Genomic DNA, 72089 nt, shown 5'->3' with positions numbered 1-72089 from the left:
TGTGGTTTTAAGACCCCTTTTTTGTGACTTCTTCATATTTTTTGTGAAGGGAAAGAGCTTAAGTTGGGATTCCTCTACTCAATTTACTGTATGTTTTTTAAAGAGACACCAATATCGTTAGTAACGTCAAAGTTCTTGAGCTAATGTAAAAAAAAAAATTAAAAGACTGAGCTTTGAGTGTATCACATTTTTTGGGTGAACACGTTTTTTGGGTGAACACGTTTTTTGTGCAAAAAGTTCAATGACTTTCAAGCAACATTATATTGATAAATAAAGGCAACAGTAGTATACCACTGTTTAAAAATAAATCGATTGTTAGAACACAAATCCGGGTACCAAATCAGGAATCTGATGTTCAGAAGTTGTCGTTTGTTGATGTTGTTCATAAGTCTTTCTAGTTTCTCGTTTATCATATATATTTTAACTTTGGTTTCCCTTTGGAATGGTTTTGCACTAGTTATTTTGGGGCCCATGTATATCTTTCTATTCGGTTTAAGCCAAGGTCCCTGTTGAAGGCCTTACTTTGACCTATAATGGTTTATTTAAACAAATTGTAACTTGAATGCAGAGTTTTCTCATTGGCATTCATACCACACCTATATCTATACACAAACTTAAACTGAGGAAAACACACAAACTGTTAGAGAAAACCAACAAAAGATCAGAAACATAGAAGAACAACAAAACAAACGTCAATGCAACATACATAGACACGAATTATTTGATAACAACTTATATACAAAAATTCTTGACTTGGTACAGGACTTTTTGATAAACATGATAACACTCTAGAGATTGAGTTGATGATTTTTTTAATTAATACCAAATTGCCATAATATTATAGAAATACCTATTCAAGCCTGAATAGTTCAGGAGTGTGGCCATCCCAACATTTATCCTGACCATCGCATTTATGAATAATGTACTTGTGTGTATGTTGGTCATAAGATACTTCAATTTTATGGTCATGTGAGTTATCTGTTGTTGTCACAACGGTGATTGTATGACCTTTACTTAGATCGAGCATGTCCTCGTTGGGAATGAACATTTCATGAAAGTGATGGCCTGGTGGATCTTGGTTAGTCACGGATGTACGGAAATGTGCATCTGCCTTAGCATTACCGCCTCCAGACAATGCACTTGGTCTCTCTTGAAGATAAGCTCCCATTGTTTCCAAGTGGTTCAATACATCTTTGACTGCTTCTACCTCTTTTCCAATCTGACTTCCTTCACTTGTTATTGGCATGACTGGGTATCTCATTCTAATTTTTCCAACGCCTGGGATATCAGGTAATGTAATACGAACTCCTGACGATAGGACCCTTTTAACGTTGCCATGTCTGTCAAGTACACCAACTGTTCCTCTTGCAGTATCTGCAGCATCTTTATCGACTGTGGTGTGTGCGGTTTGGTAAAACTCGACCGGAGTTCTGTAGTACTTATTAAATGATGTGCCGTTGTAGGCTTTGTCTTTCGTAAGACCGCCATTCCTACCATTTTTAGTTACTATATCTGCTTTTCTGCGATCGGAAATGTGCTCTATATTGTACGGATTCCAAGTCATCAAAGGATTCAAGTATATGATTTCTAGTGGAATTGCGTATGAATATCTTACTCCTTCTTCTTTACAGAAAGGTTTGTGGGTGTGTTCATCTTTACCACACCATTTAATTTTCATCTCGGCTACATTTGGATGTGATGTCTGAGCAACAAAGAGATTCCTATCTGAATATCCTCTGTGGGCGTTGAATGTCCCCATGGCTCCTTTCCTTTCGTGTCTAAAGTACCTGTGATAAAATCCAGTATTAAGTTCCGTTGCATTATGAACTCTTGGGTCTAGTATTCTCTTTCCAAATGTGGTATCGGTCAACGTTGCTGGATAGTTGTCTTTACCTGGAATCTCTGACATGATCCAGTCAAGAACACTGTTGATTGAAGTTCTTCTATCAGGAAATGAACCGTATCCATTTTGCCATTCATATTTGTTCCTGTTTCCATTATAATCAGGAGCCAATACAAATCTTGCTGCTCTCGAATGGGCAAATCTTGTTATATTCCATCTGTGGCCAATTCTAGCCGCCATATCGTCAACAGGCTTCATAGCAGATAATGGCAAATCTTTCTTCAATGGATGACAAAGTATTCTGTAATTCCATTGTGCATACTCGGGTGTTCCATTTACCATGTTCATAATAGTTGTTGGCAAGTATGAAAAGTTTTCTAAGTAGTGTTTCCCCCCAGTATACGATGTAAACCTGATCTTTTCTTGTAAGTCGAACCAGCTTGTGGCATCAATATGATGGCGATCGCTTTCAAATGGTTCATTTAGCGTTTTGGTATCGACGGTCCATGTTCCTTCCAAGTAACATAATACAGGTTTGAAATATGGACGGTAGTCTCTGAAGTGAAAGTTTTGGAAGGAGAATGCTCTAAAATAATTCTGCAATTCCTTTATTTGTTCCGGTAATGTACGCTTTTGAAGCACTGAAGGGGGAGTAGGTGGTAATGGAATTTCTTGTAGAGCATGATAGGCCCTCGTTCTTCTATGGGGCATCATTAGTCTATAGTCATTGTGTCTTGTTCTAAATTCTACACCATTAAGGTTAGCAGTGAATTCACCCATACCAACGGTTCTGTCATTGTTAGAGTGTTCATGAATAGAACAAACTGAGTTGAATGTATGAGTTTCATCTAAATACGATTTTGTACCATCAGCTGTACTTCGGATCTGCTTGATTCCAGAATCGTAGTTGGATCGTGTTCGTTCTCCCATAGCCAGTTCGGTTAACATAAGTTGCCTTGCCAAATCTTCAAACTTTCTTTCTATGAGCGAAATCCTTTGTTCATCTATGGCTGCATAAGAAGCCGAGACAACTAAACAGAAAACCAATAGGTACTTCATTTTGGAGACCTGAAATTTAGTTAAAAACATAGGATTAGTATAATAAAAAGAATAGTAAATTTACAATTGTAACCAAGTTACGGGTCATATTGTTAATTTGTTTGTGTGGTACATGTGTGATGAAAGTGCAATATGTCTTAATATATCTTATGTTTCTTTACATTTACAATAACGAAATTTGTCAATACAAAGTGCAAAAACCAAACAATTTTAGAAAATTTCAACATAAACAGTGAATTCTCATATCGTTTGAAAAAGGGAAAGTCCATAACAAAAATGACAATATTAAACGCTATCATTCAACGAAGCTATCAACGTGAAAAGCAACCAAACTGTCTGTTTACTTTAAAATGGAAATGCAGACAAATATGTAGCTGTGAATTTCGCTAGTGAAAATGTTCCGATTAGCATTGTTTAAGGTTCATCATAACCTTTTGGCTAAAATGGCCGTATTTACACCCCAAATTTTACTCTGAGTACAGACTAACCTATACACCTGCAACAGTTTTAAGGGATGGCAGGAACTAGATATATAAATTTTAAATGCATTTTATGTTTCAGAAAATTATTAACTTTTTTAGATTTTGCTATCCATTTTTTTTCGTTCCTGCAGAAGGTGCAAAAATTAACTAAGTAGTGAAAACGATTGAGAAGCTCCCCTCATATAATCAATGTTGTGAGTAGTATTGATTTAAATGGACAATAGATGGACAATAGACACCTGTAAACAATAGGTGATTTAACAGGTTTAAACTGTGTAACTGAGTGGACCGTATCAAATGAAACTCGGGTGTTTGTTTATTTTGCTATCTTCTGCAGACTGGAAAAAAATGCACATCAAAATGCAGGTAAGTTTTTCATTTTCTGAAACGTAGACTTCATATAACTTTTATATATCTAGTTCCTGCCATGCCTTAAAACTTTCCTAAATGTACCAGTTTGTCTGTACTCATAGTAATTTTTGAGGTGTAAACACGGCCATATTTTTCAATTCCTTATGATGAACCTTAAGTAACAATGTACAATGTTTTGATAAGTTTTATATAACTAAACATAGTAAAATGGAACAACTTCATATCATGAAACCACAGTATTTGTGATGTTTTTCATACGACTAAGGTATTTCCCCTCTAATTTGTATTATTGAAAGAAAAGCATCCTGCATTTGAATGCATGTTATAAAAAAAAGACTACATTAGTTAATCTTGGGTGTATTTGGAAAGTTTGAATAGGATTAACACTGAATATGTTTAGAAATATATAATGTTTATCAGATTAACCAAATCATATATATACAAATGTAGGAAGATGTGGTGTTGGAGCAAATGAGACAACTCTCCATCCAAATAACAATTTAAAAAATTATACCATTATTGGTAAATGTACGGCCTTCAACACAGAGTCTTGGCTTATATTTCATTTCTACAGGAAGAACATTCAGAACTGAATCAGTTTTCATTACTTTTTCTCAAAATTTTAGATTCTATTCGTTATCCATTTAGGTCTTTTTTTTTAAATAATGTTATGTTTTGCTACCCTCTGATATCTTAATGAAAAAGAGGAATGCTCGTTATAAAATAAATAGGATGCGCCGTTTAAGTTATTTAATTTTCCTAAAACCTTTATACAAGAGAAATTTACAGCATAGAACTTGTTCTGACAAACTTATTGAACGTGAAAATAACTTAACATTTACGCGTCCCCGAAGGTATAATAAACTCAGTAGTGAATACTTCTGTACTGACATGATTTATAACAAAAAAAGCCTATACTTATCTGTTTATAAGTTTTGAAATATCTACAAACTTATGTTTCTACTATAGATTGATTTGGCTATTTTAGGTAATATAGCTCTTGAACTGTGTCAGTTTTTATACATCCTCGGATTTCAAACATTAAGCCTTGAGCCTCCCTCTATAAAGTCAGAAAAGCGCATCGGACGCATTTAAGTTTTCACGTATTGTTTTAATTTTTTACAAAAAAATATAATTAATAGTATAACTTACCGGAATTGCTGGATTCTTAATAATGTGTGCCTACCTCGGATGTCTTCCGAAGAAATGCATGTTGATGTCTGAGCGGATGAATATATTTATACAAATTAAAGCTCGCACCTGTCGCTGTAAGGGATACCAACAATAGATAGGATTGATAAAAGATAGGATTGATAAAATTTTGTTTCAGCTGTATATGGTACTTGATTTGCACTCGTCAAAAGTACATTTCGCCAACAAAGTGAGTACAGGTCATCTTCAAAATATCTAAATGCATAATTATGTAATTCGACATTTTTTATTGTATAAAAGAAGAATTGCTATTTTAGCAATAATCTATACTTTATAATATAATATTTTATAGAATCATCATCAAGTCATTATGTGTCATCATTTTAAAATTGAGTTGCGACATTTATGTCTAGAAACCAAGACGTCGCGATTCTAGATTCCGGCGTCGGTTTCAATGCCGTCACAATTATGGTTCAGTCTGTGTTATTGTTTTTAAAGACATCGAATACTTCGTCAAATCGTCATGCATTTTTCCCAAATTTGAACATCGACAGTGTCCAGGGACAAATGTTGATTATATTAATTTTCATTTTTCCCGTATTTTACTGATAAATGAACTTAGTGTTTTAATACAGTTAACATTAAGTCTGCAGTGAAAGATTTCCAGTCATCAATGACTTTGTCAAACCTCTACGGAATTTTATGTATTTTACTGTTTAACTCAAGATAAGAATTTTACGTTGACAGCGCGCAACAATTGCAAGCGAGACACAGTGTTCCGCAGAACCCTTATATTTTTGTGTTAAATGCTTTTTGTTTTGTGTTATCTATTTTGTTTTTTAAATACTATGTTTTTTTTTGGCCTCAGGAATAGATTACCCTAGCGGTATTTGGCAAATTTTAAGGAATTTTTCAATGCTCTTTTAACATTTGTTTAATCGAGTGTCACTGATGAGTCTATTGTAGACAAAACGCGTATAGTGTAAATCGAATCCTTGTATCTATGATGAGTTTATTTCCAACCACTGGGTTGATGCCACTGCTGGTGGAGTTTTAATTCCCAGAAGGTATCACCAAGCCCATTGGTTGGCATTTCTGTAATGAATTGAGTTTTTATTGATATGTTCATAATTATTAGTAAACTGTTTACAAAACTTTGAACTTTTAAAATACTACGTCAGAACTAAATTAGCTTAGCTGTATTTTGAAAAAAAACTTTTAGAATTCTTTGGTCCTCGATGCTCTTCAAATTCGTACTTTATTTTGGCCTTTTTAACATTTTTTTTATTCGAGCGTCACTGATGAGTCTTTTGTAGACGAACGCGCGTATGGCGTAAATATAAAATTTCAATCCTGGTATCTATGACGATTTATATGTATAAATAGTATGAATCTTAAAGTATATTTTATACATCAATGATACTAATGTAAAGGATGGCCATTTGGAAAAAAAACCTTAGAATATGAGTCTATAAGATACCATGGGCTGCTTATATTATCGCATTTATGTTTAGTTAACCACAACAGCTTGGTCGCCACCCTCGTTTGGCATTTATATAAAACTAGTTTACCTCGAAATGTATGTCTATTCTTAATTTAAAGCTCCTGCCACTACAACTTGACCTTAAACAAACCTTTAATCTATCGTTTATACCTAGCACGGGATGGACGGGTGGATGCAAAGACCGAAAATCTACACAAGGCGAATTGACTACTAGTATTCGGAATGTTGAATGAAAATGACCATACAACAGTTTGTGAAAGATGATACTTTAAAAAATAAAAAGCATATTTATAATATATTTCAGCTTAAATATCATCTGCTATATTTCCAACAAAACTCTTATCACCTTGTTCCGGCGCTGAGTATTTTTGAAGACAAAATGCGCGTCTGGCGGACACAATTGTAATCCTATTATCTCTGATAATATAATAAGATGTAGTATGAGTACCAATTAGACAACTCTCCTTTCAAGTCACAGTTTGTAAAATGCTAACCATTATAAGTCAAAGTAGAGCCTTCAACACGGAGCCTTGGTTCACACCTAATAGCAAGCTGGAAAGGGTCCCAAAATTTATCGTGGAGATTTTCATAATTACTAATTAACAATTTATAAGTATTTGACTAATTGTTCGAAATACAACGGATTTTCTATCCCAGGAATATATTACCGAATGTGTATTTGGTAAAGCCTTTTGAAATTTTGGGTCCTCAATACTCTTCAACTGCGTACTTTATTTGGGACATTTATCCTTTTTTATTCGATTGTCACTGACCATTCTTCAGTAAACAAGACGCGCGTGTGACGTACCTAATTTTTATCCTGGTATATATGACGAATTTCGTTGATACACTGTAATCTGGAAGAGATTAAGCTGTGCATACCTGAACGTTATTTTTTTTTCATCTGTAAAAGATGAATCAGTCAATCGAAAATGTCATTAAACATTTGTAATTGCACGCTTTTTAAAATTAGTAAATGAGATAATCTTTTATTTTGCTATAAACATTATAATGATTCCTGCTTCCAACTGAACATTGACTTTCGGGGGCTCTAATCACCTTTAATTACAAGTATGTCGATGGTCATCGATCTATAATAGGCATTGTAAAATATAGTACAATGTAATTGTTTTTGTGTTACATTACGGAACCTAACATTGACACTGTTTTGTATTTCGAGGGAAAAAGTACGTTTCTGATATTTTAATTTAATCAAAAAAAGAAATATAGGTATGTGATTTATATGAATATTTTTTTCCCTTCCAATCTATAATCTTTTAAATGAGAAAATGTGAAAATTTGATATCTTCTTTTATTACGATATGGAAAAGTAAAGCTATACATTTGCAAATGCATGCTGATTAAGCGACAGATAATACGAGATAAAACAATTGAGTGTGTAATGTCCAGTTTCTAATAATCAATCGGAGAAGACATACACTTTCACATTTTAACTATTTATAACTATTTAGATTATAAATTAGAGATATAGAAAAAATTTAGAAGCGCTTTGTATAGTCTAGTCCAAGAGTCCAATCAATGTGACAAGTTTTAGAGTCCAGTGTAGTACAGTAAAATTTTAAACTTTGCTGAAAAAGTACTGATAAAGGAAAAAAAATCAACAAATACGATAAGTGAGAAAACAACAACGGTTTTTATTTGTAGACGAAGGTTTTCCTCTGGCAAATTTGACTTTGATCTCATCAATCTTCAACTGTTTCGGTTCTTTTTCATGCCTTGTTTACAAATATTCGGCTCACTTGGACGTTCTTGATGGAGATGAATCTCGAAAATCTCACGCATAAAATTTATAGCGTGTTGTTAATTTTTTACACCGCTGGGTCCATTCGTTTACTTGTGGACTATCATTCCTCAGTTGCCTCATGGTATCGACAGTACTTCGGTGCTGACATCTGCAGGGATAGGGTAATTGAAAATGTAATGGTATAGGCAATTGTTTTTAACTGAATCATAATGTTAACCTTCCAAAAGGTTATGTATCAACTGTATAAACTGAACAGCCGAACAAACAAAGTGCCAGTATGCGTCAATTTTGTCAAAAAAAGCTATAAAACAAAGGTAAATCATTTAATTAATTGATTCGATCACCACAAATTCATTCTTATACAGGGAAACGCATACTTGCTGCTAAAAGCTAATTATTATTTCACTATTTGCATTTCATTATTGATTGATCAAAAAAAAAAAATGTATAAGTTATTTTTTTATACATCTCGTACTCGTAGCTAATGCTCCTTTAAAATAACCCTATATAAACATATTATAAAAGTGGAAACGTGCAATTGGAAGTTTTATTTAGGTCTGTTTGATTTCAGATTATAGATTAAAAACAATGTTATCATCGTTTTTATCTGTATATGAAGAACGATTTTTTGTTGATCGAATCAGTAAACCAAAAGATTTACCCTGGTGTCACTTTCAAAGTTGACATTCATTTCCTTTTGATATCATAAACATCAAATGTATGCGTAACCCATCCCTATCCTAAGGGGTTAAATTGCAAATTGCAGGTCACATGATTGTTTCAATCTGGTCGAATAATTTACTTGCAGGTGAATAATTCAGCAGCGATGCCTTTTTTCCTATTTTGATAAAACTTTACTTTTAATAATCAATCATTAAATTGGATTTTTTTTTATCTTATAGAAAATGCTCTCTAATAATTGATATTCTCCAACACTTACGTGTGTGTAGTTACTGTCTTGTTATGAAAAGGTTTTATAAATCTTAACCGTGTTCGAACCAAGAATAACAATCATTGATAAAAATCATGATAAAGTAATCAATATGATTTTTATAAATGATTGAAATATTTTTTCGAACCTTCCAGTTAAAATCACAAACCCGATAACTGTGAATTCACTTATTGTCGTGGATATTTAATTTCGTGTCTTTGATACAGTTTACATACAACCATAAAGACAAGGTGATGAACATTCAAATTTGTGGTTCACATGAAAGCTCGAAACCACGAAAGTTTGTATTCAACGAATAATTCTAAATCAGAAGACGATAAAAAAAAACCAAAAAACAAACAGAAATATTACAACCAAAATTCAACTATAAAGAATGTAAAACAAGAGATGATTGAAGCATCACAAATTAGTTAATATGAAACAACAGGAACAACAGGAGCTGATATTATTCTAAAGAGTTGTTGAGAGTCAGATAAGAAAAATACAATACCTATTAGTTATCTCTTTTAATTAATTAGAAAAAAATCCTTAAATATACTAGAATTTAAGATAATGTTGATAGTTTAACACTTCAATGATTACTATGATTACAAGTAAAAAAGATTTTGTTATAATCTATTAGTTAGCCGTTTATTGTTAATGTTACATATTTACAATAGTAAATAGAAATTTTATAGCGAACTGAACGTAATAAGGATAAAGAATATAAAAACAGTGGTATACAAATAAAAAACAAAAAAATGGCTGTGCATACAGGTTTATATAGCAAATTGTAAAATGTTAAAAGACCGGTGAAGTATGACGATAAGACAATAAAAGGCATAAATTTTCTTTTTCTTTTATAGTGTTGTGTTCATATCTAATGAATGTTAACTGAAGGGACGAGCACCAACCTTTCCCAGACAATGGTAGACAGTGCATGGCGTCCTCCCCGATGGACTGTGGTATCAACAGCCCCGAAGGAGTTCAGTTTGTTATTCTAAAATAATTGACTCCTTTTGCCTTTGTACACGTTTTTACTTTATAGATTAAAAACTATCATATGGCATTTGTTAGTCTTATAAGTTTTAAAACATCGTCTTACATATGACATTTGTTAGTCTGTAATGTTTTAAAACATCGTCTTACATATGACATTTGTTAGTCTGTAATGCTTTAAAACATCGTCTTACATATGACATTTGTTAGTCTGTAATGCTTTAAAACATCGTCTTACGTATGACATTTATTAGTCTGTAATGTTTTAAAACATTGTCTTACATATGACATTTGTTAGTCTGTAATGTTTTAAAACATCGTCTCACATATGACATTTGTTAGTCTGAAATGTTTCAAAACATCGTCTTACAGAATCAAAATACCAATGATTTATTATGTCAGCACAAAAGTGTTATCTTCTTAGCTTGTGTTATCGAGGACCTAAAAGAAATATCTAAAACCATGGACGGGGCTGATCTGATGAGTGAAGGAATTAAGTTTTTTTCTGGTGTTGTTTCGTTAAAAAACTGACCAAAGGCAGTGTAAATTATAGTATCCCTAATTTTACACTATTTTGTAATTAATTAATGAGTCTGTTAAGAACAAAGTAAATCGTGACATTGTACAAATAATGATGTTCAGTGGTTACCGTTCGTTGCTGTGGTTCATAAATGTTGCTCGATTCTCACTTTTATACAAATTTGGCCATCGGTTTTCACGTTTGAATGTTTTTTCACTAGTACTTTTTGATGGCCTTTACAGCTTTCTGTTCGGTGTGAGCAAAGTATGACTTGGATCGAGAGTTGTCTCATTGGCACTCATACCACATCTTCCATAAACTGACAATATTCATTTCAATAAATTTCATACATTTTGCAACTGTATGTCGAATGAATTATAAATAAGTATGCAAAATGCTTATCTTCTTAAATATCAGTGCAGACAATTCTCTCCATTTTCATATCATAAAAGAGGGGCGAAAGATACCAGCTGAACAGTCAAACTCATAAATAAACAAGAATGTGTCCTCAGTACACGAATGCCCCACTCGAACTATCATTTTCTATGTTCAGGGGACCGTGAAATTGGGGTAAAATCTCTAATTGGGCATTTAAATTAGAAAGATCATATAATAGGGAACATGTGTACCAAGTTTGAAGTTGATTGGACTTCAACTTCATCACAAACTAACTTGACCAAAAACTTTAACCTGAAGCGGGACAGACGGTAGAAACGGACGTACAGACCAGAAAACATAATGTCCCTCTACTATCGTAGGTGGGGCATAAAAATAAACTGACAACGCCATATCTAACAAAGAAAAAGACAAGCAGACAAATAATAGAACACAAGATACAACATAAAACTTAAGACTAAGCCAAAACTGGAAAATTCTTCATGCATGCATTACTAATGTATATAACTTGACACTTTTTCCAAGGTACTACGACAAAATATGTTTAGTTTCGCTAGAATCGTATACACGGTATGGTGACGAAGACCTTACAAAACATGCAGGATTTTTGTTTTCTCTTTATTTATTTGTTATTTGTTTTACGAAATTAAAGAATATAAATGCACGTATCACTATTTTCAATTGTGATGTGTTATATTTTTTAAAAGTGTTTTAGTTTTACTTTCTCTGTGATTTATAAATTTGACAGCGGAATAATATAATGGCGGCTGGGAAGTCCATAATTACTCTTTTGTTGGCTTCTTTGTCTAGTTTATTTGAATGTTTATTTAGATTTTGTAGTCTGTTCATTTTTTTGGTCTGTGATATATGTTTACACAGTTTGTCAAATTATCATCTCATTGACTAGTTATGTCTGTTTGGGTTTCGTCTTTGGTTTTGTCCTTATGACAGCATTATAAATAGTTGTCATACAAGTATGAGGTTTGCTTGTTTTAAAATTAGGTTAAATCCGCCACATTCTTTTCTTCTTCAAAAATGAATATGACGGAAAAAGAAAAGTGACTGTAGCATTTATATTCTATTACTAGCATATTTTAATTTTTCATTTGGGCAACCGAGGTTGGAATTACCAAATGCTAAAATTTATTTCCAAATGTCAGTAGAATTTAAAAAAAAACCAATAAAGTAAATGTTGAATAAACCAAATCATTTTAACTTTACCTCACGTCTATATTGAAGCAAGATTAAATAAAAGTCTTAATTTCATCCATTTCTCGTGATTTTTAAACATGTTTTCTTAAAATGAATTATCTTAACCTTGTGTTGTACTTTGAATTTCGAACAGCACTATGGGGAAATAAATCATTTGACCACGTTTACTGCACATCTGGGTTTTTTCTTCGAGAGAATACAAAGGACAAACATGAATATTTTCAATTGGTGTAACGATATTTCTTTTCCTAATTTTCAGCATTAAAAACAGTTTAAAGGTATTATTATATGTAAGGTGTAAATTATTTTTAGAATTCCAGAATGTTTTGACACTTATAAAACTGATTTTGTGATTGAAATAAAATTAATGCAGGCGGAAACTAATGATTGCTCTTTACTCTTGTGAAGAGCATGGTTTCAAAATATCCCATTGAATGTCTAATTTTATAACAGTATGCCATGTCGTTCCTTGTCTCATTTTCTTAATAATATCGACGTCTGCCTATTTTTTCAATAGCTTTTGCTGTTTTTGTTTTTTTTTAATTTCTTCTATTCGTTTATTTTTTTCATTATGAAAATAAGACGATGTTGTATTATTGCAAATGAGATAACTAAATTCTCGAAAGAGACAAAATGACCTAGAAATTAAAAACCCAACTTTGTTGCAAGACTTCTTATATTGTGACACTGTTAATATTTGTTGTTAATGTTTCTTTTGTTTGATGTAATTTGACAATTTCTCTCCGTCAATTATCTGTTTTCAAGTCACTTAAATATTCAAATACTCCGTTTGATGATTGAAGAGATGTTGATTGTCTTTCTTAATCTTTTTTTTATAAAAAAATCTATTTTTTATGAGTCCGTTGTATTCATGTTTTCGTAACAAGTGGCTTATACTATTGATAATCTTTATTTAACATTTCATCGGGGTTATACTCGAAGAATATTTATCATCCTATCACGCTTATCCTGCGATCATGACACCAATTGCGATTTTTGGAAATCGTAAATCGAAAATTCTATTTTTGTTTGTTTACCTTAAATAAAGGCAACAGTAGTAAAAATCAAATCTGGGTTACAAACTAAAACTGAGGGGAACACATCAAATATGAGAGGAGAAATAAAGGCGACAGTAGTATACCGCTGTTCAAAACTCATAAATCCATGGACAAAAAACTAAATCGGGGTAACAAACTAAAACCGAGGGAAACACATTAAATATAAGAGGAGAACAACGACATAACACTTAAATGTAACACACACAGAAACGGACTGAACATCAGACAAAATCCCACGAGAAAAACAAATATAACATCAAAACCAAATATAGAAAGGTACTGTGACACGTCCTATCGAACAACGACACAACAGAAACACACCAATTAAATGAAAAAACACACAGAAACGAACTAAAATATAAAAGTGGCCATTTTCCTGACTTGGTTCAGGACATTTTAAGAAAAAATGGTGGGTTGAATAAAGATAAAAAAAAAAAAAAAGTACATAATGTTCCCATACTAAACTATCAATGTCAATTTTCAATACTTTAAAATGTGTTCTGAGCTCAAATTATATTGTTTTGTAGACAGTTGCTAATGATCGGACTAGATTTTTACCATTATTAGAAAATGTGATATAGAAAAGAAATTAAATTGTGAACGTTTCTTTTAAATGAGAAAAAATAATAAACAGAAAATGGGATAATTCCATGCTAACATCATTTCATACATAAAAGAAACACTTTAGGATTAAAAAAATACATAATTTTTAAATGGAGATAACCTAAAACATTTTTTTTTAAAGGAATTTATATAATCTTGTGATGAAGCAAGAAAACTGTGGTGTAATTAAATTGGTACCGTTAATTTTATTACAGGGATTACATTTCAGGAAGCACTTATACAGGTGATCTTTCTCTCAACTTTTTTTTTTTTATCTAACCCTCTTTTTTCAGTGTTCTTTCGATTTTCATAAAATAGGTTTTTTTCATGTATAATCTTATATCTCATAATTTCTAACAAATTTTAGCCATAAAAAGGTTGAATAGCCATACTTTTTATCATGTTTATGGTATAATATTTTTGGTAAGGTATGGAATAAAGGCAACAGTAGTAGACCACTGTTAAAAACTCATAAATCCATGGACAAAAAACAAAATCGGGGTAACAAACTAAAACCGAGGGAAACGCATTAAATATAAGAGGAGAACTAAAACTATAATCTTGTATCTTTATCTACACCTAAAATAACCTTAACCAATAAATATACGCTATCATAAATATGTACATTTCAGAAGAAAGAAGGAGCAACAGATACTAGGACAGTCAACCTCATAGATTAAAAATAAACTGACAGCGCCATAGTTAACAATAAAAAGACAAACAGAGAAATAATAGTACACAAGAACCAACATAGAAACCTAAAAAAAGCAACACGAATCCCACTAAAACCAGGGGGTGATCTCAGGTACTCTGGAAGAGTAAGTAGATGCTGCTCCACATTGAGCACTTGAACCTTATTTTAATCGGGTTTGTACTTTGAACACCACATATATCACCCAGTGAGAAGGACCTGCTTTTTTCTGAGTGGGGCAATTATATTCGTTTTTTATTGGTGCACGTGTTGCTCAGTCTTTGAATTTCTATGTTGTGTTTTTGTACTGATGTTTGTCTGTTCGTCATTTTCGTTTTTGCCATCGCATTTAAAGTTTACTTTATACTTGTGATGTTTAAGATCGATTGGTATCTTTCGTTTCTATCTTTTTTTTTATTAGGTTGAAGTGAACTTGAGTGTGACGGTAAAGTATGTACATATTTGACTATTACCAGAACTCACAGTTAAGTACGTCTATGTCGCCATTTTGTCATAGTGTATAATACTGGTAAAAAGTTGTATCACATATAATTTGCAAATATAAATTCAATGTCAAAGACGTGTAGAAAAAAAATGTTAACAGAGGGACTTATTTAAATGACTCTACAGACATCGCCATTTGGAATTATAAATCGGAATATATCAAGCACAACATCATCTTTAAATTTTAGTGGATTCTTTAGTTTATTGTTCAGTCGAAAGATTAATAGAAGATTGATATTAAATGTATAGCAAAAGAACTTGAATTAAAATAACCCGCTATCTAATGCTTTTTTTCGAAGGAATACCAATATCGTTCATATGGTCGAATGTGGTACTTAGTATTCTTATGTTATGTTATGTGTATACCATTAAGACCAACTTTTGAGTCGAACACACGTTCAATTTTTGTGAAAAATAGTATTTTTGCAATGATTTAAATTCAATCCTTGCAAATTCAATAGTAAGACTCTTTTGATTGCGTTAACAAATGGTTTATTCAAAATCAAATTAGCATAAACATTATAGAGAGACCTATGTAATCCTGAGTAGGTCAGCAGTGTGGCCATCCCAACATTTATCGTGGCCATCGCATTTATGAATAATGTACTTGTGTGTATGTTGGTCATAAGATACTTCAATTTTATGGTCATGTGCGTTATCTGTTGTTGTCACAACGGTGATTGTATGACCTTTTCCTAGATCGATCATGTCCTCGTTGGGAATGTACATTTCGTGAAAGTGATGACCTGGTGGATCTTGGTTAGTAACGGAAGTACGGAAATGTGCATCTGCTTTAGAATTACCGCCTCCAGACAATGCACTTGGTCTTTCTTGAAGATAACCTCCCATTGTTTCTAGGTGGTTCAATACATCTTTTACTGCTTCTACCTCTTTTCCAATCTGATTTCCTTCACTTGTTATTGGCATGATGGGGTATCTCATTCTAATTTTTCCAACACCAGGAATTTCAGGTAATGTTATACGTACACCAGCTGATAAGACTTTTTTAACGTTGCCATGTTTGTCAAGTACACCAACCCCTCCTCTTGAAGTATCTGCAGCATCTTTATCGACAGTTGTTTGTTTGGTATGGTAAAACTCGACCGGAGTTCTGTAGTACTTGTCATATGTTGTACCATTGTAGGCTTTGTCGGACGTGAAACCGCCATTTCGTCCATTTTTAGTTACTATATATTTTTGTCTATGATCGGTAATGTACTCCAAATTGTAAGGATTCCACGACATTAAAGGATTCAAGTATATGATTTCTAGTGGAATTGCGTATGAATATCTTACTCCTTCTTCTTTACAGAAAGGTTTGTGGGTGTGTTCATCTTTACCACACCATTTAATTTTCATCTCGGCCACCTTTGGATTTGACGTCTGAGCAACAAACAGATTTCTGTCCGAATATCCTCTGTGGGCGTTGAACGTCCCCATGGCTCCTTTCCTTTCGTGTCTAAAGTACCTGTGATAATATCCAGTATTAAGTTCCGTTGCATTATGAACTCTTGGGTCTAGTATTCTTTTTCCAAATGTGGTATCGGTCAACTTTGCTGGATAGTTGTCTTTACCTGGAATCTCTGACATGACCAAGTCAAGAACACTGTTGATTGAAGTTCTTCTATCCGGAAATGAACCGTATCCATCTTGCCAATGATATTTATTTCTGTTCCCATTGAAATCAGGAGCCAATACAAATCTTGCTGCTCTCGAATGGGAAAATCTTGTTATATTCCATCTGTGGCCAATTCTAGCCGCCATATCGTCAACAGGTTTCATAGCAGCTAATGGCAAGTCGTTTTTCAACGGATGACAGGCTATTCTGTAATTCCATTGCGCATACTCGGGTGTTCCATTTACCATGTTCATAATAGTTGTTGGCAGGTATGAAAAGTTTTCCAAGTAGTGTTTTCCCCCTGTATACGATGTGAACCTAATCTTTTCTTGTAGATCGAACCAGCTTGCTGCATCAATATGATGACGATCACTTTCAAATGGTTCATTCAGAGTTTTTGTATTTACGGTCCATGTTCCTTCTAAGTAACATAATACAGGTTTGAAATATGGACGATAGTCTCTGAAGTGAAAGTTTTGGAAGGAGAATGCTCTAAAATAGTTGTGCATTTCTTGAATTTGTTCCTGTAATGTAGGCTTACGAAGAACTGACGGTGGAACCGCTGGAAAAGGAATATTTTCTTGTAAATGGAAGTCCTTCTTTGTTCTATGGGGCATACTTAGTCTATAGTCATTGTGTCTTGTTCTAAATTCTATACCATTCAGGGAAGCAGTGAATTCACCCATACCAACAGTTCTGTCATAGTTGGAGTGCTCATGGATAGAACAAACTGAGTTGAATGTGTGTGTTGCATCAAAGTACGATTGTGTGCCGTCAGCTGTAATTCGGATCTGCTTGATTCCAGAATCTTCGTCGGATCGTGCTCGTTCTCCCATTGCCAGTTCAGTCAACATTAGTTGCCTTGCCAAGTCTTCAAATTTCCTCTCGATGAGTTTAATTCTACTTTCATCTATTGCCGCCATTGCGGTAGAAACAACCAAAGTAAATACCAATAGGCACTTCATTTTTGATACCTGAAATTTAGATACAAATATTTTATTTTAAACAACAGCTAGCTTCTTAATGCGAGTTTTAAACTTTAAGATACCATAGATATTATTATACAATTACGCAGGATTTCATAAAGGCGAGGCGAGAACAACACCTCTGAGTAATAGTAATGACATTTCATTAATGATAAAAATAAGAACATTAAATTATTGGGATTTTTTTAATTGCTAAAAGAAGAAAAAACTAGCTCGTAAAGAATTATCAACTTGATAATAATTGAAAGGTTAAGGACATCTATTTCTGAAATGTCACGAATCCCCTCTAAATGAATGTACCATTTCTAAGAGCCAATTATGAACGATTGTGTTGATGACAGAGCTTTGATAGTCTCTGTTGATTTTTGTCATTACTATCCTAGACTAGGAGCGATTTAGTTGTTGATATATATTTTTGTTTACGATTGCCTGCTGTTGATTTTAAAAATAATAAAGTGTGGTATGATTGTGTATGATCGAGAAAATTAAAACACCAAAGACGAATAAACAAGATCATAGTAAACTACAGGAAGCACGGTAGTATTTGCATTCCAGAATTTAGGTTGTTCGTCTATGTACCATACTTGGGTCAATGTATCTGAACAGTGCGATTGGATAGAAAATACAGACAATACAGTATCAACTGATCATACTTTCCCAAACTAAGGGATGAATCAGGTGTAGAATAATCATGATAATATGAAAAAAAAATTCGTACGGGTGAAATATTTTTTTTTTTTTTTTTTAATTTTGTCTTCACTGCCTGATAAAAGACCTAAGAGCACTAGTGGCCATAGGTTTTTAAAGATATAAAAAAAGTAAACGGTCATGATACATATTCAAATTCAATTTTGAATAGTATAATAAAAGTACTTCAGTTAACTGTTTATGTAGATTTTTTTTTTGCAGTGTTAGAAAGTGGTGGAAATTCTAAAAAGGCTATCATTATCCCTTATGGGCCTGAAAATACTACCGTGCCTCCTACAAGTCATCATGCGACCATAATATGTATGTTTCTTTATGTTGCCGGGTTGATGTTTTATCGATCATATCCGTATCACCACTTAACATGCATATAAAGTAGATATAGGAAGATGTGGTGTGAGTGCCAATGAGACAACTCTCAATCCAAATAACAATTTAAAAAGTAAACCATTATAGGTTAAAGTACGGCCTTCAACACGGAGCCTTGACATATATTAATATATATGTTCATACAATAATATATTTATGTAAAGTTGTTGAGGAAAAGAGGTAAGGATAATGTCTTCTGTATATGTTTATAAACCATAAAGTTGCTAAAACCTACTATTTCATGTTTGTATAATCTTAGCGCAGTTGTCAACAATTATACATACAAAAAAAAATCGTTCAACTTTTAAATACATTTTTTTGTACACTTTGCAATTTTTTGTTTTTAATTTTTTTTTGTCAAACATTCAAACATACTATACACACTGATATGTGTCCACACTTGTATGTTTATGAAAATATAAGTGACATGATGGTTACAATGTACCAAATAAAATTACATGGGCGCAGCCATTTTATGAAGGGAACATGACATAGAGATAAAAATAGATGGCTCTCTGTGATTGGTTGTTATATCTTTTATAAATTTTTCTTCTGGAAAGCATTATGAATGAAGTTTCATGCAAGCACAAATTTGTCCTAAAATGTATAGTATGAAATGCCGAAAATAATTTTTTTATGTTGCTCAAAATTAGGGAAAATTTTCTGCGAAATCGTCAGGTATCGTGAAAAACCCCAAAATTCACCAAGAAAAGCCATGGGACCATATATATTTGAGTGCGGTAAAATCACAAATAGATATAGAGCTTCAATTAGACAACAACAGATTTTCCATAATTAGTTTAATGAAAACGCCTTATTAGGAGACAATTGCTAAAAATAGCATTGCCGGCAACGGGGCCACCATTTAGTTCTTTATATCCTATAACATTCGCCTACAAATAAGCAGAATTCAAAACTTACCAGGGATTGCTGATCACCCTTCAATATCGGCCTACTTCGGATGATTTCCGAAGAAATGCTTGTGATTGTCTGAGGAGCATTTACATTTATACTGATTTTTGGTGTCACCTGTCGACGTTTATTATGCGACATGAAGATAGAAAGGTAAACTTAAATGATAAATTCAAGATTCAGTTATACAGACGTATCATATCGTGGTCAGTTTTTATCATAATTTTGTACTAAACTGGCAAATTTGATAAATATTAAGCTGATGTCCTTATTTTTGAAGAAGTAATACTACTCAGTGCGCCATACGTACTTTAATTGCTAATGAACTAACGAGTATATCATCTCCTTATTGTGTACACATAGACATGAATGAACGTAAATGACATAAAGATGTGCATCTTAATGAGACAATAAAGTTATTAAGAGAAACTAGCAGCAATTGTTAGTTATTTCTCATCTAATGAAAAGACCATTTAAATTCAATGGGGAGGGGCTATGTTTTCCCAAAAAACATATTCTGATCCCCAAAATAGGAAAAAGAAATATTCTGGTCAAGTAGTTGACAAAAAAAAATTGATTACTAGCGTCGAAAAACTAAATATTGTTCGCGTTTCAGAAAAAAAAACCAAAGTTAAAGTGTCGCTCCCTTAAATTCAAGTTACCCACAATTTGTAAAATATAGATAACACAGAATATGCTCCGGGTGTTCTATTATGAGAACAAAAGAGATAGATGTGAGTTCACATCAATGATACAGTATTCACGTGGTCTGAAGGTCATCTGATAGTTGTAGCTTTTTAGCAAATGGTACAACAGAAGTAATAGCTGTAAAAATAAAAAGAACAAGACTTATAGTTTAACAAATTCCTACTACTAGTATTTGATTACAGATGACAGCAAAGAGTAAGCATTAAATATGTCGTTTGTAAAAAAAAAACTGCTTTTCTGTTTCGGGTTGGAACCACCAACTCTGTCATGCATTGGCGTATAAGTCAGTGATAATTCTAGTGTAAGGTCGATTGATTTATATTTACTTAACGTCCATTGCGAAATAAATCTTCATAGGTCCCCTTCATATTAAAGCCGAAAACAAATTTATCAATAGCTATAGGTTCTGCAGAAGTGATTTATTGGTTGATGGGAAAGAAATCAGGGTACTGTTGCTGAATTTTTGTTTATGATAAGCCACCACAGTAAGGTTTTTGTAATCGGCCAATTAAACTTAGAAACTTGGCTATGTTGGAGCAACTGTTTTGGTTCTTATGCGTTCTCGGTTTACTTATATTCGGCTTTGAGCGTTCCTGGTGAAGGTAAATCCAGATATTCGCATGAAATTGATAACGTGTTTGTTTTTATTCTTACATGGATTTTTTTTCACTTTGGAGAACACTGAGGGGCAAAATGGCCCAATATTTTCGGTCGACTCCATAAAGGCGTCATATCCCTTAAGTGACAATTGTGACCCTTAATAGACAAAGATACAAGAATACAGGGAAAATTGTACATTGTATAATAATGCAGGACAATATCAACCAAAATCAAGATTTTAGTAATAAATTTTTTCAAGTCTACAATGTTATAAAGTGGCTATTGTTAAAGATACACATAGACAGTGGAGGATCCAGAACTTTTTATAATGGGAAGGGGGCACTGACTGATCTAAAGAGGGCCACTCCAGTCCAGTAATTCTTCACTGACTCCCTTTATAATCAACCAAATTTTCCCATACAAGGAGACCCGGGCCCCCAGCCCTCTCACTGGGGCCGCCTATGATAGATCACCTGATCTTCACAGGCGCTTTTGAATTATTCAAAAGCGCCTGTGTCAATTTTATTCATATAAGTTTAGAACCCATTCTGTTTCCTCTACAAATTGTTATGTGCAGTCGCCCAAAATACCCCTCGGGAACAGGCGTTTGGATTTTTCTTATACACTCATAGTTTTACAAATATATTGAGTGAATAGAAATGGTGAAGTTTGCAATTTCTATTATCATATCACGCATATGCACATGTACAAAAAAAAACAATTTTATTACAGTAAAAAACTGATGTATCTCAGGTTTTTCTATAAATAATATTGACCTCGTGTACTCCACATTTTGAACTAGAAAGTTAGAATATGTGGTTGGTCCAGTTTCCGGTATCTCTAAGGCAGGTGGCTTTAATCCATTTTCTTTTGTATATCTGTGTGACTTCAGTAAATGTGTACTACAAAATGTCAAATGTACTTCAAATATACGCTTGTTATATAATAGTATTTTTGTCACGTGAATGTCTTGTGCTGGAAAAAAAACTCAAAGCTTTTCAATTTTTTTTATTTTTTTTTTTTATTAAAAAAGTAGACTTCTGTAATTGCAATACAGGAAAAATAATGGCATCATTACAACAAATCAGTATCCTTTCTCAATTTTATATAGTTTAAATAAAACTTATTGATTATCGTTTATACATTAGGCAAAACAGAACTGAAAGAGACTAACATGTATAAGGTGTCCGTGTAACACTTATCAATTCAAAGTTTTAAAAAGTTTTGAAATTTTAGATTTTTGTTATTTTGTTCAAAGTTTTAATATATCAAAATTTCAAATTGTGTAAAAGTTTGAAATTTTGAAATTTTAACCAAATTATCAAAATTCTAAATATCGTTTATAAGTTTGATAGTTTAGGAATTTATTCAAACTTTTAAAATACTAAACCTAACGTGCAATTTTGATAATATCACTTTTTGAAAGTTTGATTTTTAAATTTTTGATTAAAATATCAAAAATAGAAACGGGGCGAAAAGAGGGGTACCTGTAAAAAGCGAAAAGAAACAATATGAATTGAAAACATACTGATACTTAAAAGTTCATGTATGAAATAAAACCACAGACAGACAGTCGTATTATTAAAGTGGTGAAAAATTAGTACTCTTTAATTTCAGCGTAGATAAGATATATATCAAAAGCCTCCCACATTTTAAACTAGCACAACCTTAATGAGGACTATTTAAAGCTGAAAGATATGCACAATTTAGAAATAACGATCAAAATAATTATAATTGAATTTGACAATGAAGGGATCAATATACTTGTTTTAAAAAAGCTTGGAAATAATATGTGTCTAGTCAGAATCGAATTATATAATGATTTTAGGTCCGTGTAACACTTATCAATTTTAAGTTTAAAAAAAAAAAAATCAATAGTTTTATAGCCGGATTTTCTGGTGTTAATGAAATGAATGTATATTTAACTTTTTTAATGTTATTTATCATGGATATGTTGCACTTAAAAATACATTTTCTCCTCTTTTTCTTCTTCTTTTTTATCGAGCCTGCAACTTCAATTTGTTGTAATGTTTATTTCTTTCTTATGATGATATGACGAGTGATAGGGATTAAAAACGGGAAATTGGCACTGCCATGGAAAGCTGTAGACTAGAAAATGCTGTTTTGCAAACTGATCACCAAGGAGAATTTTTGAATTTGATGAGAGCGGGCCACTCGCAGTACAGGAAACCTCGGATTTAACTTCCCATGTCTGACCGTACGTAACTATACATCCAGAAAAGGCAAACGAATATCCGGGTTTTACAGAGGAACGGGAGAAGTATAAAAATGTCCATATTACTTTACCCCAAGTCAATCCTTGTCTTCACCAAAAAAGAAGGTATGCTGCATTATGTATTTGATAAGTGTTGTTGGTATATATCTAGATAAATGTCAAATTTTTGAACTCACTAAAATCGGTTTGCACGAAAATAAACGAATTCACAGTATTTATAAAGCCATAAGAATTGACTGAACCCTGGGGCCGGTTTCACGAAGCTATCCTAAGACATGTCATAAGATATATCTTAGGACATGTCTTATGATCCTCTTATGACTATCCTAGGACATGTCTCAGACCTCGTCTCGAAGCTGTCCTATGATGATCTTAGCTAAGACATCCTAAACCTGTCGCAAGTTCTTTAAATTTTCAAATGTAAATATGATTTACTGAAAAAAAATCATATAAATTTAGTTTGTCTTACCATAAATTATTCTAAACGTATTGATTAATATAATTACATATATAATTTTCAAAATAAATATAAAAAAATAAAAGTAATTTATCTATAAATTATCAATATAAATATAAATTTTTAATGCAAAATTTAGTAAAAAAGAATATAAAATGATGACTTTTTTTTTGGTACAAGACTGAAGTGAGTTGAATTCAATTTCGACCTTATTGGTTACAACAGGTCGAAGGATAAAATCGTGCAATTTTGATATCAATACATCGAATTTTCATTGTTGACAAATCATGATAATCCGTCAAACTAGAAAGATAACGTTATAAGCAGGAACAGGAGAAAGGATAATTAGATTATAATAAGATATTGTTTCCAAATTAATATAAAAAATGAGTGTAATTTATATAAATAAACGTATAACTATCATAAGACCATCATAAGACACCTCTTGTGTTGTCCTAACTTTATGACCAACTTTAAGAGATGTCTTAATTTAGGACCACTTTGTGAAACCCACTTAGGACTAAGATATGTCGTAAGACCATCCTAAGACATGTCTTAGTCCTAAGACAGCTTCGTGAAACTGGGCCCTGATTATTAACGTACACAATCATGTACTTCATTACTTGTAAAACTGACTGTACAGTATGGGTTTTGCTCATTGTTTAGACCAAATTGTAAGACATAGTTGAAGAATCTGATTTACTTGGATTATGTTCGATAGTGTAAAATGTTTCATTGGCAATCATCATCATTATCATGCTATATATCCTTATATAAAATCACAACACCGTCAACGTCACATTTATTGGCATGTATGATTCACAAGTCTGCGGATTTAAATGCTATATATAAACCCAGGTATTTCTTAATCTATGTCATATGATAAAAAAGGTATACAATATCACAGTCTCGTGATTGGAGTATTAAGCAATCTATTTTGGTATATAAACTTCACATATAGTTTAATTTTCATATCACTAAAAAACACGACATCAAAATGTCTACAGATTCACAGATCCTTAGAAAAAGAGGGAAAGAGCAGGAAATAAACGGCGAACAGCCCCCACGTAAGTATTAGTTGCTCTATTTGCTTGTTTGTACTTATTTCTTTGAAATATTAATTATAATATATAATTATTAGTGTAATAATAATAAAAATCATAAAATGTTTGGGTAAAAAATATAAATTTGATCAAATCTTATTATACAAATTCTTATAAAGCCTAGATATCAATACAAAATATCTCCGATTTTTTACATTTTCAATTCAAATAACTAAACTAGAAAATGCGCAGCTCAAAATAAACAACTTCGGAATGTGATCTTTCATATACTACCTTAACAATTTCTACAATTCTATCTATACAAGATCTAAATATCTGACATTTTTTCTAAATTACAATATTTATATTTAGATAGACATCGTTTTGGTGTATCTTCTTGAAGATAACTTTTATATTGTCGAGGTCAGTTGCAAGAAAAAAGTCGAGTGCAGGGGCGGATCCAGCCATTTTAAAAAGGGGGGTTCCCAACCCAGAGTAAAGGGGGGTTCCCAACCCAGAGTAAAGGGGGGTCCAATAAATGCTCCCATTCAAATGCATTGATTGGCCAAAAAAAGGGGGGTTCCAACCCCGGACCGCCCCCCCCCCCCTTGGATCCGCCAATGGAGTAAGAACTTTTGAAGGTTTTCCTAAACCATAACTTACCGCCTGTACCATTTATCCTTCAAATTATAAGGCTCTACGTATTATTATACAATTGTCTTCAATAATATTTTTATTTATTTTACAGCTTATTCAGAAACATATCATCAAATACCCCCAAATGGAAACCAGGTTGTTATTTTACAACAAATGTTTTATGAGGAGCCAGTCCGAGTTATCTGCCAACATTGTGGAGCTGATATAGTAACATCTACTCGGTATAAAAATGGCACAGCTACGTGGTTAGCTGCAGCGGTCATGTGTTTTATTGGGTAGGTTTACAAAATGATACACTTTTGGTTTTCCCGTTTGAATGGTTTTACACTTGCAATTTTTTGGGCCCTTTATAGCTTGCTGTTTGGCGTGAGCAAAGGCTCTGTGAAGGCCATACCTTGACAAATAATGGTTTACTTTTATAAATTGTTAATTGGATGGAGAGTTGTCTCATTGGCACTCGTACCAAATCTTCCTAAATCTATATCTTGTGAAAATATAGTAACTTAAACATTTGTACATATCAGAATAAATAACAAAGAGCTGTATATTTGATATAAAGATGTAGTTATATATTATTTTCAAATCTACCTTTGAATTAAAATCTTGTTTAAATTTATAAGTATATTTTAATAAATAAACCTCCTCTTTTAGAAAAAATTTAGAAACTTTCTCAATTGTTATTTTATTGTACCTTAAGTATTCTGTTTCATAGACCATATCCACCCCTACCTCAAGTCACAAATATGTTAAATTCTAATTTGTCGCAATTATCATTTTCCATTTTTTTTTCAGCTTAGGATTTGGTTGTTGCTTGATTCCATTCTGTATGAAAGGAGCTAAGGATGTCATACATTCATGTCCTAAATGTAGGAGAGTCGTTGGACATTATTCTAGAATCGGAGAATAGAATATTATTGGATTTACACAATAAATTGCTGAAAGCACTCCAAAAGCAGCAATACTGGATCGACAAGATCTGTCTAGAGGGATCCAGGTTATGTAGAGATCTGGCACACAACTGAGCTCCAGTAGATGATGAGAAACATTTCTTTTTTAAATGTACTCATAATGAAAACTCAAGAGACTTGGAAGTTTTCCAGAAAATTAATACCTATTCAAAAGAGATGATATGGATAATGTATTTGTTTTAATTATAATGTCTTTCATGTCCATCAGTTCTTATTCATGGTAAGGGAAAGATTTCGGTGCTGGAGTGTGGAATATTCCATAACATGTTTTGAAGTATGCTGCTCCATTTATTTTTAAAAAAAACTTCATGTTTGCAAGGAAATTGGACATAAAACTGCATGACATGTACATATATGTAGTCACTAACTTATATTCTTGTGCTGTTTTAAGTTCTGTGTTAATCTGTTAATTTCATCATGTCCATGTATGCCATGGACTCCATTTGGTCTCTAAAACTGTGCAATTGAAAATAATGGTGTATGATGTAGTACCTAGACTGGATGGAGTTGGTTTACTTTTATCATACAGATATAATAAATAGCAATCTTGACTTTATAACCAAGAACTTGTTCAATTTCAATAATGTACAAGAATGTATATATGTACATGTATAGATTTATGGAATAAATAAATTGAAAACAACTTTCGAACTTTTTTCTTTGTACATCATGGGATTATATCAGATGATCTAGTCGATTCACAATTCATAATAAATATGTGTTAAATGATTGTAATTTGATCATGTGACAACGAATTACCGTAAACCAAAACTACTACCAATAGAAGACAGATGGGCTAAGACTGGAGAACATACAAATAAACTCATCATAGATACCTGGATTAAAATTTTATATATACGCCAGACACGTGTTTCGTCTACAAAAGACTCATCAGTGATGCTCAAATCAAAAACATATCCCTTCTACTATGGTTATAGGGGGTAGGGGTATAATCAAAGTGCTTGTAAGCACTGAACAGTAAAGATTGCTTCAATTTATCAGTGGGAAATAAAATTAAATATTGCATTAGTTGCAGTTCATTTAACAGCAATTCTAGACAAAGGAAGATAACTCCAAATTTATAAAGATAATGTTATTATTAATGGAATCATTCTATTTTTAGAACAGATATTAGATTCTTGCACCTTGCAAAAGTTATGACTTTACCTAAATATGTTAAATGAACAATACAGTTACAATATATATACAGTGTAATATGATATTTGGACAAGTCCCATAATAAACTAATAAAACAAATAAAACCTGTGTGTATAAATTATTTATTTCAAATAAGTCATCTGAATGAAGATTATACAAGAATAAATGGAGATAATTGCAGTTAAAAGGAGAAATATGTTACAAGAGCTTTCCTACAATATAATATCAGAAAATTTATACAGCATTATGAATTGACCAAGAGCAAACTATATTTAACTAAGAAGCATCTAAAAGTACTATTAGGTAATTTATTGTGTTTACCATAACACTATCTCTTCTTATTTCTTAATCAAAGCAATGTGAAGAATTAAAAAAATCCAACACAGTTTACGTTTTATTTGAGCAGAAGTAGAGCTTTCCCTAGAGTATATAGTTAAAATGACAAAAATTGGCCCCAAATAATGTTTAAAAGTTTTGGACCTTGCATAGATGCTATTATGATTTATAGTTTTAAAAAAAAACATTATTTTTAATTAATGGACATTTCCATATAAAATTTCGGTTTTAATAGAAAATGTTTAAAAATATCATTGAATTTTAACTATTATATTATATTTCAGCTCGTTTCACTGTTCTTTTCTCGGCCCACTGAAAGAGTTACTGTATTATTTCACATATTTTAAGTAATCGTACACAATGGCCATATTTCTAGTTTCTTTTAAAACATTTCATTGATATTATTAGGGGGGAAAAGATTATGCAGGAGGTCATAGACTCTTTAGCCAAGTTAGCTCCCTTATTTATGAGGGTTTGCCATCCTGTATACCTATGCAAATGTATCATTTACTGATTTTACAATATTTTTTAAAAAATAATTTGAGGTATTTTATTTTTTATATGAAATAAGGTTTATTTGTTTCTTTCATTATATAAATAAAAGTACAGTGAACAAAACATTTAAAATGCTAGTAATATTATTCACTTTCAGTGGTCAACTTACCCCAGTCTAAATAATCTTATTTTACATGATATACTTGGCAAAATACAAAAAGCTCCTTAAAAATGTAAAATCCGACATAAAAAAACTCCAAGACTATAATTGTATTTACAGCTAGGTCATGTAGATGTTACATTTCTATATTCTTAGCAAATAAAAAAATATATTTCTGCTAAATATGAGTAATTTTTTTTTTTTATTATTTCTAGACATTTAAGCATGTCCTTTTATAATTTTTCTATTCATGCAATGTAGACAATGAATATTTTTAAAATATAACTTTGTTTGTTTCTGTATAACCAAACTCACAGGTACGAAAAATAAATCGAATATGATAAATAAAAAGGCTGGTGATAATATAAACCAAAATTTGAAAGTGTTATTTGTCAACACAATGAATTAAGACATTCTTATTTCAATTATATACTTTTACTGGAATAACTGCAATTACTTATAGTGTTCCTTCTATAATATCAAGATTGGTTTTATTGGTAAAATACATGAATCATAAAAGATACAATCAACTCTTGAAGTCTAACACAAATAATTATCTTAATTTTTACTTCAATACCGAAACAATTTTTTAAATGTTGCATCTAATTCTTCAACAACTACACATAATCTTATTTGTAGTTTCTAGGTTTTATCACATGATTGACCAAGCTGAAAGCATTTCAGACAAAAAGTTTGATAAGTGCATTCAAATTTTGTTTCACAACCCTGATTTGAACCACAGAATAAAACACGTAAGAAAATAAGGAAGAAAAAAACCAAACAACAATAAACTCTCACTGATACATTAAGCATAGACAATCGTCAAAACCATGAAGATATATTCCAAGTAAACACATTTAATTGATGGTTGAATTTTTTACAACAAAAACAAAAGACAAACAAGTTTAATAAACACAACATAGAAAGCTAAAGACTGAGCAGCAAGAAACCCACATAAACCAGGGACAATCTCAGCAAGAAACCCACATAAACCAGGGACAATTTCAAGTTTTCCAGAAAGATAAAAGATTTGTGATCTGCATGCAACACCTTCCATGCTTCTCAGGGCAAGTACAAATTTAGTGACTAGTGTTGTTTGACATTAAAACAGGAATCAAGGGTTGATTGTACCTTATTTATATATTGATATATATTTTGGTTATAGATTTACCAACATGCATGGTAAAATACACAACAAATACTTGGCACATTGATTTAAAAAAAGTATAGCGCTACTTTTATGGAACTTTACTTACTGAATGCAATAGGCTGATATTAAACATTGTTCTACTATAAAGAAATATATAAGGCAAGTCTCTCTCTCTCACTTTGCAAATAAGATTAATACAATAAAAAATCCCTTATATGATCCATTATTATGATTAAGAGGCGGTCCTAAGTCAATCTAATTAAAATTAAATTCCCTGCACGCGCTCATTTTTTATGCTCCTACGCAGCAACCAAGCATAAAAAAGAGCAAGGGTAGAGGTTTAACCTTAATTAGATTGGTCTAAACCCATCTTATAATCGTTTAATTACCAGATTATTTATACTTTTTTTTTATAAAACAAATCTAATTCTACATTATAAGCTTCATATAAATGCATTTTATGAACAAATAAATGACCAGAGAAAAAACAGCTATATACAGTGACTATATATGTACAATTTGACATCACAAAGCGTCACATTCACAACATGAAGAGAACATCCAAACACAAAATAATGGATACATTTATTCGTAGACCTGAATGTCCAGAATATACAGGTCAGTGTGACCTAGTTATTGATTTTAAACGAGTCCAAAATAATAAAATATTTTCTTGCTTTTCTCATTATCTGAAATATTTCAAGCAATCTGAATTCCATAATATTTATTTTGTTTTTTTAAAGTTTTGTTTGTTTTTTAAAAAGATTTTTTTTAGGCTTATAAAATTATACGATTGGCTATAAATGTAATTACCCATAAAAGAGATGAAGTGATGAGGACAAACAAATATAAGACATGGCCTTAGACTCTAAAAGCTAATTTATAGGCAAGGTGGTCGAAATCAGTTGCTTTTGTTTCAAACAATTGATATAAAGAGTTGCAAATCATCGACAGATTTATGATTTTTGCTATAAAAGTGCATTCTCTGCAATTTTTAATAAGTTTACAACAGAAAAGCCAAAATATTTATAATTGCGTGTACAATTCATAAAAGAGAAGGAAACACTATGTGTTCCGTAGAAAATGACAATTTTGTAACAGTTATAATACATTGTATGAAATACTTCCCAGAGCAACAGGTTTCTAGAATTATATATTTATATTATTTACAGAAATAAATATTATCAAATCTTTGTTACTCTACTAACTTCACTTCTTGTTTAAAAAGATGGTCCATGGGTGTTTTCTATCAGCTAGTTGTTACAATTCTATTGCTTTGTAACTAACCCTTATTCTTGAAGAGCTAAAGCAACATCGGTAGCTAATTGAAACTTCAAGATGAAAGGCACCAAAAGTTTCCTAATTTGAAGGAACATAATACTTTGTCTAATCATTTTGAAATCAACTTAGAGATTCTATGATGTGTTTAATATTCATAATAAGATAGAAATTTAATGATTTTTATATATTTATACTTTGACAAATTAATTTAATCAATGATCAGTTTGAGTGCTAAAAATAAAACTTCATAAATTCCAATCCTTGTAAATAAATGAAATCTACACAAAAAAAATACAGCTTCAAAACAGCAGAGTAACATTAATAAAATCATACTAAATGTTGGCTTTCTTACAACTACAATTTTCATCTGTTATGGTAAACATGGTAAAATTTAACAATTTTACTTCAAATAAATAAGTCAATACATTTATGTTACAAAGCCATGTGTGATGGCTTTTGAAGAGCACTGTTTTTGTATAGTAAAAACTTGTTACAAAAATGTTCTAGAATTGGCAAAGTTTTACAATAAGACACATTTCTTCTTTTTTGGTGGTTCTGGGGGTTCTAAGGCTGCTAGGATGGCTTCATCAAATACATTCTTTAATCCTTTCTGTAAATATATAAAACAAATACACATGTTTAATTGCATCAAACAGAATTGCAAGCTCACATGAAGTTCATTCTATACATGGGTGATTTGTTTTAAGAATATGGTGTTTTATATTCCTGGATGAGGGATAAATATGAATTCGAAATATTAATCGCTCAGCAAAGCACGCTCACATACAGCTTCAAACAGACATACTAGATTAAAGGACTCACATTTGCAGTTTCTGAGAAAAGTGGGGCCATATTTTATATGAAGGACAGATGGACACAAACCAGTTCCCTTTCAGAATGGACAGACAATTACAAAACTTTCTTCATTGCTTCTTACCAAAATAGCGAAAAATTAATTCGAATTAGACAACTTGGCCAATTTCTGTAACCTACATTGTACATGTGTATGAAGAAAATCCCCAAAAGCTTTTAATACAAAAACATAAATATACTAGATACAATTCAATACTAATTGGATAATGGCCTGCATATAATTTCCAATTTACCTTTCCATGACTATAAAACAAAGCTGCATTCTCAACTGTTGCTATTTGGGTTGTGATGTCTTCAATTAAAACTAAATCACACATTTCCCACCAAAAATGTTCTGTTTTTGTTTTTTTATATATGCACCAAGTTAAACACATACTAAGCCTCTACTTCAGTAATTTTATTGAATAGTACTTTTGTTTTAAATTTAGAATTTCCTCATTTTTAAAGACAGTTCTTTAAATGAATACCTACTACTAGTTTGGTATTCCACACAAACCACATCAAATACATGTACACTGATGTGATGGAGAACATTGAACTGATTATACATGTAGCATAATACTCCGACTAACCTGTGTCAATGCTGAACATTCTACATATTTTACTGCCCTCAGTTCTCTTGCAAGTTTCTCTCCTTGTTCACTTGTGATTGGTTTTTGTTTATTTTTGGCTAATTTCTCTATTGTGGTTGCATCATCTCTCAAATCTACCTGTGTGCCAACTAGTAAAAATGGTGTCTTTTGACAATGATGAGTTATTTCTGGTACCCACTACAAAACAAAAGTATCAATAAATAAACTTTAAAAGGAAAAAATGGGGAATGTGTCCATGGGATACAGATGATGGCCCCACTTGCATATCATATGAAGTTATAAAGGGACATAACTGTAGAATGGTAAAAGTGAAGTTACCCTACTTTGTTCTTGATCTGAGTTTTGTGTAAATAATTAAGCAGGGTTTCCGCTGGCGGTCGCCATTTTCGCAATTTGCGAAAAAATAATAATTGTGGCGATAAAAATTCGTCATTTGCGAAAGAATTTGGCGAAAGAAATATATAGAACGATTTATTTTCCTCCATCTTGTTTATTTACTTTTTTCGAGTTTCTCAGACTTTACCCGATCAAACAATACTCGGAATTCACCTTGACCTCATTAAGGTTTGGACAGAAAATCAATAATCAGCTGATTGCATTTTATAGCTATCGGCAACAAAGGACTATACTAATAAAGGAGTTGATTGAATTGTTTGACAAAATGATATGGTTAAATGGCTTCTGCTAAATGTCACATACAGAATTTATTTACCACTTTGCGACGCACGTGTTTGAAGAAAACTTTTGACGTCTCCTCCGCTTTTAAAGATAGTTTAGAAAAGAAAGCTGTTGTCGTGACGAAAAATTTCCAAAAGCAAGAAAAATTTCGGATTTAAAACTTTAATTATCCTTTGACTTAGATATCGGTAACTGATAAGGAAGACGTTTTTAAAGTCGTTTGAGTGACACACGTGTTTCAAGGCTAGTTTTACGTCTCAACTTTTTCATTTACGATGGCCAAGAAAGAAAACTGTCGTTATGAAGAAATCTCTCCAAAAGGTTGGCTCGAATGAGAGTAGCCCTTCAATGTAATGACTACACATGAAACGAGGGATCAATATCATGTGATAAAAGCTTTTGTTTTGTTGTAAAAAAAACTTCTTAGTACAAAAGGGAACATCAGTATTTTTCTTTTAAAGAAACTTTCCCTACGAACTATACTGGTATTATATAATCAAAAATTGTCCATTAATTTTGTTATATTCCAGGACGTATATCTTCTTTATTATTTACAGTATAGTAGGCCAATCAATTAGAAAAGTTGTTTAAAATACAATGATTAGTTTTCCCTTTTGAATTAAAAAAATCTGTTGTTTTAAAGTATTTTTTTAGTGTTTAACTCTAAAATAAGTTTGAGAGCATAATCATAGACACAATGGGCTAAATCATCTTATTTAAGGAAAATGGGAGAAAGGGGGGGGGGGGGGGGGAAGGTAGAAAAAAATGTAAATTTTAAACGGAAAATATAGTTATGTTATTTGGCGAAAAAAATAATAAAGTGGCGAAAAATATATTGTTTTGGCGAAAGAGGTGGCGAAAAAAATAATTGACCCAGGGGAAACCCTAATTAAGTATTGTGTATAAGTTGGTTAGAGGCAAACTTAAGTTGAGAACAGAAAGTAAAGGGGCATAACTCTAGAACTGTTAAAGTGACTCCACCAAAATTCAAACCGGGGTTGGAATCCCCTTTTTTTGGACAATCAATGCATTTGAATGGGGACATGAAGTTGGACCCCCCCCCCCTTTGTCCTGGGTTAGGTACCCCCCTTTTTAAAATGTCTGGATTCGCCCCTGCAAAACTGTATCAATAAATAATAAGGTAAAAAATTTCAATTTACACTCAGTGTTCCAGCTAGGATTTGAAAACAGAGGGGCGCGTTTTTAAAAAAGGGCACTTTAGAGGGTTCTCACTGAAAAAAATCAAATACTTTATATTACCACATAATGACATATTTTTAGCAAGCATGTAGCTAAGTTAAATACTCTATACTATCAATACAAGTTTAAAAAACATTTAATTAGAACATATAAGTTAAAATCAAACTGAGAGCACTAATAGTCATTACTACATGTACATGTATATTCATTTCTCTTTCAGAACTACAGATTTTTTCAAAGAAGAGTTCAAATGCAAGTAAATATTATACAACATTGACAAGTGTTCTGTTTTTCTTTTTGAAGAAGGTTGTCACACATTGATCAAGAATTTTTTCAAATTTAGTTTTATCACAGTTTAATTTTACAGTTAATATTTTTGTAAATGTCTGTGTTTTCAAGTTTGCCCTGTGACTTGTCTTTATCAATTTGACCTGAGAGAATATTCTCTGTACTGAGAGGTTGTATTATTGCAACACTGAATAGTTTTGCAACAAGAGGGTACATAGATAATAGGTTTTTATCCTTATGACAAGGTGAATGAAATAGCTCTAGCAGACTAGGTAAGGAACGATCTGTAAGTTCTGCTGATGACACAAGAGCTATAAAGTCTCAATTACAATTTCAGGGGTCTCATTTCCATCATTACTGAAAGAAGATAGGGAGAGTGGGGTAAACTTTACATTGAAAATTGTGTAGGTTTGGTTGTGAATTTAAATAAGAGTGCCAATGAAACAATTGTCTTTTAATATTTCGATCTTGAGAAATAGATTAATTCAACAAATAAGTTTGTTAATTCAACTTTGAAAGTTTATTATCAATTCAACAAACATCTCAGTATAGTTCATGTTGAGCGTATCTAATAATATCAATAAGTTTATCAAAACGGATTTCAATAAGAAAATTGATACAAAAATCAGACTTTCGAGAGCTCCGTAATCGGCACAATAATAAATTAATTCAATTTTGAAAGTTTATTATCAATTCAACAAGCATCTCCGTATATTTCCTGTTGACATGGTTGAGCGTATTTAATAATATCAATATTAAAGTTAGTCAAAACGGATTTCAATTCCAAAAAAATTTATAAAAATAGGACTTTCGAGTGCTCCGTAATCGGCAGAATTTACAATACAAGAACAATTGCGATATCTGATAGAAACCTTTCTTCTTCTAAATGTTTCATAAAAGTAAAGAATTAAATTATTTTTTTACCTTTGATGGTCATTATTCATGAAAAAAGATGTAATAGACTGGCAAGTCTTTGATATTTTCTTCTTGTCATTTTCCAGTTGGTCAATTTTTCTTTTTTTCGTCGGCATTTTGGGTGTTGACGATTTATAATATACTATTGAAATGATTCTTTTTTAATGAACATTATTTTATATATGTATTTTAATAATAGAAATGATCATCGTTTATTTTATAAATTCTATTTTGCATCGTCAGGTGTTAAAAAATCAATTCATTTAACTTAGATGTTTGGTGCTTCAGGGCAAAGGGATTAGACAGGGTCGTAAATTTCACCTGATAAAGTAATTGACTCTAATCATACATCTATCTAATGATTATATACAGGTAACAAGTGTCAACAATTTTAAAATGTTGTCTTAATGAAGTGTGTGTATAAAGAACTCAACAAAATGGCGACAATATGAGGAAAAAAGATCGTTTTTTAAACTTTTTTCAAAAGGGCACAGAGGGGCGCATCAGAAGGGCAGAGGGGCGCTTAAAAAAGTCAGAGGGGCGCAAAATTTCGGGGGCGGGGCATGGCGCCCCTCCATTTCATGCTAGCTGGAACACTGTACACTGGTTGCGAGTATGAATATCTCATAGGCATGATATAAAGGAGATAGACATCACTTTTTTCATAACAAAAAAATTCTTGTTTTCCCCATGGGAAGTTGATCATGAATGTGAATGCACTTAAAATTTTCCTTTCTTAACATAGGGTACTTATTTTCAGTACATGTTTACATATATATATATATGCATGTATACAAAGATTAAAATTTGTATTCAGTGATTTTTTTTTTAAATCAAGTTTGCTAAGTTAGTCCTTTCTAAACACAATTAATTTAAAGTGCATTTCTTTGACAATAATTGCAAATTAGAAATCCACCAATTTTGGACTCTTCATAAATATTCAATCATTAACAAATCCCTCCACTTCTGTATTATGTCATATCATTGTACGTTCTCCATATCAGTATTTTACTGTTCATGTTGACAGTCTTTCATGTTTTACTATGTTGTGATGTTACACAATTGTTTCAGGAAAGGGAGAAGGTTTGGTACCATTCAAATGTTTAATCCTGTTGCAAATATTTGCACCTGTCGAAAGTCAGGAATCTGATGTACAGTAGTTGTCGTCTGTTTGTGAAGTTCATAGATGTTTCTCGTTTCTTGTTTTTATATAGATTAGACCGTTGGTTTTGGCTTTTGATTGGTTTTACACTAGTAATATTTTGGGGCCTTTATAGCTTGCTGTTCAATGTGAGCCAAGGCTCTGTGTTGCTTGCTGTACTTTGACCCTTAATGATTTACTTTTATAAATTGTGACTTGGATGGAGAGTTGTCTCATTGGCACTCATACCATATCTTTCTTTATCTATATATTACCTTTTCTTTCACATTTTCAAATGATGCTGGTGAAACTACAGAGAAACAAACAAGGAAGACATCTGTTTGTGGATAACTCAATGGACGTAATCTGTCGTAATCTTCTTGTCCGGCTGTATCAAATAAACCTAAAGTATAGGGCTCTCCACCTATCATAACAGTTACTGCATAATTATCAAATACCTGCAAAAAACACAAGTGGGTTAGGAAATAGCAGTTTTATTGTTACAACTTACAGAATAAACTTTAGCGAAGAGTTATAATAATGCCCTTATCAGGTTACTTTGAAATTTTACTAAAGCATGTGAAATAAAATATGAATACATGAACATGATGTATGCAAAAGTATAGGTAATCTTTTTTTTTCTCTATTGATTGAGACACATATGAATACAGTACATGCCTACATGTATGTAGCGTATTCTCAGCAGAATTAACTAGAAAAAGTCTGTGTATTGTATAAAATTGAAGGAGAAACTTAATTCATTTTTACCTTTATAAATTGTTTAACTATATGTAAATGTGTCATATCTTTAAACAAATAAAATTATATGTGTGGTTCCATTTACCCGATTGACCACTTGATTGTTTGAAAATTTATTTTTTAGAAATGAAAAGAAGTTCTAGGGTTGAGATGTTTAATCTTGGGTAGGTCAGGTAACTGGAACCACAAATAAAGTTTTGGTTGGCATAAGTCGGAATAGTGGTATTATACAGGTCCCAACAATAGTAACAACATCATGCTGACTTTTCGAACTACAATGTATCAGTTTTTTGACACATTGTACACTAAAGTTAACTAATTGTACTCAAGGCAAAATTTGGGACTCTTCCCATGGCTGACATGTAAAACCTTATTGCTCTGCAAATATAATGGAATAAAATCTATAGGTTGTATAAACTTACTGTTGGTACATATTCTGAAGGGAATTTATTAGTTGTATATGATATTAATAAACATGTCTTTCCTACAGCACCGTCTCCCACAACCACACACTTGATTGTCTGCATGGTGGAAATATCTGAAAAAATAATAATAAATAAAATTGAGAATGGAAACCGTAAAATTACCAATTCAGGGGCAGCAACCTAACAACGAAATGTCAAATCCATCTGAAAATTTCAGGGCAGATAGATCTCAACCTGATAAACAATTTCCCCCCTTGTCAGATTTGCTCTAAATGCTTTGGTTTTTGAGTTATAAACCAAAAACTGCATTTTCACCCTACATGTGTATGTTCTATTTTTAGCCATGACGGCCATCTTGGTTGGTTGGCGGGGTCACTGAACACAATTTTTAAACTAGATACCCCAATGATGATTATGGCCAAGTTTGGTTAAATTTGGCCCAGCAGTTTCAGAGGAGAAGATTTTTGTAAAATTTAACGCTGGACGACGGACGCCAAGTGATGAGAAAAGCTCACTCGGCCCTTTGGGCCAGGTAAGCTAATAAATGTATACTTAACAGAATGACTAGGGTTTAACACCCTACCCATGTATCTGAAGACGCTACCGTAAGTGGCAAAACATACATTGTATACTGTGGATTCATTTATTTTCGTGGATATCAATTTTCGTGGATTGCTGAAAACTTGCATATCGTGGATGTTTGATTTCATTGTTTTGTCAATCACTGTATACAAAGCCTAGATTCAAAATATGCTATTCGTTGGACATTTGAATTTGTGGTTCACCAGTACCCACAAAAATTGGTATCCAACGAATATTAAGGAATCCACAGTATATGAAAAACCAGATTAAAGCATTCCCTTGCAGTTAATCCAGAATGTTTTTGTCTTTAAGTTTTACCTAGCCATGTTTGTTAGTTCTCACAACAAGCGATCATAGTAATTAAATACAAGCAATTGTTGAGTTGCAGTAATTGTCAAGTTTAGCTTTGGTAACCCTGGAATTTGCATGTACATTTTGTACTTCCTTATAAAAAATGTAATTACACATGCTGAAACCTATGTACATGTATACGTATAAATAGTGTTTTACCCTATATGGTTTAACATGTTTAAGACTTTAATCACATTTCTTCCTTAGAATCATTTTCATACTTTAAGGTCATGTTACTTCCTGACAATAAGCAGCAATCTACATGAAGCTACATGTATTAATAACCAAAGCATACTATCTTTGACCTAAAGTGTTTACATTTTAATTGTCAACTTTTTGTTACCGAGTTGGAGAGTTCTTCTCACTGGAACTTATTCCTTATCTTCTTGTTAGGCTTAAATTAAAATATTGTTTGTTTGCAGTTTACCGACCGACCCTTGAAAATCCTTCCGACTGTGAAAATTTTATTGCTTTAAATTTGAAGAAATTTTTTTTAATACCTCTATTGACGCGATCCGGAACTGTGTGTCCTTTCCGGAAATGATTCAAAGTCTGGGTCAATTACACATTTCAAGTTCAGTTTTTCTTAGCTTCCCGGCAAGCGTTCATGTGACCATTTAATGATAAAGCACATGGAAATTGTTTACAGGTATCCATGAAGTCACGGAGGAGTACTTTGCGCTGTCGTCTCGTGTCAATTTTAAGACAAATAAATAACAAAAAAGTTTATTAGTAAACTGTTTATACAGATACAGGCACATGTAATGATGTGTGATGATATCATTGACGATGATGCAGCGGATATTCATAACTGAAACGATAACCATTCTATCTCAAACAAATCGGGTTCAGAATCTTATGGAGCCTGGCTTTATGGAACCAATTTCAGTGGTTAAATAATTTGACAGCAGCTTGAAGTATGGCATATTTTCTACAAATCGTTGTGAAGACGACAAAGATGAAACCACTCCTCCGTGACTCAAATCTTCATGGATATCTGTAAACACGCCTGTACGGAGGATGGGCTCATTTGAAATGTTAATGGTTATAGATCATGCCAAATCAATAAGAATCAACCATAACTACACAAAGATGTAGAGAAAATGAATGGTTAGCTTGAAAAATAAATATACTCTCTCTATATTAAATCTATCTTCGATTGCAATGAGTATGCTCCTTTAGGATAAGGGGGGCTGCCCCACTCATTGCAATTATTCTCTTTCTTACAATATTAAATATATACATGTACCCAAACTGTGTGGCCTGTGTGAATTCAATTAAAACATGTCCTTAGGAGCTATGCTGCCAATTTTTTTTATGCATTAAAAACATTTCAGTACCGACCATTTACTTTTAATGGGGTGCTATGGATTTCTCCCAAACCTTAGATTTCTTTGGTTTTCATTAAAGCCTGGCAAAAATATAACCTTATCACATATAATTAAATATTATTAGAAATATGTAAACAGTTGGATGTCTGAATACTTTTTTTTTCAAGTTGCCTTTTTTTCAATTGAGGAACATTCAATGGTTATTTTTTTTTTATTAAAAATACACTCTTTAATAATTGTCTTATAAATCTATAATATATACATTTTTCTGATGAAAATACTCTACTCATGAAAACATTCTAGTCAAGAAGCATACATGTCTGAATATATATTTCTTTAAAACAGTTCTAGTCATAATGACATTCCTTATTTATAAGTGTTCCAGTATTTAATAATTATACCATATTTTATGTCATAAATTGGATAATGGCACTATGTTAAAGTTTCAGTTTTGGTTAAAAAGTTTTTTATCTGAAAATGCCTGTTCATTTGATGTTGGTTTTCAGCATGTCAAGTGTTTGTTGTTTTAAAAAGTTTTTTTTTTTTCAAGAAACTTGGTTTAGTGTAACTGCTTGTTTAAACTGTATTTTGGCTGATAAAATAAAATATTTTTCCTACCTACCGACCCTTCAGTCTGAAGGTACAGTCGGAAAACTGCAAACAAACATATTTTTAAGGTTGGCCTTAATACTGTACTATTGTAGGTTTAAAAAAAAAAAAAAATTTGGCTTGACATTTGTGTGCATCTAGTAAATATTTTCTATTTCAGTGTATCTTAAATTCTTTCATCTCAAAATAACAGAACCAAGACTTGTGTTACAGTGTACATGTATGTTAACTAAATTTATGACTCATAACTTGTGCTCTCATCAGTCATGTACTACATTCAGTCATTGTACAATGTACATGATTGAAGTTTAAGGTGTAGTTTTAATCTTCAATTTTTAATTATTTATCGCTTGGTTTTTATCACCAATTTACCTATATCTGACAGTTTATGAACCAATCAGCTGATCATTGAGGGTGGATAGAACCTTTGTTGGGACTTCGGGATCGTGTGTTTTAAAGCTCAGGTTTTCTGGATTGACCCTTTCAGGATCCGGGAATTCTTTTTTTCTTTTAATTTGGGGATGTCTGGATTTATCCAGTTCCGGGATACGGCTTTCAGTCGAATCTGTCATGCTACAAAAATGTATGCATAGAAATTTCCAACACATGTTGAGGTGAAATAGTTTTTTTTTTATACCAAACAAAATATTTGAGAAATTTAAGTCTAATAAGATGGTCTCCCTCCCTCAGTCGTACAGTAATAATGATCAGTACTTGCGGAACATAAATTATTTCTATGCTACCCTACAGAATGACAATTATGAAAGTACTGGAAACTTTCAATAGAGCAGGGATACAGGCATGCCTTCTATTTGGTAAATGATGTCATAAAGCCGTGTGAACTTGAAGATCTTGTCCAGTGAAAGACGTAATTCCAGAAATGACCTATTGATATTTTTTACCATTGTTTAGAAATTACAAACACAAGAATGTCAAAATGTTCAGTTACATTAAGTTTAATTGTACACATATTTAAAACAGAAAATAAGATTAACATTTACAGGCTCTTGTATTTATTATAGAGACACAGTACACTGTAGTGCCTGTACAGACATAAATGATAAACAAGGCACTCCCAAGCCCCCTTTTTGTTTTTAAAAAATCGAGTTTTCATTCATTTATTTATCAAATAAAATGCACAGTTTACTTTGATAACTGTTCAAGGGAAAAACTTCCTTCAAATGAAACGTTATAATTTAGAATAACGAGGATAAACAGGAGAACATTAACATTTATAGGCACCGGAAGCCATGCCGCCATTAATTTTTGACAGACTCCGAGCAAAAATTCAATGGATAAAGAATCTCAGAGGTAGAAAGGAAGAATGAATCCTAAATAAGTCCTTCGAGTTGATGCCTGATAAACTTTCTATCTTTGTACTTAGATCTTTTGGTTGATAATCATTCAAATAATACCTACAATACTAATTTCCGGGGTGTTCAGTTAATCCAATTTAACCGGAAAAACTTACAGCGCATGCGTCTATGACGTGATTTTCTTCTTAAAATAGCTCCAATAAATACACTAGTAACGTAGCACCTGTCAACATTCAAATGATTGGCAATACACAAATTCAGCTGTTATATGTCCGATGTTTAAATCCAAATATAACAGCGAATCAAATTTCTGGCCTATTTTTATGGTTCTATTCTTGGATAAAACTGGGACTAGGGAAAGAAAATAGAATAAGAGTTTTGATGAAGACTATTTTCAGTTTTATAGATCGATTTATCACGGTACAGTCAATTATTAAACCGTTTTGTTATATTTAAATTCACAGGCGCTTGGGTATAAACGACTTAATGAAAATACCAAATTTTACTATCCATACTACATTTGTAAGAAACAAATTAGTATGGATAGTACAATTTGGTATTTTCAATAAGTCGTTTAAATCACTCGAAACTAGGTGAGATATACACAGAAGTGATATAGATATGCATTATAAATATAGAAAATTGAATATTTTAATCAACAACAAAAAAACAAAAAAATATCATATACCCAAGCGCCTGTGTTTAAATTGTCTTATTATTATCTAACCAATCAGAAAATCATATGGACACAGTTAGCTTATTTGTTTGTAAAGCATGTAATAGCAGATATATTTTTTTAATATTCAGCAAGGAATTGTATTTTTTTTTGTCTAATTCAGTTATCAACAACGAATGGTCCCAATAAAATAATATAGCATACATTCTGTAAATATTCACTTATCTTTCGCCATATGACAACTAAGGTCATGTATGCAGTTTAATGATGTCTTTCTGAATTAATATAAATTTATACTAAACCCTTATGGGTGTACAGGTATGCCCTTAATGATGCCTGAAATCTTATGCATTTATTAGTGTAAATCGGGATTTCAACTAGCTCTCAGTTACTGCAAGTAATCTTAGAATGGAACTTTGGGTCTTTTGTATTTTTTTGTAATAGCTATAGTAATCCGACTTTCGATGAGTCACCTTGTTGCTTTTTGATTTTCGATGAGTCAAACCTAGTTTTAGTTGTTTCTAATGGTTTGCAGATAACCACTGTCAAATGTTTTGGAGGGTTCTTAGCTTCTGAGGGATTCGAGCTCTCATACATATTCATTTGTCTATGCATGATTGAGATATAATTAGCATCCGTCAGACAGCGACTTAAATAGAACGGACAACCCAAAGGAGACTATACTCTGGTCTTTGTTAGTACGTATTGTATTATTTTAATTTTATTTTCTTATGTACAATTTGGAGTTAAGTATGTCGTTCATTATCACTGAACTAGTATATATATATTTGTTTAGGTGCCTGCTGAAGGACGACTCCGGGTGCGAGAATTTCTTGCTGCATTGAAAACCTATTAGTGATTTTCTGCTGTTGTCTTTTCTTTGGTCGGGTTGTTGTCTCTTTGACACATTCCCCATTTCCATTCTCAATTTGATTGACTTTATCATTACGTTTTCAATAATGAACGGGCACAAACCCTGAAAATATACCATGCAAAATCAGAATCGCTTTGAATCTTTACAAGTTACATTAGATTGTCAAAAGGTAGTTTGTTTATTCATCAGGTTTAAAAGCTTGCACAATTAACTTTTGTTTCCAAGCACAGCTGCTAATCAATGAGCATATATATATATAAATACTATAAGAATGAATACCAAAAGGAAATCCTTCTTTAAACCCTTCGGTCATTTATTGTCGAGCCTTCGACTTTAGTCGAAAAAGCGAGACTAAGCGATCCTACATTCCGTCGTCGTCGGCGTCAACAAATATTCACTCTGTGGTTAAAGTTTTTGAAATTTTAATAACTTTCTTAAACTATACTGGATTTCTACCAAACTTGGACAGAAGCTTCTTTATGATCATAAGATAGTATCCAGAAGTAAATTTTGTAAAAATAGAATTCCATTTTTTTCCGAATTTTACTTATAAATGGACTTAGTTTTTCTGCGGGGAAACATTACATTCACTCTGTGGTTAAATTTTTAAAATTTTAATAACTTTCTCAAACTATCCTGGGTTTTTACCAAACCTGGACAGAAGCTTGTTTATGATCATAAGATAGTATCCAGAAGTAAATTTTGTAAAAAAATAAATCCATTTTTTCCATATTTTACTTTTAAATGGACATAGTTTTTCTGTGGGGAAACATTTCATTCACTCTGTGGTTAAAGTTTTTAAAATTTTAATAACTTTCTTAAACTATCCTGGGTTTGTACCAAACTTGGACAGAAGCTTGATAATGATCATAAAATAGTATCCAGAAGTAAATTTTGTTAAATAATAAATCCATTTTTTTCCGTATTTTACTTTTAAATGGACTTAGATTTTTCTTCCAGTTAATAAAATTGAGAATGGAAATGGGGAATGTATCAAAGAGACAACAACCCGACCATAGAAAAAACAACAGTGGAAGGTCACCAACAGGTCTTCAATGTATTGAGAAATTCCCGCACCGGAGGTGTCCTTTAGCAGGCCCCTAAACAAATATATACTAGTCCAGTGATAATGAACGCCATACTAATTTCCAAATAGTACACAAGAAACTAAAATTAAAATAATACAAGACTAACAAAGACCAGAGGCTCCTGACTTGGGACAGGCGCAAAAAATGTGGCAGGGTGAACCATACATACATGTACAGTCTGCAGTTGTTATTAAAACATTTATTAGATTCATAAACTATCCTGGATTTTAACCAAACTTGGACAGAAGCTTCTTACAATCAGAAGATTGTATCAAAAGGAATATTTTTATTGAGTTTTTTCCTCATTTTTGTTGAGCCTGCGATTTACAGCAAAAGTAGGCGAGACACTGGGTTCCGCGGAACCCTTACAAATTTTATAACCACTAGATTATTCATGGTATGCGTTGTAGTGCATAGGACACTGCCAGGTGAGCGACCATGCAGGATCTTTGGAGCCGGCATAGATATAATGCGCCTGCTCGGATGAAAACATAAATCATGATTGCTTCAAATCAAAATTAACTCAGGCTTGCATGAAATGCGTGTTATAAATAGTATTAGTATGGGAACAAAAGTTACAAGCGTAAAAATTTATACATGCATGCTTCATAGTGCTAGCAAATCAGTTCTTGAAACATTCAATTTTTATAAAATTTAATTATATTTAAATTATCCAATGTTGTGATACGCTACGCTCCTCTAATGTTTGGGTAGAAGTATCGTTGTTTAAACTAATAGCTGATCTAATAGGATCGATTTTCATTGCATCAAACGCTCCATCTATTACATACTGTTGTCTGCTTAAGTATCCCACCAGTTACTTTAATTTGTTTTATTTTCAATTATATATATCCATTATGAAGTCAGAGATATAAAATTACATAATAATTTGTAGTATACATGTACATATCTCTGATGAAGTGAAGTGCATCGGTTCGCCGTACTAAGTATTTTCATTGATTTATTTGAGTTATCGCCCATTGAATGTACGACATAGACAGGAAAAAATGTTAGCAAAAGAAAACAACTAAAACGTAACAATTACCAAAATAACAAAAAATATACCCCGATAATTAATAATTGAAGTGCATTATCAATTGACCGCCCTTATTCAATTCAGTATCTTGCAGTAATCTGACTTCAGCAGATAAGTCAGCATAGGAACATGATCTTTACTCTTGGTAATCGTCCAGTAGCAGTTATTTCAAGCATATTCAGATATTAACAAATAAACAAAATAACACAAGTTAGGTCGCCCGGGATAAAGGGCTATCGATATAGATTTGGATTGCCATGAACTTGGAATTAAGAGTATGTTGGATAAGGCCAATTTTTTGCCATGCAATAGGCTAACTTCGGACGCTTCGTATAATTATTGCAAGGGATTTTAAACATACGGAGATCTTGACACCCTACCCTTTTGTCAGGCATAGGATTAATCGCGTCCGGACATGACTGCGCTTCAATACACCATGTGCACAGAAGTCATCAGACTGTGGGAAAGGTTTAACTACCCGAGGGACGAAGGAAAAATCCTGTTGCTATGCCCCAATCAATCATTGGAGTGATCGTTATGCAAGTTTTGGTGCTGTTCGTGTTGTTTACTCTTAAGTTTTCTATGTTGTGTCATGTATACTATTGTTTGTTTGTCCTTTTCATTTTTAGCCATGGCGTTGTCAGTTTATTTTCGATTTATGAGTTTGACTGTTCCTCTAGTATCGTTCGTCCCTCTTTTATGTAAGTCTCTCACACAATCCCTCGCCACTTACACCCCAAAATCCTACAAATAAATTACATTCTATCATTTTTAGACTCGACAAGGCAAGAGCTCTTATTGGTAAACATAGCCAAAACTACGCGTCGGTTCTTAAAAGAAGTAACCCTTTTAATGATGATGTGTGTCCATCTTTTGCGAAACTTTAGAAATAATGAAAAAAAAATGAGAACAACAGAATAGTTCAACACGACAAGACCTTTTTATCTGATACCTTAATACTCTATAGTTCAAGGAAACAATACTAAAATATTTTCAATAGAGTTCTTTCTCGATTCGGTGGTGTTTAATCTTACAAAGTCTATATAAATTAATTTTCATAAGGATTCCGCTCATGCCGGTGCTATATAAAGCGGCCGTCGCAAACTTGCAGTGAGGTGAGTGTTGTAATGCTCCGTGTTGAAGGCCTTACTGTGATTTTTAGAGGAAGGTCAGCAATAAAAGCGTGTGTGTTTTTTTTGGCTGTGCATGTACTGATTGTGTAATGGATGGATAATCTATATCCTTGTTTTTCTATTAAGATCCAAACAAAATTCAACAAAGCCTGTAAATGACGAATGTGGTTTGGATAAAAAGAAATTGTAATTGTTTTGCAAGACAGTATCTACAAATTGGTCGACAAGGTTAACATTTTAAGTAACTTTAATTTAGGAGTAACTGCCCTTGAATAATGATTTTTACCCAAAGTGTGTGTTTTATTTTGGTCAGAAACAGGAAACGAAAATGATTGAATAAGAATAGTGCCATTTTTGAAAATGCATTTCTATTCCGTAATTTTCAATAGGAGAGTAGAAATATGGTCAAGTACATTTTTGAAATCGACTCCAGAAGGACTATGAATCAATCCCCTATAATCTATTTCAGGGGAAGGTATTTGACTTTCTGCAAAACCAATTTTATCCTCAGCGTATAATGAAACTTAATGCTCTGCCCTAATTTCAGTCAATCAATTTTCGACGATACCTTCAAAATTTGTTTATATTGACCAATATGATTTTATTTATTATTCATTTGTTTTTGTTATGCATTCCTTTTGATTGGTACTTGGTGTCTCAGTTTTTCAGTGAAAGTGTTTGTTTGCACTTCAGACTGACCTGTTGAGTCAATCTTATTTAACTTCCTTTACAGTTTGTACTTTTGTTGTGTTGTTAGGAATTTACACTAATGTCTGGGGTTAGCAGAGAATTGACCTCTCTCAAACACGTTTAATCCTTCCTCATTTTGTATGTTCCTGTCTTAAATCAGAGGCCTGTATATCAGTCTTTATTGTTGGTTGCTTTTTGTCATTTTTGTTTTTCGTTTATTGTTTGTATAATTAATGATTTATCGAGCCGATTGTTCTCTTTTAAATTTGTTGTCAAGGCCTTAATAGCGTACTGTTATGATATATGGGTTTCGCTCATTATTGAAAACGAACGGTGGCCTTCAATTGCTTACATCTACGTCGTTTTGTCTATGGTTGATTTTTGTAAACAAACATCTACAGAGTAGTACGTAGATACTATAAAGTCAAGAAAATCAAAACACATAAGTTTATATACAATACAAAAATAACAGCTCTGAAATAATAAATAAACATACAATATCATACATTTCGACAGATCATAAAGCAAGACATCGATCTAAACCAAGAGCGAGACCCGTTTCTGAACATACAGTCTATATCACGTCTTGTATCACTTCTGAATTAAAATTCATACATTTACATCTTATGGTGCCGGAGCTGAAAGAGAGTAATAAGACAAAGATTATTTTACTATATTTAGAACCGATACGATAAGTAAACAGAAAACAAACATCTACAGATAAATTGAATAACGGCATATGAAGGGGAAACTATTATGAGACAGCATCATAACAGCACAATAAACTTAAAGACATCTGTGGTCTTCAGTGGCGGATCCCGTGCGAACTTTTCCTTATGGGGGAGGGGGGCGCTCCAGTCATGCTTCAATGATTCCCTATACAATCAATCAAATTTTTCCCACGAAAGGGGAGCGGGCCCCCCAGGCCCCCTCTGGATCCGCCTATATATATGAACTCTTTAACAATAACACATATCTTCACACAATAATTCTTGGTCAGTCCAGTCTACAAACGTTTTGAAAAAACAATTGACATCGATAACACATATTAATACACATTTAAAAACAATCTCTGACGAGGTTCGGTACAACTGGGATTTACAAAGTAAGTATAGTTCATTTCTTTGATAAAACTTGGAGAAATGGGATCTTTATTGTCTGACATTTTCAATATATCGCTTCAAAGAATTGTGACATGGTTCTATGCTGGTTTGTATTTCATGAAACATAAAAACATGTAAAACTGGAATTTATTTGGTTTTTATTTCCAGACAAACACTCGTTCCGAGTTTGCATGAAATATTTGCCACTGGCCATTTATTACAAACATAAATCAAACAATTTTGAAAAATAACGGCAAAGACATTTTACTATTAAAATCTGGCAGAAATTGCAAAAGGTTAACAAACATATATTTGTAATTGCTACACATCTTTGTCATTTAATGGCATGTGGCATAATATATTATTTTTATATTTCTTATCACATACCATTGGCTTGAAACTTACTGAGAAAATGTCCGTTTCCATTATTTTCTGTTTGGATTTCCTTATCAGGCATGGATTTGGTTGTTGTTGGGTTTTCCCTATCTAGTAACTGTGTTGTTGTAATAGGATATTCTCGATTAGGTTCTGGTGTTGTTGATATCGGATATTCTCGATCAGGTAGCTTTGTTGTTAGAGGATATTCTCGATCAGGTAGCTTTGTTGTTAGAGGATATTCTCGATCAGGTAGCTTTGTTGTAAGAGGATATTCTCGGTCTGGTAAAATTGTCGTCGGAATTGGATATTGTGTTGAAGGAATAGGAAAATGTGTTGTAGTAATAGGATATTCTCTTTCGGGTAAATGTTCTGTTGTTATAGGATATTCTCGCTCGGATAAATGTTCTGTTGTTATAGGATATTCTTTTTCAACGAATTGTTCTATTGTAGTAGGATATTCTTTCACGGGTAATTGCGTTGTTGTAGAAGGGTACTCGGTTTCTGGTTTTGACGTTGTTGTTGTAGAAAGCGTTGTTGTCGTAGGTGGAAGTGTTGTTGTCGGAGGCGGAAGTGTTGTCGTCGTAGGCGGAAGTGTTGTTGTCGATGGTTTGGTTGATGTGATTGTAGTAGATTTTGTTGTCGTGGGTATTTTGGGTTTTACTGTGTGCACGGTTTCTACCGTTGCTAGATGAATAAAAAAAAAATATAAATATATATATAGTCATTATACTTATATATACATATTAAGATTACAATTGGTAAATAAAACGACTCTCAACCATTGCATTTAAAGTTGCCCTCTATGCAAATAATCAACACAATTGTTTTCTGTTCTTTTGGTCGGGTTGTTGTCTTTTTGACACATTTCCCACGTCAATTCTCAATTAAATTGACATTAAGTTCCGAATCTACGTATTTACAATTTTAAAATATAAATGAGCATTGATAGTTGCATTGTTCGTATCCCATGTTTGGAAAAAAGTCACATCATTGGTTGATGTTCCGTCTATAAGGAAATAGTCGAACAAGCAAAATGATTTGGCGTTCGCTTTTCGTTTTAGTGTGCGCCAAACCAATCACTAAACTTGCTCTCATTAATTGTTATTAATCCCCGATGTGTTATCTTTTACCATTTTTATGTTAACTTTAGTTTAGTATTCTGTTAAAGAGTTCGCGACTTGTAGAATGGTATTTTAAAACCGGCATGCTTGAATGATACCAGTCAGACTCACTTGTTTATTTTCAAAAGAAAAAAGAAAAAAAACGTGGTTCGTTTTTTCTTTAAAAAATGTGCGGCTAATGGGACGAAATGAAAAATATATGAGTAGAGAAAGCTAGTTTCCTTTTCACTTGAATTCGTAGCTGAAAGCACAAATAGACAGACTATTTGTCTGTTGTCAATAAGTTAATAAAACATGAAAACACTTCTAGTACTCGAAACAAAACAAAAACAACAATAACACGAAAACAGAGATTTTGATCGCTGTGAATATGAAAAGCTATCATAAAAACACCTATACGTTTTAACGTTGTGCACGATGTTCCTACAACACGACGTTACAACACATCGACGTCAAAGAGAGTTTTCTGAAACTTTTGACGTACATTTATTCAATTTGCAAGTTTCATTTGCTTTTTTTTATGTAGTTGGTTGATTCCAAATATGTCTTTATTAATTTTGTAATGTTTATTTACCATGTTATATTGTCGTAAGTAATGAACTTGAAGGAAGGAAAAAAGGGGACAAAAGTATACGGTTTTCAATAGATAAATTATATCAAAACTTTAATCACAGGCTGCTAAAATTGCATGGTGCATATCATCTGTCATTGGAAATTTTTCATATCTTGATTCAACCCTAATACAAATATATCCCACACTCTGCAAGTAAATAAAACCATATTAACCCTTGATTAATTTGAATTGAATTGTATTAAAAATTTGCTTGACACGTATCTTGTCGAAATACAACCATTGAATAAAATTATTATAACCCTATCTTGAAAATTATTTTCCAATTAAAAGTCATTTGAAGTTGCTTGCTTTTAAAATGTGCTAATCTTCTCCTGAATCGTCCGTATAATACGGGGTTGCATGAATTCAATGAATTTATTATGAAACTGTTTTTGTCTATGTTTCCGATATTTCTTTCAGTTTCCTCCGTTTCATGCACAATATGCACCGTAAGGTATTTTTTTCGACAACCAGCTTCTTTTTTTTTTAAATTTCACCACGCGATTCGTTTTAAGTATCAGGAATATAGAGGGAGGGTAGGAAGGGTCCTGCTCCCGAAATCCCGTGATTAAAAAACCCAAATTCCCGAGGTCCTATCCCTTCTCAATATACAATGGAACAAATTTTGAACATGTAACGTCGAAAAACCCCGTTTGTTTGGATTTTTCGACGTTTTTCGACGTTGGGACAAAATGGCTACCGTTTTGTTATGTTTCGTAGCATTTTATTCCTGTAAGACCCAAATATGCAGTTAATAAAAAAATAATCTAGACTTTATGTTCTTTTCGTGTATCTAACTTTTGTTTTGGTAAATTACAAATTACTTATTGAAATATCAGGTAAAAAACCCACATTAATTGCTTGGACAAATAAAATATCAACTTGGACAAAATGGCTACCGCTTGAAAAACGACTGTGTAGTGATGGGTTTATAGAATCTACAATTTTTGAACTCACGAACAAAGAGGCAAATGTTTGTTCTTTCGGTAGATGGTATAATTATCTCACAACTTTTAGAAATTTTTAGCTATGTCTACATCTAAAACTACCTTTCAGCCGTTAAGTCAACGAAAAACGTTATTGGACATTTTTCTGGTTCCAGCTTAATATGCAGCCACCGAGTCAAACGAAATTCGACAAAAGAACGGCTTTAATTTAACCAAGATCTGACCCACTCCGTTGCTTCTGTCAAGTTTCGGGAAGATCAAAGAATAAGAATTATGATCATTATACATTAGAGATAAGACAGATGTTCAAAAATGTAACGTTGGACATCCGTTTTTTTCACATAGCTTTGCTGTTTTAATCCTCAAGTATACTAGATATTACTAAGCATATGACCAAGAGACATAAAAACATAAAGTATAACATATACTGAATTAGTTTTTATAGTGGTTAGTGTTTGTTAACAGTTTATTTTGTTTTGCGGAGGAAATTTCGAAGATTTTGTTTTAAAACATAGAGGTTGTAGGAACAGCGTGCGTGACGTTTTTATGAATAAAAGAGTTTTAGAGCATACAGCAATATCACAAAAACACAGCGACACAAATAACCAAATAAGCATCTATATAAGACATCTAAACATAACTGTTTGTTTTGTAAAGCGAAAAGCGAACAGAAAAAAACTCACAAACCCAAATCTTAAATAACAGAATTATTATTACATGTAAAGTAATGAGACTTTGAATAACAGATATTCCTAAATAAGCGCATCTTCGCTAGCCAAGGGTTACGATCAACTCCCGCGCAAGAGAGCGGGAGTTGATCGTAACCCTTGTCTAGAGAAGATAAAATAAGCGGTCAAAAATATAATTTAGATTGATGAAGAAAGTATAATACTTTTAACATAATACTTACGGAACTGGCAAATGTAGGAAAATTTATTTGGCCACAAGTGGCATTCCCTATCGTGCCACAAGCCGTGGTCTCCCATGTGTATTTGTACACAATCTTGTGTAAGATGTAAGATTCCGTTCCCTTCATGCACTGCCCAGTGACTGTAGGATAAGGGTGATCCTAAAATAAAATCCTACGTTGTTATCTTGGAATAAAAATGCATTTATTTGAAGCTAGGTTACAATGATAGCGCTATTTCCATACAACCCATTTCTGAGTTTGTATATGCATTTATGATACATATTGTAAAATATCTATTCCATTCTACCTAGTAAATTTACATTTTATCATATTTTCGGATTTAATTCTGAGATATTTTCTTGAAAGTGACAGATCAATTTAAGAAAATGTATTTCGTACAATTGTAACACTAACCAAACTATTGTATCTTTATTTACCATGCATATACAGAAGTCTTTTCTATTTTCCTAATTTGTTATTTTTATTCGCGATCCTGACATTTTGAGCGACATATTTAATCTTTGACCTTTTAAACTACACATTTTTCTTGGGGTTAGATTTCAAATTTTGATATAAGAGTAATATTATATTGGTTGGCTTATTTGTGAAAATACGACGACCTCTTTCTTCACCGATTGTATATAAAACTTTGCCAACCTAGATTTTTTGTTCAAACCCCCCCCCCCTCGTTTTCATCAGGTACATATCTCTGTTTTAAAAAAAGATGTCTATATACCTTAATGTTATATAAAGGCATATAGGAATTTTTTCAGAGATAAGTGCCTGTGGCGTATTCACATATACTTTTACGGTAACGTACTATGCCTCATCCGATTTTGAAGTCTAAATGTATTACAACTTACCATCAACCCATACAAAATGTTTTTCACGATGTCTATCGTTAAGTCCAATCCATACTGCCTGTTTACCAACATTTAATTTCTGTAGTGTCGTCTGCAGATAATATTGGACATCGTAACTTTTTACTAGAGCCAGGTCGCCACCTCTGTTGTTACAGTCATGTCTCGCGCCATCCCAATACTCCTTCCGGTTCAAAACAAACTCGTAGCAGACTTTCTCAAATACTAAATGTCTATTTCCAGTGTTGATATTTGAAGGGCAGCTGTATGTCGAATATGACAAAGGCATACTCCATGATAACTGGAAAATTCCTGCAAAAAAAGGGAAATAGATAGAAAAAACAAAATGAATAGAAACCATTCAAACTGTATATAACAAGTTGCCCATACGTGTATTTTGCAAAGTGGTAAGGACAACTTTACCTTAATTTTCATATCCCAAAATGTCAACAACCAACAAAAGTACTGAACAAGATTTCCATATTTTTTTAAACGCGAGCAATTTTATTTAGTTTTTCCAACTCTATCATCAAATTCGTTGGACAAAGCGGCATAACTCAATATTCTATATTTGTAAAAACTAAACCGAAAGTGTTAAACAAGAAACTCAAAACAGCAAAAATGAAACAAAAACTAAAAAATCGGATGACTTTGTGATATTTAAAATCTGTTTAAAAGAACCAAATGATACATTTTCAATAGTTGCTTTGTATTGTGATGCACAATGCAATTTATCAAAAGTATGTTGCTATTCTTCCTCCTTTTTTTCTTTTAACCTTTTAGAATTTAGAACGCCTAAACATAGTCAATGAGGATTAGCTTTACTTTCTTTATGTAAGTTCTTGTATCCCAAATTATAATTAAGAGATTAAACAAAGGCATGCGTTTCTATCTATTCACGAAAGGCATATACTTTGGCATACAACAGCGAACATTTATGATAATAGACACTCGTATAAAACAAGGAATGATTGTGTTCGCGGCGGTAGTTATCTTTTTAAGCATACGCTTGAATTAATGTATACACAAATCCATTTGCAGGCCCAATTATATATAAAGTACTCGAGTTTATAAAAATTTTGCTTGAAAACATTCATTTAGGAGTTATAGTGCACTATACCCTTACTTTATATTATGTTCTTTGATGTCATCAGTAGCAACAGAGAACTCCCCAAGTCGGGTCTACTTTCTACTAATTTGCACCATCTGAGTTTATTCATACATGCATTATATTAACGAGACCAAAATGTCACAAACATTAACAGCTATAGATTACCATACGGCCTTCAACAATGAGCAAAGCCCATACCGCATAGTCAGCTATAAAAGTTCGATAAGCTAACAAGGAACTTATGAAAAGAAAACAAATAATTTCTTACCACAAATACAAACAACGCTGACAATACAGAATATAGAAAATTCCATGTCTCCGGTATTATGGTCAGTTTAGAAAATTACAATTACAATAAAGGTTATCACTTTTACATATGTACGTATCTAATCTACCCCCATATATCATACGATGTTTCATACTGCAAAAACGATCAAGCTCACCTGATCTATTTTTGCCTAGTGGACATAATTCGAGTGAAATATACGCGGTCATTGTCCGACGCGTATTCTCTAAAATATCTGCTTATCAAAATCATTTGCAGAGTTTGACCATAGTTTGTTATTCACAATCATCAGTTCTTCTTTTTTTTTTTTTATGGCAGGCTAGTATATATAATTTTATTCTGGTATCACCTAAGTTGAACAAAGGTATACAGAAAAACACCTTATATATGTACATTTGTTGAGGAAGCATTACATATGAGTTTTTAACAACGGTTTGATCAGTATAGCCGACAGGTTAACATCAGAGAGAATCCAGTTTGTAATTTATAATTCTAATAAATTGGCACAATTTTCGAAGTTTAGATTTCTGTTTTTGGTTCATAATAGCTTTAAATTTTAAAACATTACAGTTCGATAGGTATTTCTTGTCAATAAGTAGTATTCTATCTGTCAAGAGACTGCTGCATTCCATTACATAATGGTATTCGTCACCTATAGCAACTCTGCACCACGGACACTTTCTCTGTTCTCGGGGAATGTTTTGCCATCTACCATTTTCAATCGGCAGAAAAATATAGTAAATGTTTAGCAGATGGAAATTTTAAGATGTTATGTAAAACTACATGTTATTTAAGAGAAGAAAAACGTAGTATTAAAGAAAAGCTAGTTTTTCAGTTCTCCATCAGTACATTTTGTTAATAAAAAAAGTGAAATATTAGTTTTAGAAAATGGATGCTTGAATAATGTTTCTTGTGACACACTCGCAACACAGACCGAGTCAATGCCAGTTTCAAATTTTGTATGACAGGGTACTTATCGCCAAGACTTCATTCCCAATTAATTTACCTTTAAATAAAGCATATATTTTCTAAAGCTATTTTTCACTTTTTAAATTAACAAAATATACTGATGGAGAACTGAAAACTTTTGATATTTTATTTTGCTTCTCTTAATACTTTTTACAAGTTATACTGGAAACAGTCAACATGTCTAGATATATCCGGGAATTATCCCAAATAAAAGGGTTCGCTTGATTATGGAGCTGAAATGTATGTAAAAGACATTTCTAATTCACGTTAAAAAATAATAGAATAAGAAGAAGACTATGTGTTATTCCAATCAAGGGCATGACATGAATACACACAAACAAATGCATTGTAATGTGTAACAGTATCATTTCTTTTTACATTGAAATGAAATATAACATGTAAAAGTTCAGATAGATGTTATCATGATAGAGTTGCATATATTTGTCATTTATATTTAATTCCAGGCAGGACAAGAACCATAACATCATTACAATAACCATCTACTTATATATTATTTCGTCTAGCATCTAGACATTTCCCCTTGTTTTAGATAGGTATTTGTTACTTTTTAGTCAATCAGGGACATTTTGGTGTAAGAGAATTAAAGAAAGATGAACTCGGGTGTCAGAGTATTATATTTCCGAACACGGTGTAGTTCTTTCTTACCCTCGAGTTGATAATTATTTGTTCTAATTTGTATGCTGTTACATTGATAGCTAGCAAGGTAAAAATCTGACTTATACAAGTTATAGGTTTGTCTATATTAAAGAGCAGGTAGTCCTCATATAATATTAACAAGTTAGTGTATGTGTATGACTGGAACGTTTGTCACTGGACGCTTAACAGTCATCAAACAAGCCTGAAATAAAGATGCCCACCAGGGGCGCGATAGAAAAAAAACAGTTAATTATTTGTATAGATTCCGTGTGCGTCAAATGCTTAAAAGTTATAACCAAACAATTTATCACAAAAAGTGATAATCTATAATGATGACCTCATTTTCCAAACGCATGCATTTATCAATGAAATCATTTAATCTTCTGTAATCCAATATTAATAATTCGATAGTTGTCCAGTTACTAGATCATAATTCATACATGTAGGTTTTAACAAGGGACCTACGAGTGTTAACCCAGGGTGTGGACAGTGACATATATCATTACTAGGTTTATCCCTGTAAGCTTGTTTCTATCTATAAAAAGTTTGAGGTATTTTATAGAACCAAGTCTAGTGCTAGCGTTACAATCTTTAATACATATCTCCTAGGAACATTTAAGTCATTCAAAGCTTTCGTAGAGTTAATGACACATACGTCCATTTCACCTTTTTACCGTAAAATATTTGGAACTCTTTGGTTCTGGCTATTCCAGTGAACGACCTTTATTGATAACACATGAGTACGTTCCTAGTGAACGACCTCTGAAGATGACAAACACATAGAAGAAGATTTGTAAATATTGCTTCCCTATATTAATTTCATGAAAACATATGTTGTTTTTGTCGCAATTAAAGGGGGACTATTACAAGCATTTAAAAATAAAACTTGTACTCGATGTACTTATCGAGAAAGACGACCCCCCCCCATCTAAAAATTAAAATAAATAAAATCCCAACACACAAAAAATATACCTTCATCCCACAAAAGTCCGGTCCCTGGCTCTGTTAATCACTAATTTAAAAAAAAACTGCACAATCATATATACAGAATGGTAGAAACTACGTTTAGTTTTATTTATCAGTATTGCCTTAACAAATGTTCATGGTACATGCCGCTTAATCATGTACAATGTAATACATTTTTACTTTATTTGTAACGCGCATCAGGAGTATTAAGGTCGTGCGTCCAAAAAATGCTCACAGATATTAATTTTGAAGGGTTGAAATTAACACACAAGCTGATCCAAAAACACATTTGGAAATCTAGAAGGGGAAGAGGGAGGGGTAAAAACATTAGTAATTTAGATCTTGTTTGAATTTAATGAAATATATTAATATTGTTAACAACAGACACGTTTCTCTGAGTTAAAAACTTTGTGAAAAAAATAACATAGATAAATTTGTAAACATTTCCGAAGTGGATCTTTAATGCCATCCGCTGAAACATCAGCCAAACATTCTCATAATAATAATTCATATATTCTATAAGCAATCTTTCAAATATATATTAATTTATACAAACCTACAACGGAATAATATATTATATGAATATTAAAAATAATTTGAAAACAAGAAATCTGAATATTGTAATATTTTAAAGTTGCCTTGCAATACTCGAAGGAGATTAATAAGCTTATTTCCATCTATTTACCTTATTTCCATGTTTATTTCTATCAGAAAAGATTTGACTTAAAAAATATACTTCCTGTAAAAAAACAACATTCACGAGTCCAAAAGGTAAACATTTTATAATATTACCTTCATTTTAACGATGATATGTAACACTTCTTAACAAAATGTCCGTTTGCCCAGGAAGACATATGTAATATTTGATTGCGCAATGTTAGAACTTATATCGGGTTGGTAGTATAAAGGAGAGAAAAAAATTAGAATAGTCACTTTCTCTCAAGGTAAGTCAGCATAAACACAGTAATACACTAGAAGTTTATAAATCTTAAATTAAAAAAAAAAATGATTCATGATACATTTTTTTCTCATCAATTTAAAAAAAAACAAGTTTTTACCAATCTTAATCTATATGCTAGAAATTGTCATTTGTAAATATAATGAATTATCGAAATTATTAGTTTTGAATACATGGATTTTTTTTTTTATCATTCTTTAATAATAATTTTTAATATAAAAAAAACCCAGATTTTATCTATGTGAATCAACATACTAGAAATGATTATTTGTAACTATAATGAAATGTTGAAATTACTAGTTTTAAATAACACATTTATTTAATGATTTTGATATTTTTAGTTTTTAATATAGAATACAGATTACAAATGTTAATGGTTCAATATTTGAATTTTTCGAAATTACTGTTTATATGTTCAATCACACTTAATTATGTTCAATGTTAGTTAAAAGCGAAGAAAAATCACACTAATAGAAAATAATAATGACAGTCTTTAGGAAAAGTTTAGCTTTCAATTTTGAAATGCTACATGTTCTTATCTGAAAACTATATTTAAAATAATAACCAGCGGCAAATTAATGTAATTTTCTCTAAACTTCAACAAGTATGAAAATCAATAATATTCGGTATTAAATCTTCATGAAATGCACTTACTTCCGGTTGAATTACCCAAATAATGGTGGTTGGATACGACAACCTTGTAATACACCACTGTTTTTGTTATAAAACCGAATTTCATTATAAAATCGTAAACGAGGACATGTGACATCCTGGTAAACAACAGGAACAATTATTAAAAGCATTTTAAATTAACTAAGTTTAAATGCCATGGTTAGATTAAAAAGGACACCAGAAACACGTACCAGTAGGGTCCTAGTCGATGTTTAGTTACATTTGTATTTTCAATTTTTCAGATAATTTTGTGAAAAGTCAGATTTTGTTAAAAAAATCATCAAGATGAACACAGCTATTCTCCTCATTGTCTTGCCATGCATTGTTGCCATAGCAACCGTATATGGGCAACAATACGGATATGGACAACAATACGGATATGGGCAACAATTGGGATATGGACAACAAATGGGATATGGACAAAGAAACGTTGCCCAGTATGCAGCTTATGCAGCCAACAGCCAACAAGCAGTCAAACAAGCTAGACTCTTCAACTATCGTAAGTTTTTGATAATTCTACATTTAACTTTTAATAATACAAATAACTATCGCTTTGATTTATGACAACACACTTGCATGTGAAACGATACTTTTTCTTGAGCATCAAACAATGTTTATGTAGTTTTCACACTGAATTGGTGTAATTTGAAGCATGCTGATTTCTTTTCTTTAATTTTTTGATACTCGTGGCATGCTATACTACTTTTTGTATCAGCTTTTTCAAGAAACATTTTTTAAAGATTATTCCATGAAAATGTTTTGAACCAAGATAATACTTAATCTTTTATTCCACGTAATTCTCAAAATTACCTATCTACATGAACTGGTCATTGGTTTTATTTCGTGAATTTTACAACTAGCATGAAGAAAATATAATATATATATATGAATATACAAATTCTGATTTTTATATACACTTTCAGTTCTTGGAGGACTCTATTTCCTCAACCTGTTCAACTTCACTGGAAACAAAATCGCCGGTTAGATTTGACCCTACAATTTCTGACTAGACTTGTAAGTATATCATTGGTATTGTTAAGCACTTTCAGTGGTTAAATCTATTTATGATTATGAAGGACATTATTAGTAATAACAATAAATGAAAATAGATACATACAAATTTAGATTGAGTAAATAACTATTTATCTATAATAAAAATACGACCAGACCTACAAATTTATTTTGTTGTGTGTCCAAATTATATTTCGATTTTATTAAACTTTAAAATTTAATAACCAAGTTATCTGATGACCTTACTTAGCTAGGTTAGCAGGGTTTTGGTCACACACATATATAATGACTTTTAACTTACTTTACTAAAAGCTAAAACTTTATTTTGACGTGGATTTTTTACTGAAGCATTTGCCTATGGAAAACCACATTAATGTAGCCTGTCTATATAATTATATATGTTTTATCAAAACAAATTTCAGTAATGCATTTTTAAATTTCCTTGTTATTAATTATAACTTTTTATTTTCAGATAATGTTGACAAAGAAATAACCCCTGTCAGCAGACGACTTTATGGAAAATGGCGGGAGGGAAAAAATGAAAATAAAATTTTTGAAAACGTATATAATATGTTGATTATTAATTACTTTTGCCTTTGATTAAGTAATTGCTTCTATTTAAAAAGAAGCCAGAAACTATAGGTCACAGTACAGCTTTCAACAATGAAAAAAATCTCATTGCGATTAACAAGCTACATGTCAAATGTATTACTAAAACAGTTCAAATGAGAAATATAAGGACCTGATTCATAAACAAAACAAAACACTAAACCATCGATAACCACTGGATTACAGGCTACTGACTTTGGACAGGCACATGCTAAGTATTGCGGGGTTTAACAAGTTTGTTGGTGACAAAAACTCCTCTAACCGGCAACACAAAACAAGAATACACTAGAAAAATCAGTTGAACATTGTTTAACTCACCAGACTGATACAAAGTGGTAAGAGTCTCACATAAACGCTAACGAAATTAATTAAAAATCTGAGAGTACTCGCAGTTACTGACATCCAGTTCGAAACCAATATCAACTGGTTAAAATCATTCATCTGAAACTAGAATATAATTTACTGACACCCAACATCTAAAGGACGTTATCAGAGTAAAACATGTTCTTGTGCCATGCCAAAATAAAAAGGTATTGTCAGATATGGCAATATATTATATTGAGTTGGGTTTAGGTCAATTAAATATAAATATACCGATAAAGACAATATTCAAAGATTTAATTGCAGCGTTTACCAACAGTTGTCTTTCTTTATTTTCGTTGATTTGCTGTCCCGACTAATACCGATCATCTTAACTCAAAAATTAAAACAATAAAAAAACTAACAAGGTATTTAAGTCATGCTTGTATGCATAGAAATCATAAATACAAGCCATCATGGTGCTCTTAACTTCCTTCATGATGCTTTTAACTTCCATTGCGATGCTTTTAACTTCCCGGCATCACCATGATTTTGAATTCCATAACGATGCTTTAAACTTCCATCGTAATGCTTCCATTACGCTGCTTTTGATTTACAATGTGATGCTTTTGACTACCAGCGTGATGCTTTTGACTTTCACCTTAATGCTTTTGACTTCCATCTTGATGCGTTTGACTTCCATCGTGATGCTTTTGACTGCCATTACGATGCATTTGACTTCCATCACGATGCTTTTGACTTCCATCATGATGCTTTTGACTTCCATCTCGATGCTTTTGACTTCCTTCTCGATGCTTTTGACTTCCATCGTGATGATTTTGTCTTCCATCGTTATGCTTTTGACTTCCATCGTTTGTCTTCCATCGTTATGCTTTTGACTTCCATCGTGATGATTTTGTCTTCCATCGTTATGCTTTTGACTTCCATCGTGATGATTTTGTCTTCCATCGTTATGCTTTTGACTTCCATCGTGATGATTTTGTCTTCCATCGTTATGCTTTTGACTTCCATCGTGCTGGTTTTGACTTCCATGTTGATGCTTTTAACTTCTATCTTGATGCTTTTGACTTCCATCGTGGTGCTATTGACTTCTATCATGATGTTTGTGCTTAAATTTTGATGCTGTTGGCTTCCAACGGGAATGTTGTTTTGAGTTGCATTGCATTGGGATGCTTATAGCGAGTTTGATCATGATACTTTTGTTAAAAACATCGGCCGGGATACCTGTTAAAACCATGCCTCTATTTTCAACTGGTTTCATAGTTCGTTCTTATATTGTACCGTTAAACCACTGTCACAGGTAAGGGAGGGTTGGGGTCCCGCTTACACGTTTAACCCCGTCATATACTGTATGTATGTGCCTGTCTCAAGTCAGGAGTCGGCATTTCAGTGATTTTCGTTTGTTGCTGTGTTACATATTTGTTTTTCGTTCATTGTTTTGTAAGTTAATTAGGTCGTTAGTTTTCTATTTTGAATTGTTTAATATTTGTCATTTCGGGGCCTTTTATAGCTGACTATGTGGTACGGACTTTGCTCATTGTTGAAGGCCGTTTGGTGATCTAAAGTTGTTTATTTCTGTGTCATTTGGTCTGTTGTGGAGAGTTGTCTCATTGGCAATTACACCACATATATATATATAAAGAGTTTATGAATGAACATTTTAAAATGTAAAGTAAAAGATACACAACTTATCTTGTCATAGATTATCAGAACATGAAATGATTATCATTCCAACGGCGACAATAATAATAGTTGTTATCATTTTATAAATTCCATATGACAATGTTTTTATTTCCTATTTTGTATATATAACATGAGTGCAATGGTCGTAATCGGAATGCAGATTAATCATTATTTACAAATTACTATAAACAGAATATATATTTATATATAGAGTTAAAATATGGAACCATTAATTCTACTCTTAGTTGGCAATTTTGTCGTAAGAGACGTAAGAAATTTGGAATCGATAAACGTATAATCCTATATCTATATTCGTACCTCGTATCCAAATATAGAAGTAATCTAGGGAGCTATTATTAGATCATAATACTTATTATGCTTAATAGATAACAGCAGTCAAGGTTATTTGAAATAAAAGTAAGACAATAATCTATTATATTTAGATTAGACTACAAATTCATCGAAGGTCAACGTTTGAGTAGGAAATAAGAATTGTTTAAATTTTTAGATATAATAACAAAAAAGAAACCTGTAAAGGGATCCACAGATTACTGCGCCTTGCCTGCGATTGCTGTAGTCCAGTACGACTGTTTACTCCGTTTGCCAAAAAATAGAAAAATTAAAAAAAATGACATTCTCATGGAACTATCTCTTGATAATGACGAAACCTGGCCAAAGATATAAGGGGGACATTCAAACTCATAAGAGTCGAAAATAAACTTACAACGCCATTGTTGAAAAAACAAACCCGCATTTATCTTACAATAAGCTCCACCAGAGGCCCGACCCTCTGCCCCCACGACCCCCTGCCCCTAGATCTTATCCACTGCAAAAACATTCTTTGATTTCAAGTAAAATTTCGATGATAAGTCACATTCAGATGATCGATAGGAATGGCGGTATGACAATTAAAGCATGCCCGTGAAACATGTATATCATTCGTTTCTGCCTAATCACGATGGCGGCCGTGAAAAATGATTCTAGACGATTTCAACTTCACGAATTGGAACCCTTGATTCAATTATGCATAAAAACGACAAGAGGAATAACCAAAAATAGCATGGAAAGTAACAACAGACCCCAAAACAATTGAAAAATATACTCTTCCGGAATAAAAAGACATACCAACAACAACAGTTGTCCATATAGTCAGACTTATAAACAGACACAACACATAATTGGGACAAATTGTTTTTTATGCACGCAAACCTTCGTTGTTGTCTACCTGAACCAGGTTTTTAAAATAAAACACAAAATGAAAAAAAAACAATAAAAAAGACTAGAAAGTTAAGACGTAAAAAACTTTTCCGTGTTTAAATATGCTATTTTCAAATGTTCTAGTTCTATTCACAACATAACAATAAAAGGACGGACGAGTAATACGAAAAATACTGTCTTTGAGCTAGCTTTCTGGGACTGCGAGTACTCTTAGATTGCATTGTGGTACTTAAGGCATTTTGTCATTATGCAAGTTGTTTTTAGTGCTTCGTGCTAATCTGATGAGTTGAACCCTTTTCATTTTATTTATTGTGTGTTCTTATGTTGTGCATAATAAATAGTGTAAGGTTATAAATACAAATTTGAGTGACCACGAACATGTTTAACACAGTCACATTATATGTGTGCTAGTCCGGACCAAACCAAGAGCCTGTAATTCTTTAGTTGCCATTTTAGTTTCCATCTTTCCATTGATCAGTCCATTTTGTTCAAATATACTGACCGACTTTAGAAACGCAACACTAGATTATTTTTGTGTTATTTTTGAATGAATCTGTCCCCGTCAAAAGCGATGACTGCATGTTACAAACGCCACAATAATTGTCAGAAAGGTCAACAAATTCTGTCTGACATGTTTTGGGTTCTATTCTACACCTTCTGGTTTTGCATTTGTTCAACCCATTACTAGTAATTGGTTAAGGCAATTATGCGGTTGAAACTTAAGGGCTTTTACGGTTTTCCTTTAGTCGATTCTTTGGTAATTCAGTTGATGGGAAACATTTATGGCATGAATCTGTACTCAATGGCATTCGGCAATTTGATTATCATTTGACGTTGCGGCCGTAAACATGTCTGGCAAATGACGTTGCGTAACCAAATTCTGTTGACGTTTCATTGTCACTAATCGTTTATCTGTTCAGTGATGGCCAGCAACACATCTTGTCTACTTGTTATGTTGTCGGAAGGACAGTAAGACGAGTTTCTGAAGTCATACAGTATGGTTGCAGCACGTTTATGTTTTGATGTTTGCAGTATTCTTAAGGGGTAATTCGGTTTTTTGTTTCTCAGTCTTGGCAAAAAGGAGATGCAACATTTTTAAACTGGTTTAAGTGAGGCAAAGGATTGAAAGAACTGTTTCACAAAGCAAAACAACTGGAACAATCTTTCATGGGTCCAAAATTTCACTTGAAGAAATTCGCGCGACTTCAAAAATTCGGTATGTTCAATAACCACAGATAAGTCAGATTTTTATTTTTTGTACGGAGAAAGAAGTATGATAAGCATGCAAAGTAGTTGTAAAAAGATCAAACAAGATTTGGTAAAAAAAAATCAACAAAATGAGTTTTGCGTTTCTAAGGTCGTTCAGTATATATTGAAGTTTATAAACGAAAAAGATGGACTATCAGTATACGCTTTAAATTTTCCCGTTTAAAGTTGGTCCATGAAGGAAAATTTCTACTGAACAGTAAATATGAAGATTGTAAGCTAGAGGTGAACAGTTCGCATCCAAAGAGATTTCAAAGTTTGACGATCAATAACCTTAATATTATAAGCAAATATAATGTCGAAATCAAATCTTTAATCATGTTTGCGGATATAAACAAACAATGATTTTTATGTTTCTCTTTATAAATGAAAAAGGATCGATTATTACTTAGTATTGTAGCTGTTTTTCAAAATGCCATTCAGTTAGTTTTCAACTTATTTTAATCAAATGTTGCCGGAGGTAGTGTGTTAGATAGAAGAATCATAACTGTTTACAAATTTAACAAAATAGATGTAGGAAGATTTGGTATGAGTGCCAATGAGACAACTCTCCATCCAAATAACAATTCATAAAAGAAAACCATTATATGTCAAGGTACGGTCTTCAACACGGAGCCTTGGCTCACACCGAACAACAAGCTATAAAAGGCTTTTTAAGATCACCCATGTTTTCAATGTTGTCATTTAGTTAAGGAAAATAACACTGACTTACAAGTATTATATAACTGATCTTTCTGTTGATAATAAACAACTTTCAAGAAAAGGGAATTTCGTAAATTATTTTCTTTATAAGAATTTAAAAAAAAAATAATGACTTCCTTAACGGATATAATTAGGAAATTGAAAGCTTGGAGTTTAATAGAATTTTATTAGTTCAGGACATCCTCATTTAAATATTTAAAACTAAAATATACATAAAAAGAACATAACACAACATATATCTTAAACAAAAATAAAGTATACTTTTTTATTGATAATGTTTGTGTGGTCTGTACACTAAATCCATTAGATATGCATGTGCTGATTTTTATTTTGGTCTAGGCAACATGGTCTATTTATTAGTTGAAATTTGTATTGCACAGGCTTTCAGCTCAGTTGTTCTCATTTATTTGTCTATGAGATAGACTTACACTATATACTTCCACATAATCTGACCAAATACCAAGTTTGGAAAGATTTGTCTGCTGCAACTAATTATATTAAGTATTTGTCTGTCATAAAACAATCTTTAACGGTACTTACATTGATTTACCGGTATATGTAATATATTAATCATAAATAACCATTTGTTGCAATACATACAATTATAAATACTTAAGGTCCTTCATTCGGTCAATACTAATATGTCGGCATTGTACATGGGCTTGCTTATCTCAGATGCTTATGTTTATAACAGCTTCACACTAAATCCGATAGATGTGCATGTACTGATTGATAATTAACCTTGGGAAAACATGGTTTATTTATAAGTTGAAAATTGGGCATTGCACACACTTCCCGCAGATTCCCGAGTATTTTAGATAGGTTAATTCTTGTGGTCTTTTGTCTTTTGTCTTTTGTTACAGTAGTTGTATTATAATACATATGTGTTTTTTTTCCAATCCGAGGAGTCAAGTTCTTTCACATATTTACAGTTTCTTTTCATATCTTGCTTTTTAACCACTGTTGTATGTTATTGAGAACAGCAATGGTTAATAGCCCCACAACATTCCGTATGTGTGGATGTCAATAGCCTGTAGTTTAGTGGTTGTCATTTGTTGTTGTCTGTCATATTAGTTTTTCTTGGTTTATTGTCTGTAGCCTAAATCAGGCTATTAGTTTTCTCTTAAGGATTGTTTCACTTTTTGTTATACAGGAATCTTCTGAACTTACTATATATATATATATACTATATGTGTTTTAATCATTGTTTAATGACGTACGGAGACATTTAGTTGTTTATATCCTTGTTACTGATGAATAGTTGATTGACAATCCCACAGTTCTCGATCCTTACATTTATTACATAACATAATATTTCAAATCTAAATATACAGTTACATCCAGTATTTTTGTTTTTTGATGTTTGAAATAAAGGATACTCTGTTCTAATGTATTCAATTCTGTATTTATATACTTTGATGATCGATGAAGACGAATAGGAAGCCACAACTTATGTAAAATTAAAAACAAAAAGAACCACAAGAAAGGCCAAAATTAAATATGCTTTTGAAATACTAAAGTGCACATGCATCATATATTAGACAAATATATTGATTTCAATAGACATTATGTGCGTACATTCTTATTTGTAGAACATTGTAATATAAGATTTTAACAATCAAAACTCAGAAATCGATTTTATTAAGAACAGAACAGTTTTCAATGATTTCATTAATACAAATCTAAGCTAGCTTTCAAGAGTTTGTTGACTATTGTGGAATGTATGTGTTATAGATAACAACAGTTGTAATCATAACCACATGACGTTCAACCTCAGGTTTTATAATGATCTTACTACTCATTCTTTAGTTTTCTATGTAGTGCATTTGTTTGTCTTTTAGTCCCTTATGTTTTAAGTTTATCTCGACTTCTGAGTTTTGAATATCGCCTAGGTGTCTTTCGACTCCTTTTTTAGCTCACCTGGCCCAAAGGGCCAAGTGAGCTTTTCCCATCACTTTGCGTCCGGCTTCCGGCGTCGTCGTCCGTCATCGTCGTTAACTTTTACAAAAATCTTCTCCTCTGAAACTACTGGGCCAAATTAAACCAAACTTAGCCACAACCATCACTGGGGTATCTAGTTTAGAAAATGTGTCCGGTGACCCCGCCAACCAACCAAGATGACCGCAATGTCTAAAAATACAACATAGGGGTAAAATGCAGTTTTTGGCTTATAACTCAAAAACCATTTTTAGCATTTAGAGCAAATCTGACATGGGGTAAAATTGTTTCTCAGGTCAAGATCTTTCTGCCCTGAAATTTTCAGATGAATCGGACAACACGTTGTTGGGTTGCTGCCCCTGAATTGGTAATTTTAAGGAAATTTTACTGTTTTTGGTTATTATCTTGAATATTATCATAGATAGAATTAAACTGTAAACAGTAATAATGTTCAGCAAAGTCAGATTTACAAATAAGTCAACATGACCAAAATGGTCAGTCGATCCCTTAAAGGGTTATTGTCCTTTATAGTCATTTTTTAATCATTTTTCGTAAATCTTAGTAATCTTTTACAAAAATCTTCTCCTCTGAAACTACTGGGCCAAATTAATCCAAACTAGGCCACACTCATCTTTGGGTTATTTAGTTTAAAAAATGTGTCCGGTGACCCGGCCATCCAACCAAGATGGCGGCATGGCTAAAAATAGAACATAGGGGGTAAAATGCAGTTTTTGGTTTATAACTCAAAAACCAAAGCATTTAGAGCAAATCTGACATGGGGTAGCATTGTTTATCAGGTCAAGATCTATTTTCCTTGAAATTTTCAGATGAATCGGACAACCCGTTGTTGGGTTGCTGCCCCTGAATTGGTAATTTTAAGGAAATTTTGCTGTTTTTGCTTATTATCTTGAATATTATTATAGATAGAGATAAACTGTAAATAGCAATAGTGTTCAGCAAAGTAAGATTTACAAATAAATCAACATGACCGAAATGGTCAATTGACCCCCTAAGGATTTATTGTCCTTTACAGTCAATTTTTAACAATTTTCCACTGAAACTACTGGGCCAAGTTCATTATAGATAGAGATAATTGTAAGCAGCAAGAATATTCAGTAAAGTAAGATGTACAAACACATCACCATTATTAAAACACAATTTTGTGATGAATCCATCTGCGTCCTTTGTTTAATATTCACATAGACCAAAGTGAGCGACACAGGCTCTTTAGAGCCTCTAGTTTCACGCAAGAAGCTTTGTTTTTTTTGGTGAAATTATCGTGTTTCGACCTAAAATATTTTGAAGGCAAATCATTTCGAAGTTGAAGATGAATGAACTCCAAATTAGATATAAACTACTCTAAAACCAACGAAAATTTTCGTTTTTTTGGTAACTTTGAAGTATTCGCTTTTTGTTCATACTGTACTCATTTTTTTCTGATTTGTTTTTGCCAGAAACGTTCACCATCATTATAATTATGGAACGATAATGCATGGTCAAGGGAGGGAGGTTATGGTTTTTCCCGAAATAAATATTCTGATCCCCATTTTGATGAGAGAAAAATATTCTGGCCAAGAAGATGACATTTTTGTTATTCTGAATCAAGATTCCCCCAACCTATTTAACGCAAAAGTGTTAAACAATGAAAAAAAAATGTTTGATAGCGATGATAACCCGAAATACAATACGGACAAAAAACAATTACCCCCTTGAAGTTAAATGATTGCTGCCTTTAGTATATAAGAGGCACATATAACGCTATAGAATGATATGGTTTTAGACACAAATTCATAATAAAATTGCTCGCAGTAAGTTACTTCCTTTTATAATAAAATCGAATCTAAGTTAATTGCCAATTTTTAAATTGAAAAAAGAAGAATTGTCCATTGATTTGTTTTTGAATCTAAATTTTTTGCCTATTGAATTAAAAAGGGAAACAAACAAGTAATCAATTATTTACATACCTATTAATATTGTTGAAAGAATAAATAGAATAATTTTAAAGTGATATTAATGTAATAATTTTTGCTTCGGATATAGGACTATTTTTTTCTGGTTTTTATTTTTCCCATTATACATCATGGCTGTCAATGAGATATTGTTTCAAAGAATTTTTATACGCCCGTCAAAATTTTGACGGGACGTATTATGGTATACAAATGTCCGTCCGTCCGTCCGTCCGTCCGTCTGTCTGTCCGTCTGTCCGTCTGTCCAACGTAAACATGTCGCACCGTAATTTGAGAACAACTTATCAAAATTTCATTAAACTTAATATAATTGTTTCTTATGATGGGCAAATGATCTGTATACTTTTTGGTGAAATAAAATGAAAACTTTTTGAGTTACGGCACTTTGTAACTAAAACAGGGGTGTGTTTTTTTTCACATGTCGCACCGTATCTCAAAAACGATTCTTGATTATGGCTTAAAACTTTAAACACTTCTTAGTTATATTAATCTAAATATCTGTATACTTTTTGGTGATGATTCAAAATTTTATTTTTGAGTTATTGAGTATTTTGTAAAAAAGGGGGAGGGATTTTTTACATGTCGCACCATATCTCAAAAACAATTTATGATTATGGCTTAAAACTTTAAACACTTCTTATTTATATTAAATTGAATATCTGTATACTTTTTGGTGATGATTCAAAATTTTATTTTTGAGTTATTGAGTATTTTGTAAAAAAGGGGGAGGGTTTTTTTACATGTCGCACCATTTCTCAAAAACAATTTATGATTATTGCTTAAAACTTTACACATGTCTTTGTTATATTAATCTTAAGATCTGTATACTTTTTGGTGATGATTCAAAATTTCATTTTTGAGTTATTGAGTATTTTGTAAAAAAGGGGAAGGTTTTTATTACATGTTGTGCCGTATCTCAAAAACAATTTATGATTATTGCTTAAAACTTTACACACTTCTTTGTTATATTAATTTAAAGATCTGTATAATTTTTTGGTTATGTTTTAAAACTTTATTTTGGAGTTATTAAGTATTTTGTTAAACAGAGGAGGTTTTTTTTACATGTCGCGCCGTATCTCAAAAATAATTTATGATTATTGCTTAAAACTTTACACACTTCTTTGTTATATTAATCTAAAGATCTGTATACTTTTTGGTTTTTCAAAATTTTATTTTAGTGATATTTAGTTTTTTGTAAAAAAAAAGAGGTTGGGGGTTTCACATGTCCCACCGTGTCTCAAAAACAATATATGGTTATTGCTTTAAACTTTCTCAGAAACTATTTATGATTGTTGCATAAAACTTCCACACAAGTCGGGCGTATCATGCGCTCATGGCACAGCTGTTTATTTTATCTCTCATGTTCTTTATATTCTATCCGAGAAAGTTCAATTTCTGTTGGAGTTTTATTCTCAAGTTGTCAACTTGATATAAGAAGTTTTGCATGTAGAAATATAAATATAGGCAGCAGTAGTATATCGGTTTTCAAAAGACATAAACCATTCGATAGAAAACAAATCTGGATTACAAACCAAAACCGAGGGAAACACATCAACTTTATTTACTTATTAATTTCACCCAAGAAAAAGTATTAACGACAAGAATACAGATTATCTATATTGGTCAACCCGTTTAGTATTGTTTATCTTAAAACGACCAAATCACAAAATTTCAGCGATTTGTATTCATAAATAAAATTTTCAAATATGTTCTTCAAATCTTTCTTTTCAAAGTGATAAATTTATTGTATACTTATGGATAAAAGAGTGCCGAAAGATACTAAAAAGGGAAATTCAAATACACAATCAAATATGTTTGTATATATAGTTTCTGTTCTATTATTTGCTATGATTAAACACCAGCAGGAACGATGTCGGTATCATTTGCAACTAATAAGCCTAACCATATAGATTTTAATGACGATTCTCTATATATAAACGTGTTAACTTTATAAATAATATTACCATAAAAAGCTGTTGTTCAATACTAATTTTGATTTTAAGTCCTGCATATGGAATTAGAATCCCAGAATAGATATCCATATTTGTGATAATAATAATAAAATTAATTGTAGTGAAAATATTAACAAATATATGATAATTATATCCCTGCGGTAAAACTATACATAGTAATGAAAAATTTACCCTTATTGATATCTAATACTTGATTAAAACATAGGTATATCGAAATAAACAAATTAAAACATATGCACTCCACAAGAAGGGACAAACGAAAAGGAACACCACTATCACGAAAAGAACACAAATTGCTAATGAAAATCAAAACAAAATGGAAAAAATACAAGTCCCATTTGGTGAATGGCGTTTACTATAAT

The 72089-nt window shown here is 32.2% G+C and overlaps 5 protein-coding genes and 1 long non-coding RNA gene across 9 annotated transcripts; 2 read left to right on the top strand and 4 right to left on the bottom strand.

Moving 5' to 3' along the window:
- Positions 1-795: 795 nt before the first annotated feature.
- On the bottom strand, positions 796-4983 carry LOC134693329 (uncharacterized). Its single transcript, XM_063554083.1, has 2 exons — positions 4909-4983; positions 796-2911 (listed from the first exon to the last, which is right to left on the bottom strand). Exon 2 carries the CDS (start codon positions 2900-2902, stop codon positions 851-853), a length of 2052 nt encoding a protein of 683 aa, XP_063410153.1. The 5' UTR covers positions 2903-2911; positions 4909-4983; the 3' UTR covers positions 796-850.
- Positions 4984-15560: 10577 nt separating this feature from the next.
- Positions 15561-19756, bottom strand: LOC134693328 (uncharacterized). The gene is made up of 2 exons (XM_063554082.1): positions 19691-19756; positions 15561-17683 (listed from the first exon to the last, which is right to left on the bottom strand). The coding sequence occupies exon 2, from the start codon at positions 17672-17674 to the stop codon at positions 15623-15625; it is 2052 nt and encodes a 683-aa protein (XP_063410152.1). The 5' UTR covers positions 17675-17683; positions 19691-19756; the 3' UTR covers positions 15561-15622.
- Positions 19757-24587: 4831 nt separating this feature from the next.
- Positions 24588-26541, top strand: LOC134693326 (LITAF domain-containing protein-like). The gene is made up of 3 exons (XM_063554081.1): positions 24588-24749; positions 25474-25657; positions 26175-26541. The coding sequence occupies exons 1-3, from the start codon at positions 24680-24682 to the stop codon at positions 26287-26289; spliced, it is 369 nt and encodes a 122-aa protein (XP_063410151.1). The 5' UTR covers positions 24588-24679; the 3' UTR covers positions 26290-26541.
- Positions 26542-27616: 1075 nt separating this feature from the next.
- Positions 27617-42223, bottom strand: LOC134693325 (cdc42 homolog). Of its 2 annotated transcripts, none has more exons than XM_063554080.1 (5): positions 42095-42223; positions 37800-37915; positions 36894-37076; positions 32376-32573; positions 27617-31540 (listed from the first exon to the last, which is right to left on the bottom strand). In XM_063554080.1, exons 2-5 carry the CDS (start codon positions 37902-37904, stop codon positions 31451-31453), a joined length of 576 nt encoding a protein of 191 aa, XP_063410150.1. In that variant the 5' UTR covers positions 37905-37915; positions 42095-42223; the 3' UTR covers positions 27617-31450. The 2 variants fall into 2 exon arrangements, with proteins under 2 accessions (XP_063410150.1, XP_063410149.1); XM_063554079.1 differs by having other exon boundaries at positions 42147-42168.
- Positions 42224-47921: 5698 nt separating this feature from the next.
- Positions 47922-58186, bottom strand: LOC134693039 (mucin-2-like). 3 transcript variants are annotated; one of them, XM_063553739.1, is made up of 6 exons: positions 54800-55051; positions 53424-53732; positions 52561-52719; positions 49219-49653; positions 48997-49185; positions 47922-48126 (listed from the first exon to the last, which is right to left on the bottom strand). In XM_063553739.1, the coding sequence occupies exons 1-6, from the start codon at positions 54843-54845 to the stop codon at positions 48113-48115; spliced, it is 1152 nt and encodes a 383-aa protein (XP_063409809.1). In that variant the 5' UTR covers positions 54846-55051; the 3' UTR covers positions 47922-48112. The 3 variants fall into 3 exon arrangements, with proteins under 3 accessions (XP_063409809.1, XP_063409810.1, XP_063409808.1); XM_063553740.1 differs by lacking the exon at positions 54800-55051 and adding an exon at positions 58095-58186 and having other exon boundaries at positions 48997-49653; XM_063553738.1 differs by having other exon boundaries at positions 48997-49653; positions 54800-55050.
- Positions 58187-59260: 1074 nt separating this feature from the next.
- LOC134692797 (uncharacterized) lies at positions 59261-60619 on the top strand. The gene is made up of 3 exons (XR_010102273.1): positions 59261-59538; positions 59963-60053; positions 60523-60619. It is a non-coding gene; the product is annotated as an uncharacterized LOC134692797 (long non-coding RNA).
- The last annotated feature ends 11470 nt before the right edge of the window (positions 60620-72089 follow it).

This window comes from Mytilus trossulus, chromosome 12, assembly GCF_036588685.1.
Source record: "Mytilus trossulus isolate FHL-02 chromosome 12, PNRI_Mtr1.1.1.hap1, whole genome shotgun sequence".
NCBI classification, from domain to species: Eukaryota; Metazoa; Mollusca; class Bivalvia; order Mytilida; family Mytilidae; genus Mytilus; species Mytilus trossulus.
This window is presented reverse-complemented; position numbering and strand designations above follow the sequence as displayed.

Bases quoted from the DNA above. Each gene is read 5' to 3' on its own strand.
- LOC134693328 (XM_063554082.1), bottom strand. From the start codon at position 17,674: ATGAAGTGCCTATTGGTATTTACTTTGGTTGTTTCTACCGCAATGGCG.
- LOC134693325 (XM_063554079.1), bottom strand. The intron at 32,574-36,893 runs GTAATATATAGA...TTTGTTTTGTAG, and splicing joins TTGAAAATGTGAAAGAAAAG to TGGGTACCAGAAATAACTCA. The intron at 31,541-32,375 runs GTTAGTCGGAGT...ATATATTTACAG, and splicing joins AATGTTCAGCATTGACACAG to AAAGGATTAAAGAATGTATT.
- LOC134693326 (XM_063554081.1), top strand. From the start codon at position 24,680: ATGTCTACAGATTCACAGATCCTTAGAAAAAGAGGGAAAGAGCAGGAA. The intron at 24,750-25,473 runs GTAAGTATTAGT...TTTATTTTACAG, and splicing joins AAACGGCGAACAGCCCCCAC to CTTATTCAGAAACATATCAT. The intron at 25,658-26,174 runs GTAGGTTTACAA...TTTTTTTTTCAG, and splicing joins GCGGTCATGTGTTTTATTGG to CTTAGGATTTGGTTGTTGCT.
- LOC134693329 (XM_063554083.1), bottom strand. From the start codon at position 2,902: ATGAAGTACCTATTGGTTTTCTGTTTAGTTGTCTCGGCTTCTTATGCA.
- LOC134693039 (XM_063553738.1), bottom strand. From the start codon at position 54,845: ATGGAATTTTCTATATTCTGTATTGTCAGCGTTGTTTGTATTTGTG. The intron at 53,733-54,799 runs GTAAGAAATTAT...CTTTTTTTGCAG, and splicing joins CAGCGTTGTTTGTATTTGTG to GAATTTTCCAGTTATCATGG. The intron at 49,654-52,560 runs GTAAGTATTATG...TTATTCATCTAG, and splicing joins TTCCTACATTTGCCAGTTCC to CAACGGTAGAAACCGTGCAC.